Source organism: Rhinopithecus bieti, unplaced genomic scaffold (assembly GCF_001698545.2).
Source record: "Rhinopithecus bieti isolate Rb0 unplaced genomic scaffold, ASM169854v2 scaffold_50015, whole genome shotgun sequence".
NCBI classification, from domain to species: Eukaryota; Metazoa; Chordata; class Mammalia; order Primates; family Cercopithecidae; genus Rhinopithecus; species Rhinopithecus bieti.
In genome coordinates, this window is record NW_016819821.1 from 1,302,648 (window position 1) to 1,363,631 (window position 60,984).

Consider the following 60,984-nt stretch of genomic DNA (forward strand, 5'->3'; position numbering starts at 1 on the left):
CTCAAGATGGGTTAAAACTTAAATATAAAACCTGAAACTATAAGAACCTTGGAAGATAATCTAGGAAATACCATTCTGGACATAGGTCTTGGCAAAGATTTCACAACAAAAATGCCAAAAGCAACTGCAACAAAACAAATGTTGACAAATGGAATCTAATTAAACTAAAGACTTTCTGCACAGCAAAAGAAACTATCAACAGAGTAAACAGACATCCTACAGGATGGGAGAAAATATTTGCAAACTATGCATCTGACAAAGATCTAATATCCAGAATCTATAAGGAACTTTAACAAATTTACAACAACCCCATTAAAAAGTGGGCAAAGAACATGAACAGACATTTTTCAAAAGAAGATATACATGTGGCCAATAAGCATATAAAAAATGCTTGACATCACTAATCATTAAAGGAATGCAAATCAAAACCACAATGAGATACGATCTCTCACAAGCCAGAATGGCTATTGTTAAAACATCAAAAAATAACAGATGCTGGCACAATTGTGAAGAAAAGGGAACACTTATACACTTCTGGTAAGAGTGTAAATTAGTTCAGCTCTTGTGAAAAGCAGTGTGGCAATTCTTCAAAGAACTTAAAACAGATCTACCATTCAACCCAGCAATCCCATTATTGGGTATATACCCAAAGAAATAGAAATCATTCTACCATGAAGATACATGCACCTCCGTGTTCATTGCAGTACTATCCACAATATCAAAGACATGAAATTAACCTAGATGCCCATCAACAGTAGGCTGGATAAAGAAAATGTGGTACATATACACCATGGAATACTATGCAGCCACAAAAAAGAACAACATCATGTTCTCTGCAGCAACATAGATAGAGCTGGAGGCCATTATCCTTAGTGAACTAACACAGCAACAGAAAATCAAATACTCTATTTTCTCACTTATAAGTGGAAGCTAAAAAACAGAACGTATGGATACAAGGAGGGGAACAACAGATGCTGGGGCCTAGTTGAGGGTAGAAGGTGGTAGGAGGGAGAGGATCAGAAAAAATACCTGTCCAGTGCTATGCTTATTACCCAGATGATGAAATTCAACATCCCTTCATGTTAAGGGATCTGTACACCAGACCCTTGTGATAAACAGTTTACTTGTATAACAAACTTGCACATGTATCCATGAACCTAAAATAAAAGTTTTTTTTAAGAAAGACTTATTGTAAGGCTGGCTGCAGTGGCTCACACCTGTAATCCTAGCACTTTGGGAGGCCAAGGTGGGTGGATCACCTGAGGTCAGGAGTTCGAGACCAGCCTCACCAACATGATGAAACCCCATCTCTACTAAAAATACAAAAAATTAGCCCGGTGTAGTGGCAGGCACCTGTAATCCCAGCTATTCAGGAGGCTGAGGCAGTAGAATCACTTGAACCCAGGAGGCAGAGGTTGCAGTGAGCTCAGATCATGACAGTTCACTCCAGCCTAGACAACACAGTGAGATTTCAAAAGAAAAGAAAAGAAAGGAAAGAAAGGAAGAAGGGAGGGAGGGAGGGAGGAAGGAAGGAAGGAAGGAAAGAAAGAAGAAGAAAAGAAAAGAAAGAAACAATGTATAGCTATGGTAATTAAGACTGCATGATATTGGCAAACAGTCAATTTCCAAGTGCCATGAGAAGGCAAAAGAAAAGACAATCTATGAAACAAAATAGAATACAGAAATAGACCCACCCACGCATATATGCCCAACTGATTTTTGACAAGATGCAAAAGTATTTCAATGGAGGAAACATGGCCTTTTTGACAAATGATGCTGGAGTAAGTGGATATTTATAGGTGAAAAAGAAAAAAACAACCTTGACCTAAGTCTTACACATTACACAAAATTAATTCAAAATGGATCATGGGCTTAAATGTAAAACTATAAATCATGTAGGAAAAACATAGGAAAACCCTAGGGCTGGGGGGAATTGATAGACAACACCAAAAGCATGATCCATAAGAGCATAAATTGATAAATCAGATTTCATCAAGATTCAAAATGCTTGCTTCATGAAAAACCCTGCTAAAAAGATGAAAAGACAGGCTGTAGACTAGAAACGTATATATACAAACCACATATCCAACAAAGAACTGGTATGCAGACTATATAAAGAATTATCAAAACTCAATATTGAGAAACCAATTCAATCAAAACATGGGCAAAAACATGAGCCAGCATTTTACTGAGAAGGAGATACAGATGACAAATAATCACATGAAAAGATGTGCACCCTTAGCCATGAGGGAACTGCAAATTAAAACCACAATGGCAAAAAAAAAAAAAAAAAAAAAAAAATAGTGACAATGCCAAGTACCGTCAAGAATGCAGAGAAACTGAATCACTTGTACATTGCTGATGGGAGCATTAAATGGTACAACCACTCTGGAACAGTTTGGCCATTTCTATAAAGGAAGGAAAGAAGGAAGGGAGGGAGGGAGGGAGGGCGGGAAAAGGAGAGAAGGAGAGAAAGGAGAGAAAGGAAAGAAAGTAGGGGGGCGTTATCCAGTCTCCCATTGATGGGCATCTAGGTTAATTTCATGTCTTTACTATTGTAAATAGTGCTGCAATACTGATCATAGCCAAAAACTGGAAATAAATGCCTTTCATCAGGTAAATGGCTAAACAAACTGTGGAACATCTGTAACATGAAACACTACTTAGCAATAAAAAGGAACAAACTATTGATACACACCACAACCTTGAAGAATCCCCAGGGAATGATGCTGAGTTAAAAAGCCAACCCCAGCCGGGCGCAGTGGCTCATACCTACAACCTCAACACTTTGGGAGGCTGAGGTGGGAGGATCACTTGAACCCAGGAGTTCAAGACCAGCCTGAGCAACATAGGGAGACACCATCTCTACAAAAAAAAAAAAAATTTAATTAACCAAGTGTGGTGGCAGGCACTGGTAGCCCCAGCTACTCAGGAGGCTGAGGTAAGAGGATCAATTGAGCCCAGGAGGGTGAGGCTGCAGTGAGTCATGATCCTGTCACTGCACTTCAGCCTGGATGACAGAGTAAGACTCTGCCTCAAAAAAAAAAAAAAAAAAAAAACCAGCAAACCCTGAAAGGATACATACCGTATGATTACAGAAACGAGGAATTGATTAGTGGTTGTCAGAGGTTCAGGGGAAGGTGGGGTGAGAGGGAAGTTGGTGTGGCCATAAAGGGGCAACATGAGGGATCCTTGTGATGCTGGGAATGTCATGTATCTTGACTTCATCACTGTCAATATCCTGGTTGTAATGTTGGATTGTGTCTACCACTGGGGGAAGCTGGACAAAGGTACACAGAACCTCTGCATTATTTCTTAAATTAGATGTGAACAATTCAATTAGAATATGGGCAAAGAAATGTAAGACAATTCTTACAACTACATGCAAATCTACAATTATCCTAAAATAAAAAAGTTTAATTAAAAAAATACAAGGAAGTGATCCCCATGAAAGTTAGGACAGCAATTACTTCTGGAGGGAAAGTGGGAGCTGTGATTGGGAATGAGTGGCTGGTAACATTTCCTTCCTGACCTGGAGGTAGTTACCAGGGAGTTTCTGTAATTTACCAAAGTATGCATTTGTTTTGTGTGGTTTTCTGTACCTGTGTCTGGTTTTACAATACATTAAAAAAAAAAAAAAAAAAAGCAGCTACTTCGTCTGTCTAGATCCTGAAGTTAGCAAATATGAGAAAGTATTCCTAGTCAGTCCACAATTGACATGTATTATGAGCAAGAACTAAGCATTTATCATCAGCAACTAAGATTCTGCTGTTTGTTACAGCAGTGTAATCGGCACATCCCGACTGATACTTATACAGTAGGACAGTTTAGAGATAAGTTGTCTGAATTCCAGGGCCCATTGGTTCACTTAGAACCAGTGAATCTAGCAAGGAATGGCAGTGTGCCCTTGGCGGTGGCGGGTAGAGAGGACTGTTTGATAATGTTAAGTAAGCAACAACTAAGACAAATTCCCTGCATAGGTTTCAGACTAAATTGTGCCCCACTCCTCCAAATTTATCTGTTGAAATCCCAACTCCCAATACACCTCAGAACATGATATTTGGAGATAGGGCCTTTAAAGAAGTAATTAAGGCTATTTATGAGATTATACAGATGGGTCTTAATCCAATAGAGGGAGGAGGGAGAGACACCAGGATGTGTCTTCACACAGAAGAAAGACCATGTCAGGACACAGTGAGAAGGCAGCCGTCTGCAAGCCAAGGAGAGAGGACTCAGGAGAGACCGTGCCTTCTGACACTTTGATTTTAGGTTTCCAGAACTCCAAGGTATTTCACTGTGGTGACCAGAGCAGACTAGTACACCCCAGGACACAAATTGTCCACTAAAACATCAGATGACAATCTTGCACCAATAGGAACAGATCATTTCATTCAGCCGCGCCACCCATCCATTGCAGATTGCTGCGTACCTATGCCCAGCACATTACAGAGTGGAGGCGGAGATAAACAGGAAGCCTGGAACCAGCATTGAGCATAAGCACGGTTTCAGTAGGGGCAGGACTGGGGATTTCGGTGTGGTGGCAGCTCCATCAGCAGAGAACACACCTCTGCCATCACTGTCTCATCTCCCTGAACCTCTACCCTCACCTGCAAGGGATACGGCTGCTTCCAACAGGGATGATGAGCAGGTGCACAAATCAGCCACTTTGGTCCACGTGGGCAGTGTCAGAGGGTGGCTGGCTGCGTGTGTCTCTTGTCTAGCAGCAGCCTGCATGGTGCTACCATTTTCTAAACAGATAAGATTCCAGGAGAGTGCTCTTCTAGAGTGGGGGTCACCCAGCTTGCTCTGGCAAGTTTCAAGGGTTCTTAAATCTACAAGGGACTCTTCAGGTCTACCAAGGTCTGGGGAGGATGGTCCAGGACGCAGTCTCCCGCTGTGAACATGGGAAGAACAGTTTTCCCAGCCTGTAAGTGTCCTCCTGGATTCAGAAGGGACTCTCTCATGTCCCCATCCTATCCCCCAAAGCAATCATCGAGCTCTTGTCATTTGTCTATATGGAGAATGCAAGCACACCTTTACAAAGAGGTCATTTCACTTTTCATAGGGTTGAATGCATCCCAAATATAAAACACTGGCAACAGACTGTGAGAGAAAAATAAATCTTGGGGCTCCCAAATTACCAATGTAAAGGGAAAAGTCAAGCTGGGAACTGCTTAGGGCAAACCTGCCTCTCATTCTATTCAAAGTCATCCCTCTGCTCGCTGAGATAAGCGTATCTGATTGCCTCCTTTGAAAACGCTAATCAGAAACGTAAAAGAATACAACCACTTGTCTCTTATCTACCTATGACCTGGAAACCCCCTCCCCACTTCCAGTTGTCCTGCTTTTGCTTTGAGTTGTCTCGCCTTTCTGGACAAAACCAGCATTCATCTTACATATATCGATTGATGTCTCATGTCTCCCTAAAATGTACAAAACCAAGCTGTGCCCGGACTACCTTGAGCATGTGTCATCAGGACCTCCTGAGGCTTTGTCATGGGTGCACATCCTTAACTTTGGTGAAATAAACTTCCTCAATTGACTGAGACCTGTTTCAGATTTTTGGGGTTCACAAAGCATATGCTAAATGAGCCCGATTTAGGAAAAATTGGCAAAACACAAAAGGCTGTAAAGAAAAGCAAAGCTGCTGTTTGATCCCTCCTCACTGCTGCAGAAAGACCCAGAAAGACTGCAGAAAAATTATAGGCGGTGGCTCACGCCTATAATCACAGCACTTTGGGAGGCCAAGGCGGGTAGATCACCTGAGGTCAGGAGTTCGACACCAGCCTGGCCAACATGGTGAAACCCCATCTCTACAAAAAAAATACAAAAAGTAGCCAGGCATGGTGATGGGTGCCTGTAATCCCAGCTACTGGGGAGGCTGAGGCAGGAGATTCACTTGGGCCTGGAGGCGGAGGTTGCAGTGAGCAGAGATCGTGCCATCGCACTCCAGCCTGGGCTACAGAGAGAGACACTGTCTCAAAAAAACAAAAGTAATCAAGCCTTCACTTAGGCTAATCTGTTCCCTTGTATCTTCCATGCCACAGGTCATAGCTCTGTCCCGAGGCCACACGTTAGGTCCTGTATTGGGGGAAAACACGGTAAGCATTTGGGGACAATGACAGCCTCATATTGCCCCCTGCCCATCCCCTCTCTTCCTGTGCACACAACCTCACACTCTCCAGGTTAAAAAGATCTTCCTCCTCTTAAGGAAAAGGGCAGCGCACTGGGGCTGCTCCTGCATGGGCCGACAGCATCCACTGGGGACCCAGGGAGGGATGGTGTTCAGAAGAGACAGACATACCAGAGAATAGGCCTCATGTCAAGAAGAGGGGATGGAGCCCCCGAGGCGCTGTACCCAGCCCGGGCCCCATCTAGTTGGCAGGAATGGTGAAACTAAGAGTCCCCTCCCAACCACTGCCTCAGCGGGTGCAGTGTGGAGCACATACCTGTTCCCAGCTTGCACACGCATGGAAAAGCACACGCATGCTCCACCAGGAGCAGTGAGTAGGTGTATGATGTTGGAAAGGGCAGGGTAGAGGGAAGCTAGAATAAGCAAACAGAGCTGACCCTGGCCATCCAAGGTACAGCTTTTCAGCAGCGCTGATGGCACCTTCTGCCACTCCCTTCCTTCTTCACATCCCTCCTGCCTGAGGATCCTGCTCCCTGCAGGTGCCTTCACAGGAATGCTGCATCGCAAGATTTAGATTTGACCTTCAGGAGCAGCAGGGGCTCTGCAGAACAGATGTACACAGAGCTGGTGCTAGACAAGCCCACCTAGAATGCCAGGCTCGGAAGGACCATGTTAAGAAATGATTGGCCCTTTCCCAGCACAATGAATGGGAAATGGGGGGGATGGCCCCCGATTAAGTCACCCAGCATCATCTCGACCTATGTTCTGCTTGGACAACAGCCTCTCCCACAAGTCCACGGCTTCAGGATGCCGCAGTGGGCAGCACCTAGTCACAGAAATCAGGCTCTTTGGTTTCATATCAGTGTGCATCATTAAAGATCTAAATACAAAGCAAACAAACAAACAAACCAGAAGGGGAAAGATTGCCCATGCTTGCCCTCTGCCTACAAATCCTCCCCATGCCTCTATTCCACGTGGCTGTGCCCAGAAGACAAAGGGCATGTTGGTAAAATTGTAATTTCCACAAGACAGTGGAATCCAGCTGAGCAGGCCTCAGGGTAGCTGGTTTGCACCTGGATCCCTACCTGTGCCAGAAGGGCCTTGCTCTTGGACACTCTCTGAGTTTCTCCTACCCTCCTCTCCAAGCAGGAGCCCTGCAGTGTCTCCTAATTTAGAGGAGATGGACCTGGAGTGGCATCAGGCAAACCACAGAGCCTTAGGAGGCCTTGGACCACAGACAGCTGCAGCCATTGGAGGATGCTCCACTGGGATTTGAGCATGGGGCATCTTCCACCTTCAAGAACCAGACCAGTGGTTTGCTCCACCATTTGTGACCTCAGGGGAGGCCAATCCCTTTGAGCCTGTTTCCTCCTCCATAAATATAGGAGCAATAATGGAGCCCACCTCCAAGGGGGTTGCCTAAGGCAAACACATCCAGTGCAAGGCACATGGTGTGTATCCAATAAGACTGATCTGTCATTGCCTCTTGACGCAGCCATGCCACTCCCTCAGCAAACACGTACCAAACTGTCAGTGTCTATGTGAAAACGGAAGTAACCTAAATTCTGCCTACATTATGTACCCCCACAAACATCACCATTAAAGGTAATGTAGAAGTAATAATCATCTTAAAATTTAAAAGCCCAGTGTGATTAACATCATAACTAACACTTTACAGTTCTGAAGCCAGGCACTAAGTGTTTTGACGTAACAAACAATTTTCCTAATAACCCTGTGAGGAAGGAACTATGATCATGCCCACTTTACAGATGAGAAAACTGAGGCATGAGGAGGTTCAACAACTTCTTGAGGTCACACAGCCCGTTGATGTCACAGCCAGTTGCTAATATTTATATCATAAAAACCTGAGGGATTATACACTAAAGGGTCCATCAGGCCAGGCGTGGTGGCTCACGCCTGTAATTCCAGCACTTTGGGAGGCCAAGGTGGGTGGATCACCTGAGGTCAGGAGTTCGAGACCAGCCTGGCCAACATGGTGACACCTCATCTCTACTAAAAATACAAAATTAGCTGGGCATGATGGCAGGCACCTGTAATCCCAGCTACTTCGGAGGCTGAGGCAGGAGAATTGCTTGAACCTGGGAGGAGGAGGTTGCAGTGAGCCAAGATCGCACTGCTGCACTCCAGCCTGGGCAACAAGAGGGAAATTCCATCAAAAAAAAAAAAAAAAAAAAAAAAAAAAAAAAAACACCAGGGGGGGGTTTTTTTTTGATTTTTTTTATTTTATGGGGTTAATAACCATGTACATTTTCTAACTAGAAAATAAAAAGTTTTGTGTCTAAGCAATCACACGCAGGAATTTCCCCATGCCTCAGTGCTGAGGCAGGACAGACATGTTGTGAGTGCCTTAGGGCACACCCCAGGCCTAAGAGGTCACAGAGGGAGAGACGGCTTATAGTGGAGGCCTCCCTGTCCTGGGCTTCAGGGTGGGCATTGGTGTGTGCCAGGACCCTGCCTCCCCTCCACTCTCAGCCTCAGCCTTCTGCTGGTAGCATCTAATGGCACTTGGGTAAGACAGACATATATAGACCACTCCAGTGCCCAAATTTCCACAACAGCTGGTTTGGAAGTGCTCACCCAGCATGGCCCTGGGAAGGGGCAGGGGACCAAAGCTGCAGATGCCCAAAAATGATGTTATTTTGCGAAATCCTACCCGTTGATGCCAAAATCAGTCTACTTGTTTACCTTTCTGTCATGCAATCTTTCACATCTGATGGCAAGAAAGGGAGGCTGCTTATTTTAAAAAAAAAATTTTTTTTTTAAATTTTATGCATCACAAGGATCAGAGCCACAATCCCAAGATGTAGGCAGGCACCAAGAGCCACTTGAACACTCTTTAGAGTCCTCAGGGCCCCACTTGACATTTGCGGACCTTCACATCCAAGGCATGAGCTGCTGTTAAGAGCAGAGGAAGCCGCTGCCTGGCTGCCGGGCAGAGGGCCAGGACTGGCTGAGAGCTTTCAGAGTGACCAGCTGGAACCCCTCAAGATGACCAAGAAGAGAAGGGCATCGTTGAGGGACCTGGCCCTCTGAATAGGGTTGCCAGATTTAGCAAATAACAAAACAGAATTCTCAGTTCCATTTGAATTTCAAATAAACCTTTTTTATTTTTTATTTTTAGTATACATATGTCCCATACAATACTGGGGACATATTTGTACTTTAAAAACTATTTGTTATCTGAAATTCAAATTGAACTGGGCATCCCATACCCTACCTCTGAGGCAGTGATGTTTAAAACAAAATTTCCCTCATTTTTCCCCCGGCCCTGAAGGTGGACAAGGGAGACTCACATAGAGAAGCAGGCCATGGATGAGAATTGGACAGAGTGCTCTGCCCATCCTGCAAGCTGCAAACCAGCTAGTTTCACACAACTGCGTTGGAGTCAGCAAGGGCTCCTCCGAGGTCGATTTCTCTGAGGGAAGACTCCCAGTGTACCCCATAATGAATCCCGAGGACCTACTGACAGGTAGGTCCCCAGTGACAGGTGCTGGGTGCTGTCACTGGCACCAGATACAGCATTGAACAAGACAGATGTGGTCCCTCTGCTTTCATGGGACCGACATTCAGGAGAAGCCGGGAGACCAGATAGTCTCAGGTAATGATAAGTGGGAAGAATAAACCAATAGGCCCAAATGAGACGTGATGAGCTACTTTGGACGCTGTGTTCAGGGAAGGACGCTGAGAAGAGGACATTCAAGCTGAAAGCCACGTGACTAAGCAGGGACAATCATTGCAGGCAGAGGAATTAGTTTGTGCAAAGGCCCCGTGGCAGAAGACAGTTTATGTGGCCCAGGAGCAGAAAGACTACTGAGACTGCAATGAAGAGGGTAATGGGGGTGGGGGGAAGGGTGCAGGGTGAGGCTAGGGGGGCATCTAAACCAGAAAGGGGAGTTGAATTTTATTCTAAGTGCATGGGAAGGCTTTGGAGCATTTTTAGAATGACTTGATTGGATTCAGAGATGTGCACACCGCCCAAAGAAACACACAGCATCCTAAGCTGCCAGGACCAGAACCGGGGGCAGACAAGTAAGGTGGTCAGGGTGGGAAATGCAAGGAGACCCTCAATCTCAGATCTGTCTATGCACTGACTTTTACTGGCCCTCAGTCCCCTCTCCCAAACCCTGCACAGAAGCCACCTGATGACTGAATCACATGACCAGTCTCACCCTCTCAGCAAACCCGCCCTCCCTGTCTGACCTGCTCTGGACTAGAAGGAAGGATCGGGAGGGCATGGGAGAGCTTTACTCTGCACTCGGCCCTTCGGGGATCAGCTGAAGGTCTTGTTTGCTATGGGTTGGCCCCCTGGCCCCTCCCCACCAGCCTATTGTAACGAAGGAGAGACTCCAGGCCAGGCTCTCATCTCGGACACAGGCTTCCTAGAGCTGGGGGTCAGCAGTTCTGTCTTCTCAGCCGAGCCATGGCCAGCAAAGCTGTCAGGACAGTTTGAGTTTCTGGCCCTCCAGCCCAGCGGACTCTCCCCCTCAGCCGGGCGCCCCACCTCACATCACTGCATCTCGCCCCTTACCTCACGCCAGAGGGGGCCCCAAGCCTGCCTCTGTGAAGCAGGGAGCTCAGGGGCTGCTTCCCACCCCCTCAGCTGAGCAGCTTTGTGGCCCCCAAGGTTCCTTATACCTTCAGCCATAACCGGGAGCACTGGGCTCACCTACTTGACCTACCCCTGCCTGGGCAAAAGCCGGATGTCCTGGGGCCTGGACTTGAGGGAGGTCCCCATCTGCTGGCGAGAGGTGGTATCACAGCCTCAGGTGAGCTGCCAGGTCGCTCCTCTGTCCCGCTCCCACCTGCGGTACCTAAGAAGCCTATGTCCCAGCCACAGCTGATGTGTTTGGGGAGCTGTGTGTGTGGCCTCCTCGGGTTCCCTTGGTGGACACACGCACAGTCCTGGTCACTCAGCAGGTTGCCAAATCCCAGACCTCACCGAGGTACTAGATCCTCCATTGCAATCCCCACTGGGTTCCCTCTAACCTGACCCAAGGAAGTCGAGGCTGTCCGCATTCTGCGTGCTGCTACCGCAGAGGTCTGTGGGGGCTCCCTGTTTCCTGACCCCTGTCTCGGTACTGCTGTCCTGTTTCTCCACTGAACACAGGTGGTCAGGTTCAGCAGGCTCTGTGAGGCACCTGGAAGGTGGGCGTTGCCAGAGCCAGTCCTCCCCTCTCCTAGGAGTAGCCCAGTGCAATGTTCGAAAAGAGTCACCAGAGACGCTGTTGAATGCAAACTCCAGAGCCTCTGGCAACCTCGATTTGTTGTTCTGCTGGAGGCTGGAATGCTATTTTCAATCATTGCTACGGCCATAATCCTCAAACAGCGGGCATTCAACTTGGCGGGACATGCCAAGCTTGTTGACAACAATCCGAACCCCATTCTGATTCAACACGGGCTGGGGTGGAAACCAAGAATCTCTCTTTTAACAATAGGATCAGGTGATCCCAGAAACAGGTAAGTTTACTTACCCTAAAGAGACCCAGTAGTAGGTAATTTTATCCTCACTGAAACGTAGGAAAGTGGGAGTGACTACCATCCCCCTGTACAAACAAGGAACCAAGCTGAGACCAATGACCAGCCCGGGGTCATAACCAGTATGGAGCAGAGCTGAGATGAACCTGGGGATGATGCTCCAACACCTTGTAAACCTGTGCATCTTGTATGGGTACAAACCTGGGCAAAGCAAAAGCCCAAGGAGCTGATTGCTGTACCCTGGGAGTCAGGGACCGACCTCTGTTATAATGTTTCCACTTTCAAGGTGGCTTGAGATCATGAGGAATTGCTGAAACAGTGGTAAAGGGCGCAGTGAGGGACAAGGATGGGTGAGTAGGACATCTTGGCCCTGGGGCCCTGAACGTCCTGCGTCCAATACCTGGTCCACATCTATCAGCTATGTGACCCTAGTCAAATCATCGGACATCTCTGAGCCTCACACTTTTCATCTGTGAAACAGCTATCGAGATACTCACACTGCTGGGTTGTGAGATGAGAGGGGATGTGGAGGAAATACCTGGCACATCACAGTGCTCAGTAAAGGGTGCCTGTATGAGAATAGCAGCCCTGGTCTTGGAGGCAAAGGCTGGCTTGGGTCCGGGTTGATGCTGAGTAGGTGTGACCTGGAAGAGTCACCCAGTTCACTGGGCGACATCAGTGCAGAACACACATTAGACCCGCCCTGCACATCTTAAAGCCCGTTGGAAGAATGGGATGGAATTATGTGTGAGAGTATCTGATGAAGCTGAAAAGTAGTCCACTGATGGATGTCATCATTTTCATTTTAATTCCAGGCTACTTGCAATACCAAGAAAACCTCTCTTCCCTTCATGAATCTTTCTAAAGCCTAATGTGGAGGTTAGGTGGGGAGACCTCATTGGGATCTGGGTCCCCTGGGCCCCCTCCTCCTTCGGAAAGCTTTCCCGGATGCCCCAGGCTGGATTTGAGATCCCATTGCTATGCTCTCAATGCATCCAGGATTGGCCTCCACACTTTTCATTCCCTTAAATTCTTTACTTTCTCCTCCATCTACTCACCCCACCTCCCTCAGCCATCACCACCCTCTGTGAGTCCCCCTTAGCAAGGCCCATGTGAAATTCATCTCTGTCTGCCCAGACTAAGGGACCAGCCAGTGCTGATGAGTTGCATGCCTGGATTTCACCTCACTGGGAGTCTACTCTGTTTACTTTCTAGATAACTGTCCTTCAAAGAGTAGATCGTTCATTGTATGTGTCAACTTGAATTGACCCCGGGGTACCCAGATTAAATGTTACTTCTGAGTGTATCTGTGAGGGTGTTTCCAGATGAGAATTTGCATTTAAGTCTGCGGACTCAGTAGATGGCCCTCCCCAGTGTGGGTGGCATTGTCCAATCCATTAAGGACCCGGAGAGAGCAAAAAGTGGAAGGAGTAACTCACCCCTTTCCCCTGCCCCACTGTTGAGCTGGGACATCTCATCTCATCTTCTCCTGCCCTCAGACGGGGATTTATATCAACTCCCCTGGTTCTCAGACCTTTGGACTTGGACTCGGACTCAGTTACACCACTGGCTTTCCTGGGTCTCCAGCTTGCAGACAGCAGATCTGGGGACTTCTCAGCCTTCACAGTCATGTGAGCCAATTCATCATAATAAATAATATATATATATATCTCACCTGGTTCTGTTTCTCTGGAGAACTCTAACACATCACCTCTTCTCTTTTTTAGAGGAAGCGTTTAAGTGAAAAGCTAGAACTTTGGGTTCTTCCTCCTACTTTTCTGCAATATTTGGATGTGGACAAAGACCATTTTTGGGGTCTCCTTCCACCCAAACCCAAGAATACACTTGTCTTTCACTCCCCATCAGAATCCCCTGTACCCATCCCCATCCTCTTGGGACTCAGATATCTAACTCTGCTAGGATTTGTCATCAGAGGGATGGTTATTCCTTCAAAGAATTCATTTACATTCACACCCAGTAGGGTGGCTAAATTTTAAAAAAAGACAGTGCCAAGTGCTGACAAGAATGTGGGGAAACTGGAATCCTTATGGGTGGGGATGTGAAATAGTGCAGCTACTTTGGAAAACAGTTTGGCAGTTCCTCAAAATGTGAAATATAGAGTTGCCATATGACCTAGTTCACTCCTAGCTATATATCCAAGAAGATCTATGTCCACACAAAAACTGTCACACGAATGTTCATAGCAGCAACATTCTTAATAGCCAAAAAGCAGAACCAGCCCCAAAGTAAATCACCTGAAGAATGAGTGAGTGAAATATGGTCTATTCCTACAATGGAACATTTGGCCATAAAAAGGAATGAAGTACTAACATGTGCTGCAACCTAGACAAACCTTGAAAACATTATGCCAAGTAAAAGAAGCCAGTCACAAAAGACCACATATTATCTAGTTCAGTTCGACTTCTATGAAATGTCCAGAATAGATAAATCTACAGGAACACAAAGTCGATCTGTGGTTGCCTAAGGGTAGGGGCCGTGGGAGAAATGGGGAGTAACTGCTAATGGGCCTGTGGTTTCTTTTTAGGGGTGATGGAAATGTTCTGAAATTGATTGTGGAGATGGCTGCGTGACACTGAATATACTAAAAGCCACTGATGTGTACGCTTCAGTGGGTAAGTGGTATGATCTGTGGATTAGCTCTCAATAAAGCTGTTTAAAGACAAGAATATATTTGTAATCAAAAGAGGTCTTTCTGGTCTTAGTGATGTGGTTCAACTCACTGGCTGGCAGGTGGCAGAGTAGCCTTGCTTACCAGGTGGGATGTTTCCAGACTGAGCTTCCTCGAGCTCTTGGTTCCTCCTGTTGCTGGGAGGGAGCATTCAGGGACCCGCACCCCACTCCCACCGAAACCACCACCACAGAAGACAGAGCACAGAAACCAAAATGATCACTCCCACGCTTGTTCCTCACAATCGCTCTTCACACTTTTATTGTTATTTCTCTTCACATGGCAGATACAGAGCTGTCGTCTTGAAGACCACCACTGACCAGGAAATGCCACTTTTACAAAGCCATCCCCCCTTTTCAGGATTGGAACAGTTTTCCTGACCATTTGGGAGCATTGAAGGGTGACCAGCACATTTGCACATGCAAAAAAGGAGTGACCCCAAGGCCTCAGCCACACTTCCCAGCGCTCACCATGGGCTGCAGGTGACTTGCCAGGTTTGGGGTTTGTGAGCTCTCCTCGCTGCTGAAGGGGGAGGCCCTCAAGAACTGAGAGGCCGGGGTATGGCTCATGAGTGTTGACATTTACGGGACAAAAGCGTATCATTAGGATAAGGAACAGCCACAGCACTTCATGCTTGTGAGGGTTAACTGTAGGAGCCAGTGAAAGGATTCCAGTCTATGAAAATTTAAAGCGAACAACGGTTTTTAGCTGGGTGGGAAACAGGAAAACTGTGATGTCGGCCAATGATCACCATTTTTCTGCCCATGTGAGAGTCCGCATGAGACCCTTCTCCTAGATCCTTATCAGACCCCATACTGCAGCCGATTGACTGACTCATTAAATAACACAAGTTATAAAACTTTAAAAATGGGGCATTTACAGTCAGGGACATAAATACGTGCTTTTGAAAGTGTCTACATACATATTTACAGAGTTGCAAGATCAACCATAGTAGCCCTGAAAAAAAAAAATCCCTTTATTGTGTGACAAATCGTGCTCATCAGAGCTCCCTCCTTCCACTCTGGGTTTGATAGCTCACTACTGAAATTGGAGCTGAGAAAACAGCACCCAAATGGTCTCGGACATCCTCGTCTGGGGTCTGCCCCAAAGGCACAAAACCCAAGAACTTCACTGAACTGGGTTCGAACGCCAAGCTCAGCTCACCCGTTTCTCCGAGACATGGACTGACTGTCCTCCAGACAGCAGGAGTCAGCCCCGTCCGCCCCTGGCAGGATGGCCTCCGAAATCTCTTCTTCTTCCCTGTGTGCTTTTTAATCTTCCCATTTTTTTTTTTTTTTTCATTTCCCAATTTGTTTGCTTCCTATTGCAGCTAATTTGAGAAGCTCAGACATTAAAGGTGTTCATGGTCCCACCAAGTGTGGCAATGAAGGGCACAGGAGATCCCTCCCCTCCATACACCATCCCCATTCCCTGCCCTTCCCAAGGGAGGAAATAGATCTGTAAGTGGGGACAAAGTCTTTCTCCCAGGTGCACCTGATTTGAGGTTCTCTGCAAAGACTCAAGAGCAATGGACTGATGAGAATTTCAAGTCTGGAAATGACTCAAGAGCCAGAAACTCGAGACACCTTAGGCAAGGAAGGGGACTTTCCATGTGCTGGGGCCAAGGGGAATGTTCAGGCTTGGCTCCAACGTGCCAATATGCTATTGATTCCCAGAGATGTTGCGGGGAGAGGGAAGGTGGGGAGACAGGGGTGGTACTGAAGGGGAACTCGGCCTCCTCCTGAAGGCCTTCCTAAGGCTGACCCTTGGGTCAGACAAAAGTCCCCATAATGGCAAAAGACAACTCAAGAAGCTAAAAGCAGGGTCAAGGAGCTCTTGAAAAATTGCATAGTAGGAGAGGCCCCACCCCAACAAGAAGGCTGAGCTGCAGAACACGGTCCCAAGAGCTGCATCCAAGTATCATCCCAAAGGACAGCGTGGAGTCGGCCGCCTTCCTGCCGCCCCGGGGTTCGGGACCCCTGTTTGAAGACCACTCGCGCACCCGCACGAGAACATGTGAACACACACGCACGCATACATGCACGCACACACATGCACTCCCTTTCTCTTGCAGGCTCACACAACTGGGATAGGTCGGTACTCCCTGCAGGGCAGACTGCCAGTCCCTTTGGCTTCACTGATTCCAGGTCACTTCAGGTGCTGAGGAGAAAAAGAAAATAAAAATAATAACGGTGAGCACATATTCAGTGCCGATCACAGTGGTCCATGCGTTATTGCACTTAAATTTTGTAATTAAACTGTTTATTGAAACATACCATACATACAGCAAAAAGCGCAGCTTGATGAATTTTCACAGTCAATACACCTGCAGAGCTGGCACCCAGATAAAAAACCAGAACATGACAGTCGCTCATCAGCCCCCGACCCGTGACCCCTTTAAGGATACATGAACCCTCCTGCCCTCCGGAAGAACCACTGTCCTCACCTCTAACACCATAGACTGATTTCACCCATTTTTTAAGTTAAATAAATAGGGTCAATCAGTACATCTCCTCCTGCGTCTGGCTTTTTCCACTGAGTGTTTGTGAGAGTCACCCATTCTGCACGTGTGGTTGATGTTTTCAACCTTGTTGTTGTGTAGTGTGCTACTATAGAAATACACCACCTCTATCCATCTACTCCTCTGCTGATCCACTACTGGGAACTTCCAGTTTGGTGCCATGTGAGTCATGCTGCTAGAACATTCTTGTATGTGTCTAGAAGACACGTATGGCACATATATGTATGCATATCTGCTGAGCGGAAGTGCTGGGTCGTAGGACGTTCATAGATAACATATCAGCATTCTCGCAGTTGTTTCCTGGTGCACGTGGGTACATATCTGCTGAATGTGTCCCCAGCAGTGGGAACTGCTGGGTCCTGAGGTACCCACGTGTTCAGCATCAGTCGACACTGCCAAACAGTCTTCCAAAGTGATGGTACTCCCGCTTAATTTCCTTTGGATGTTCATAACAACCCTCATGACAGGCAACACAGATCCCCATTTTATATGAAAGAAGTGGAGGCTCAGAAAGGAGAAGTAACTTTTACAAGTCTGCCGATGATGAGCAGCAGAGGTGAGGCTTGAACCCAGGCCAGGCTCATTCACTCCAGCATGTGTGTGCTCTTCCAGTCAGGAGGGGATGGCTGTTCCCGCATGTTTCCTCCGCAGAAACCACATTTACAGTGCTTAGTCCAGAGCTGAAAATATGGGTGAACCCTTAGTAATGTTCACTAAAGACCAGGTGCGGTGGCTCACGCCTGTAATCCTAGCACTTTGGGAGGCTGAGGTGGGCAGATCATTGAAGGTCAGGAGTTCGAGACCAGCCTGGCCAACATGGTGAAACCCCCGACTCTACTAAAAATACAAAACTTAGCCAGGTGTGGTGGTGGGTGCCTGTAATCCCAGCTACTCAGGAGGCTGAGGCAGGAGAACCCCTTGAACCCGGGAGGCAGAGGTTACAGTGAGCCAAGACTGCACCACTGCACTCCAGCCTGGGCGACAGAGTGAGACCCTGTCTCTAAATAAATAAATAAATAAATAAATAAATAAATAAATAATGTTCACTGCATTGGGTTGAATTGGCTGGGCCAAGTTCAGGGATACAGTTCTCTTGCCCAGTGGACCTGGTCACTACTGCTAAAAGTAACTACTGCTATTATTATTACTACCACTAATAATGTAACATTTCAATAATAATAAAACCAGTTGTTTATGGAAGGCTTACTGCATACCAGGCACTTTGCTAAGGGCTTTTCATTCACTAAGCTATGCAATCCTCTCAACAAACCCATGACAGAGGTATTATTATTATTAACCCATTTCACAGATGCATGAATTGAAACCCACAGGAGTGAAGTAGCCACTGAAGGCATAGCTCCAGACACTGTGCACCTAACCACGACGCTATGTTCATTTCAGTTTCCTGAAATGTCTCGATGGGGCTGGAAAGGGCTGTTTGCAGGGAGTGAGACACTGTGCACCTAACCACTACGCTATGTTCATTTCAATTCCTTGAAATGTCTCCATGGGACTGGAAAGGGTTGTTTGTGGGGAGTGGGATGTCTTCAAGAGAAGTCGTGTCCCTTCCCAGAGGACGCCCGCTTATGCAGCAGACTGGCCTGTCTGCCTGTGCCCATGAGCCAGAGCAGGGGGAGAAAAGGAAGCAGAGGTGGGGCCAGCTATGGAGTGGCTGCATTCCCTTGGCCTGGCGTAGCCAGCAAGTGTGGGTCTCCCCTGGGTCACATGGGATCCATTAAAGAAGCCATCTTGCCAGTCCTCCACCGAGAGTGCAGCCCTCTGGGGAGGTCACAGCAGCAGGAGCTGGGGGCTGGACCTGAGGTGGAGGGCAGCTCTCATACAAGGGAGATGGGCCAGGATGGGCAACCTCTACACACTCCACTCCCAGGACCCCGGGAGAGAGCCCACGTCAGAAATCCTGCCCACAGAGGGCCCTGAGGCTGCCAGTCTTAGCCAAAGGAGCAGCAACAGCCGAGAGAAGGATCACAATGGTGGCCAGACAGGTGAGAGGCTGTCCCTTCCCTGGGCCTCTTGCTGAACCCCTGGGGTGGGAAAGACGCGGGGTGAACACAGGATGTGCAAAGGAAGCTTCCCTATAGACTAGGCAGTGCGGCACTTTTCTGCACTTAAAAGTGAACAGAAACCTCTGGGCTTTGTGTGAGCCGCAGGAAAGGGGGTGCCACAGAGACTGGTGAAAGGCAGTGCTTGCCAGAAATCATGCTTCTCCGTGTTCATTCTTCCTGCATTCAGACCGTCCAGGAGACGGGTGACGAAGCCTTGAAATCGGAATGGGCAAGAGCAGGCAAAGCAGCCAAGGCCGTGGGTCCTTCAAGAAGGTCATCCTTTTCTCTGAACAAAACCCACACGCACACACAGTTTTGCATGAAGGAGGCACGGTCCACTTAAAAGTCCAGGATCCGTCCCGGGAATCAGGAGACCAGAGTGTTGATGCCAGCTCTGCCACACGCCCATTCATGTCAGTTTCCGTCTCTGTAAAATGAGGGCTTTGACCTGCACACCTTCCTGAACTAAAATACTTGGTTGTGGCATTCTGATAAATCTGGAACTGTGTCAAACAGTGCTATGGACTGAACTGTGTCCCCCTAAAACCCTTATGCTGAAGCCCTAACCCCGCCATGTGATGGTATTTGGAGGTGGGGCCTTTGGGAGGTGATTAGGGTTAGATGAGATCATGAAGCACGGCTCATGATGAGATGCATGGACTTCTAAGAAGAGACACCAGAGAGCTTGGTCTCCCCCAGGCTCCCGCCACGTGAGGACACCGCAGTAAGGTGGCCGTCTGCAAGCCAGGAAGCAGGCCCTCACCAGAACCTGGCTATAGTGGCACCCTGATCTGGTACTTCCAGCCTCAAGAACCATCAGGAAATAAATTTCTGTTCAATATTTAAGCCACGCAGTCAGTGGTATTTTGTGATGGCAGCCTGAGCTAACTAATGCAAACAGTATAAAGAAGACTTTTTTAAAAATTATTTTAAAAATAATAAAAGTAGCACATGCTTGGTGTAAGTACCAATTTATAAAATGGAAAAAAAGCTACCTAAGATTTTAAGGAGCAAGTTTTAGTCACTTAGACATGAAACTGCTCAGTTTGGAGCCTTCGTTGTTGGTAAGCAAACAGAGACCGTAAGATGCAGAGGCAAATGACGTTAGGCCTCTCTTCATTTGATCAGCTAGCTTGGGAAACTGTATGCGTTTTTAAAGAAGGAAAAAGAAGGCCGCCACCTAGGACAGTGCCTGGCCCTGGGACACAGCCTAAATTCATAAGGCTTGGCAAATGCTACATACATTTCATCTTCGTCATGGCCAAGCCTGCAGTGGCCGACAGAAATGGCCCGGTCTGTTTCGGAAGGAAGCCAGCCCAGTTGCACCTGGCTCTCCTCCGGCTGCAGAGAACACCTGCTCTGGGGTGGACGCAATTCCCCGGTGCCCATCAACCCAGAAGGTTCATGCAGCAGCCTTGGCCACAAAGAGGATGCTGGACACAAATGGTTCCCAGAGGTGGAATTGCTCATCCTGGCATGGCCTCTCATTTTCTAGAAGACTCTAGCCATGTCCTATGTCTCTTCTCTTGGGGCCTCAATTTTTCCATCTATAAAATGGGAGGTTCATCTCCCAGGGCCTCCGAGTTCTGTACTATCTTAGAGACCATTTCAACATTGTTCCATGAGACTCCAGTCCAGGGTCTAGTCTCCAGGTTCCCCTGTCAGGGAGCAGCTGGCCCCAGAGAGACAGGTTCAGTTCCAGCAGCAGACAACAGACTCTCTGGGGAAGAGTGGATTTTATTTTTGCTCCCCTCCCCAAACCCCAGAGGAATAAAGCCAAGCCGGAAACTCCAACTGCTTAAGAAAGAGAGAAGTAAACAGCCGGGCGCGGTGGCTCATGCCTGTAATCCCAACACTTTGGGAGGGAGAGGCGGGCAGATCACGAGGTCAGGAGATCAAGACCATCCTGGCCAACATGGTGAAACCCCGTCTCTACTAAAATACAAAAAAAAAAAAAAAAAAAAATTAGCTGGGCGTAGTTGCGGGTGCTTGTAGTTCCAGCTACTCAGGAGGCTGAGGCAGGGGAATCTTTTGAACCTGAGAGGTAGAGGTTGCAGTGAGCCAAGATCGTGCCACTACGTTCCAGCCTGGCAACAGAGTGAGACTCCGTCTCAAAAAAAAAAAAAAAAGGGAAAGAGAGAAGTGAGGTCTTGGGGAGGGAGGGCAGGCAGAAGGAAGAAAGGGTCTTTTCTTCCTGGCATAACACAAAAGACCTCAGAGTTTCAGAATTCAGCCCATTCTTGCCTTGAACTACACTCATCCCAAACAACCCTGGCTTGTTTTAACCCCTGCCTTGTGTTAAGCAGGCATCCCCAAACCTAAGTGTGTCCCAGAACCCAGGGGGTCAACTGCTAGTGCAGGTTCCCTGGTCACACCCACCAGGATGGGCCTGTGCCAACAATACCCACCCACAAATACAAGCAGCACTGTGAGGGGTGGTGGCCAGTCCCCTCTCCCATTCACCCTGTATTCAGCGTCTGTCCTGTGCCAACCACTTCCATGCTGGGTATCTCACCGGGCTGATGTGACTTCCCACAGAGATGTGAACTCGTGATTTTTTGGTTTTTTTTTTTTTTTTTTTTGAGATGAAGTCTCGCTCTGTCACCCAGGCTGGAGTCCAGTGGTGTAATCTCGGCTCACTGCAAGCTCCACCTCCCAGGTTCAAGCCATTCTCCTGCCTCAACCTCCCACGTAGCTGGGACTACAGGCGCCCGCTACCACGCCCAGCTAACTTTTTTGTATTTTTAGTAGAGACGGGGGTTTCACTGTGTTAGCCAGGATGGTCTCAATCTCCTGACCTCGTGATCCGTCCTCCTCGGCCTCCCAAAGTGCCGAGATTACAGGCGTGAGCCACCGCGCCTGGCCGAATTCGGGATTTTTTAACGGGGTTTGGCCCTATTCATACTACAGTCCAGTAAATGGGATTTGAGCCTTTTTGGCCATTTTGTATATTTGGAACTGGACTCAGATCTGTATTTATAACAGCATCTTAGATCTTCTGATGTGTGAGGTCTTCTGATCACACTTTGAGATGCTGGCCTTGGGGACACAATGAATGCAGTCGTGTGGTGTCACCAACAGGGAGCGCCAAGCGTGCTCATCGGTCACCAGCAGAACCCAGGTACTCCACAAATGAAAAGTCTGGTTTCCACGTTTTTATCCAACAGAAATCTTAAGAGTGATTCCACGCTTTTACTATCAGAAAACCTAGGAAGAGACTGTTTTGGTCCAAAATAAATCTGAGTTTTCTATTATCTGAAATCTGAAATGTTCCAATGAGCATTTCCTTCGAGTGTCATGTCCTTACTCCAGTTTCAGATTTTGGGGCATTCCAGATTTTGGATTTTTGGATTAGGGTTACTCAGCCTGTATTATTTTTACTTTCAAATACATTGTGAGAATAGGAACTCTGCTATCTTTTCTGGGCTTACGGCCTCTGAGGCAATTGAGAACTGAGTATAATTAGTATTTTTATCATTATTACTCCAATAATGACTCACCTAGTGCTTACTATGTGGCTGACACTCTTCTAGGTGCTTTGCACATTTGACACTTGTAATTCTCACAACCACCCTATAAAGTAGGTACTATTGTAGTGCCCACTGTACAAATGTGGAAACTGAGGCTCAGAAAGACTAAGTAATTTGCTTGAAGTTCGCAGCCAGGAAGTGGCAGAGCTGGGATGTGAAACAGGTGGTCCAGAGTCTGCACTCAGCCACGTGCCCTCCTGGAGGGAGACCCTGCGCCGTGCCTGATACACACAAGCAATCACGCCCACCCCTTTCTCTCCTTCCCTCCCCACCCAAGACCCAAGCCCACACCCTCTCGACCCCCAGACCCACCCACACAGTGCCAGAAGCTGTTCCGTCCTGCCTCGTACCTGTCAGGGAGCAGGCAGAGTGTCTACTCTTTGAAGAATGGTCCCTGGAACTGGGCTGCAGCCGGGGCTTTGACCTTCCTACACTGCCTGGTGATGTACGGGGCCGCTGGTGGAGAGCATCGGGATGCCAAGCGGAGGCTGTAGCTGTGTAGGAAGAGGAACAACACACGTTGTCACCAGGAGCCCAGCCCAGTGCCCTAGACATTGCTGGGGGGCTTCCTTAGTGCTGGTCACCACTTCCCAGGCCTGGGCAGGACTGTACTTCCTGGACACCTTGAGGTCAGGTGCCTGGCGTCAGCTAACAGGACATGAGCTTAAACCACCAATGTGTACTTCTCCATGTCCAGTCCACCAATTCTCTTCCCTCGGAGGCGACTGCAGAAGCACGGGCAAGAGGAGTGTCCATTGGGCTGGTTCTGAGCCACCATGATGGGCAGCGCTGTCTGGTGACCCCCAGTGGATATGCAGATGAGCCAGAATGATTCCGATTGCATCAAAATAACGGCTTTGCCCTTCTCTGATTCTATTTCCCTAGGCGCCTCCCTGTTCTCCCCTCCTGCCAGGCCCCAACACCCATAAGGCAGAAAGCATCTGGGGAGGTTACTGTTACCAAAGTACAAACACACCTGCATATGGGCTGGGTTGTGGGGGATGGAGGCAGGTCCCCTCCCTGCCCTTAACCCCACACTCCGCATCTATCCTGTGCTGAGCACTTCCATGCTGAGTATCTCAGAGGGGGTGGCGTGGCTTCCCAAAGAGGTGAATCTAGGATTTTGGGGGGGCATGGTTTTGCCCTATTTATACAAAAAAGCTCCCCCGCCCCATCCCAGTAAATGCGATTTGATTTTTTTCAGAAGGGCCTTTAAAAAATTTATTTAAAAGATAGATGATTCACACCATTATTCCTTTCCTTTCCTCACTCAGCTAACTCGTCCTTCTCTTCCATATCCCAGCTGGGATGTTACCTCCTCCAGGAAGCTTTCCTTCTTTAACTCCTGGGTGGGGTGTTCCTCCAACAGGCCCCTTACGTGTGTGTCCCCATCCCAGCACTTGCTACACTGAATTAAAAGCCCAGAATAAGGTGTCTGCCTTTCTCATGAGCTCTGAGATCCCAAGGTCAAGATCTTTGTCTCGTTCATTGTTGCATCCCCAGCTTGGCACAATAAAAATAAACATCCGGCCAGGTGCGGTAGCTCATGCCTGTAATCCCAGCACTTTGGGAGGCTGAGGTGGGTGGATCACCTGAGGTCAGGAGTTCAAGACCAGCCTGGCCAACATGGTGAAACCCTGTCTCTACTAAAAATACAAAAAATTAGCCAGGCGTGGTGGTGGATGCCTGTAATCACAGTTACTTGGGAAGCTGAGACAGGAGAATCGCTTGAACCCAGTAGGCAGAGGCTGCAGTGAGCCAAAATTGTTCCATTGTACTCCAGCCTGGGCGACAGAGCAAGACTCCATCTCAAATAAATAAATAAACAAACAAACATCCACTGAGTAAGAGTGATCCATACAGGCTCACTGCGTGTCCAGAACTGTGCTAGGTATTTTACACAGACAAACAATCTAATTCTTCACACAGCCTACCCAGGTGGATACTGTTATTATCCTTCATTTACAGATGGGGAAACTGAGGCACAGAGAGCCTGTCACCTGTCTGCCTCTCTAGATGGAAGAATGGAAAGTGAGGGGGCCTCCGGACAAGGTGGCCCAGGTCAGAGGAGGTGGGAGGCCAGGCAGGTAGGAAAGCAGGAGGGACAAATACGCCCAGAACGCCACCTGCTCTGGTAGTTTGCAGAGCCAGCTCTGCCTGAGGGAACAGGAGACGGGAATGGAGTCCAGCTCAAAGCTGGCACATGGAAGAGCTCACATCAGTGGCTCTCAATCAGGGCACACACTTGGTAATGTCTGGAGACACTGTTGGCTTTCACACCTGAGAGAAGGGTGCTGCTACTGGCATCTGGAGGGTAAGGTCAGGGGTGCTGCTAAACCTCCTACCCAGGACAGGCCCCCGCAACAAAGATTTAACCAGCCCCAAATGCTGATAGTGCCAACGTTGGCAAGGGAGCCCTCAATCATATTAAAATACCCAAATGTATCAACAGACGAGCAAATGTAGAAGGTGCCAGAGAAAAGCCTTAGACAAGACGAAGAGACCTGCTGTTGTCACGAGTGAGCCTCCCCCGAGGGCCTGGCTCTCCGTCAAGGTCAGGGCTGCCCCTGTTTGAATTCCTCCCCCGTGCTGTGCAGCCAAGGCCCACGGTCAGCTCAGTCTACTCGCCTGTGCAAGAGTTAAGGAAGAAACGGAGGACCCATGCTTCATGCAACTGTGCTCCTGACGGGCCACCAAGGCCCATGAGGGGGCCTGAGGTGGGGGGCTGTCTCTGTAGCTAGTGGCCACCCCCCAACCCCATTCTAGCTGGCTGGTGCCCCAGGAGACCCAACCTGGGAGGATACAGCCAGCTGGGAGGCTGCTGGAGACATGGACTCCTATGTCCTGTTGGGGAATAAGAAACAGAGCTGGCAAAGAGCAGGTCCCCTCCCTACGACATCCTGCTTCCCAGGGAAATGTCCACAGTGGTGTAGCAAGACCAGCAGAAGCTTTGGAGACAGACATGCTCTGCATCATCAGTACCCAGCTTCTCCCTCTCTCTGTTATTAAATATCCAAAAGCCAGATCAATCACACAAAAATAACACCTCGACCTCCCAGGCCTCTCTAGCCAGCCAGTGTGTCTCCGCTCCCTTCGGCTCCTGCGGATGCAGCAACCATAGCGTCTCCACCAGGGGGCGCGCCTCCTCCCCGGCTCAGGGCGTCCACCTGGGTGGAGGGAGTGGATCGAGGCAAAACCCCTGAAGGCAGAGGCCCCTCTGCCACCCCTCATCCACTGCCTGGCCTAATGGAGGACCACGCCAGCCAACATGAACATGGCCTCTCTGACTCCTAAGGACTTTCTCAGCTTTCTCTCTGAACCCTCCCAGCAGCCCAGGAAATAGGAAGAACAAGTGCTTTTATTATACCCCTTTCACGGATGAGAAAACTGAGGCTCAGATGGATAAGAAGAGTTTCCCTAGGGAGCAGAGCGCAGGCCTTTCAGCTCCTTGGGCCACAATTTTGAAGAAACATCAGGTCACCAATTGGGTGTTTCCTGTTAGGACGGGGACAGGATGTCCTGGGGGATTGTCCTTCCTGATCAAGAAGCGCTTCACTGTCAAAGAACTCATGAGAGCACAGCGCCCCAAGCCCCGAGATGTTAAATACCGAGGACCAAAGCTCCGGAGTTGGGTGCTTCTCCAGGGCACAGTAGCAGTTAGCGCAGAGCCTCATGATTCTTGGTTCCCACCCACTAGCTGTGCGACCTCAGGGAGTCGTGGACCTGTCTGAGCTCCAGGTTGATCTTCTGCAAAGCAGGAAGACCAATTTGGGGTTACAGTAATGATTAACTTTGGAGAAAGGTCTCCGTGCAGGGCATCCTGGCCCTCCAGTGGGTACCAGCACAGTGTCATGACTGTGGCAGTTGCGGGTGGTGGACACATATGGAATAGTCACCATCCCAGGAGGATGCAGTATGGCCGCCTGGGGGTGGCCTCCGATCCTCATTCTCATTGACTGTATGGCTCAGGGTAAGCCACTCCCTGTCTCTCAGCCTCGGAGGCTCAGCTTCCCCCTCTGTAAAATGGAGACAGTCCCTGCCAGCTTGCCAACAGAGAGCAGGGCTGGAAGCATTTTGGTGACCAGGATTGGGAGCATTTTGCTTTCTGGGAAGAATCCAGCACATGTGAGATGCTCCTACTGGGTATGACCCCAGGAAGCATTGGAGCAGGAGGTGAGCCAAGGTCCTGACCGGTCCTTAAAGACTGAATGTCAAGTAAGACCTCTGTGTCAATGCTTTAGTCAGACTTTTGGCTCAAACTCCTGTGCAGAGCTCCACACCTGCACATCCACTGCCTGCCCGGCCCCTCCCCTTGGATGTCTAATGAGCGTCTCACTTTAACACGGCAAAGTGGCACATCGTAGGGTCCCACCTTGCTCCTGCCCCTGCTAGGCTCCAGCCGCACCGGACGCTTGTCACTCTTCTCAGGAAATGGCAATGCCAAACATGTTGTTATTACAACTAAAGCCCGGTAGCCCTTTTCTTCCTCTTCTATTCATTTTGCTGCTTCGGATTGGCCCTAGACCTAGAAACCACACTCATTGGAAGCAGGTGCACTGTCAGGGCAGTGTGTTGTGATCATAGAGCCTGTGAGACCCCCGCTGTGCCCACCCCCAAGCTGATCCATCTCCGGGTTCCTTAACTCTGCCTCCAAGTCCACACACCTCTCTCCACTCCCACTGCCACCACCCAGCTCAACCTGTGGCATCAACGCCTTCCATGAGGACTGCGGCAATTGCCACTGCACTGTCCCCACTTTGATGCTGCCTCCCCCCCAATCCATTCACCACTAAGCAACAAGAGAAGCCTTTATAAGGACCACTGGATGTGACCACCACACTGGACCATGTCACTGCCCAGTGCAAAAGTGGCCCAAGCCTTCCCACATTATTAGAGCATTGTGCGCCTGCCTGCCACCCTCCCGGTCCCCTCACGCACTCTGCGTTTGCCCTGTGCACTTGTCTCTCAGCCAGGCAAGCTCTTCTTACCTGGTTGCTCCCTGCTTGACTTTGCCCTGCCCTGCCCTCCTCTGCCCGCAGCTCCCTCCCTCCCACCTTTTGGGTCTCCGCTTAAGTGTCTTCTGAAAGAGGCCTTGCCTTCTTTGACCTCCCCGTGTTAGCGGACACCCCAGCCCTGTTCTCATAGCCTCTGGAGTTTCCTTTCTGTCTTCCTTCTGTCCTTCTGTGACTTTCTGGGCCTTTCGCTCACAGCTCTTCCCACAGCAATCACCTTGCCTGTCGAGTTGCTGACTCCTTCACCACTAAAAGAGGATGTCTTTGAGGGCAGGGACTGAGTCTTGCTGACAGTGGAATCCCCTGTGTCGCCAGGCACAGGACCTGGCACAGGAAACGTTGGGTGGGTGGGTAGAGGCAGCCATGAGGGATGCCCCTGGTTTGCAGGTGGAGGAAACATGGTCTCAGGACCACACACCCTCCCCTGGCCTGGCCCCTGCCCAGGGACCGCAGAGCCCAGAGTCTCCTGCACAAGGACAGCCCGAGCGCTCCCAGCACTGCCTCCAGTTACAAGGGGATGCCCTGTCAGCCAGCAGGGGGCGAGCACAGTGTCACAGGATGCTTCCTGTAGGTTATGGTGATGGCATCATCGCTGTGCAAGTGTTCACGAGTCAGTGCCTGGCTTATCCAGAGGCCTGTTAACCTTCACAATCCCGAGAACAGCCTAGAACGTTGTGGAAAGTCTGCGTCATCCACAACCAGTGCCCACTGATCTGTAAACTCTCTTTTTTTCTTTTGAGATGGAGTCTCGCTCTGTCACTCAGGCTGGAATGCAGTGGCGCTTTCTTGGCTCACTGCAATCTCCGCCTCCCAGATTCAAGCGATTCTCCCGCCTCAGCCTCCTGAGTACCTGGGACTACAGGCGCCCGCCACCACGCCTGGATAATTTTTGTATTTTTAGTAGAGACAAGGTTTCACCATGTTGGCCAGGTTGGTCTCAACTCCTGACCGCAGGTGATCCACCCACCTCAGCCTCCCAAAGTGCTGGGATTATAAGCGTGAGCTACCATGCCCGGGCCCTGATTTGTAAACTCTGACAGAAGCTCACTGCATGCAGGCACTAAGATTCATGCCTGGGCCTGCAGCCTGTCCCTAAGGAGCAAAGCCACACAGAACTCAAGCTTTCAGCCCGGCACAGTGGCTCACAACTATAATCCCAGCACTTTGGGAGGCCGAGGCAGGCGGATCACGAGGTCAGGAGATTGAGACCATCCTGGCTAACATGGTGAAACCCCGTCTCTACTAAAAATACAAAAAAGTAGCCGGGCGTGGTGGCAGGTGCCTGTAGTCCCAGCTACTCCGGAGGCTGAGGAAGGAGAACGGCACGAACCCGGGAGGCGGAGCTTGCAGTGAGCCAAGAAAGCACCACTGCACTCCAGCCTGGGCAACAGAGGGAGACTCCGTCTCAAAAAAAAAAAAAAAAAAAAAAAAAGAACCCAAGCTTTCACATTCAGTGCATGCTGCTCTTACTGTACACACAATCCAAACGAATATGGCCGATGGCTTCCAAGTCCATGGCCAATCAGAAGCAGCAAAATGAATAGAAGAGGAAGAAAAGAGCCGTTAGATTGAAGCAAATACAGAGTCTGTAGCAGACAGCAGTCACTTCCCTGGAAGCGGGAAAGGAGGGCAAGTTCAAGGGCAGGGAAAAACGATGTGCCAGGCCATGTATGTGCCATGATGTTCCGGGTCCATGCACGCTTAATTTTGTCCTTGGGGAACCTGAGAGGTCAACCGACTTGAGAGAGGTTAACTAATGTTACAGATGGAACATTTGTGCCCCCTGCACCCCATTCATGTGCTGAAGCCCTAACCCCCAGTGTGATCGTATTTAGAGGTGGGACCTTCGGGAAGTGACAGGGTTTACTGAGGCATGAGGATGGGACATTCATGATGCAATTAGTGCATGTGCCTTGTAAGAAGATGCGTGTGCCCGAGAAAGGTCATGTGAGGACACAGACAGAAGGTGGCAGTCTGTGAACCAGGAAGAGAGCCCCGACCAGAAACAAAGCATGCGGCACCCTAATCTTGAACTTCCAGTCTCCAGAACGGTGAAAAAAATAAATTTCTGTCATTTAAGCCACCTAGTCCACGGTATTTTGTTATGGCAGCCCAAATTTTGTTAAAACAACTTGCCCAGAGTCATGCTTGGTGACATTAGGGTCTGAACATGGGGTCTGGACCACAGCCTGTCATCTCTGCACATGACTCCCTCCCTAGGGGTGCATCCATGGCTTTGGCGTCCATGGCCAACCTCACACAGATGACCCACCGGCGCCCACGCCCAGCCCACATCTGGCCTTTGAACTCCATTCACGCGCTGACATGACATCTCTTGGACATCTAGAAGGCCCCTTAAATCAGGTCCTGAATTTAAATTATGACCCTGCCTCACACCTGCCACCCCACCCCGCTCCTGTTCTTGGTGAATAGCACTGCATTTGTGCCCTGAAAGCCAGAGACCTGGGAGTCAACATGGTCCCTCTGTCACCCTCTCCTGCTACACATCACCTGCCACTGGCTCCATCTAGTCCACCTTCCTTCCTCTTCTACCACTATCGGGGACCACCTCTCGCCTGGAGTCCTGCAAGGCACCTTCCTCACTGGACTTCTCACTTCCACACGGCTCCCCTCCCATCTGTTCCACAGAAGTGTGACCATCTTCCCAAAAGGCAAAATGGACCACGACACGCCCCTGCTGCAACCTGTCAAAACCCCATGATTCCCAGGACACAATCCAAATTCCTTAATACATCAAGTCCAGCCTGCACTGCCCTGCCAGCCCATCTCTCCCCTTCCGTTCTTGTTACTCCAGCTTACCTGGGTAGAACCCATTTCCCGGTGGCCTCTAGCCCCGGCTCCTCACAAGATTCACCCAGAGAGGCCTGGGCTGCACGCCAGGCCATGACATCAGGATCTCTGGGGCAGGATTGGACTATGGTATCTTTAAGCTCTTTAGTGGTTCCAACACGCAGCTGGGTTGAGAACCACTGCTCTGGAGATGCTTCTGGGCCGCCCTCTTGAGGCAACATGGCCCTGGTCAGGTTCCCACGGCACTTGCCCCCTCACGGGCAGTTTCTCAGGCATCTGTGACTGTCTGATAAATGCAGGTATCCCCAGGGGACCGTAAGGTCTCTGATGGCAGAGCTTGGCTGAGTTTTGCTCATCATTGTATTCTTAGTACCTAATTGTGAGTGAGTGAATAACAGACCCTCAACATGTAAGGAAGGAAGAAATGAGCGATTCAAGACTCCGTGATATTCCCACTGCACAGCTGTTCTCAGACACCATTCAGTGCAGGGGAGGGAAAATGGACTCACTATGCTCCCAAAGATGTTCCTCCATAAAATCCTGGCAAAATGAATGAGATATGTAGTCCTAAATCCCAGACATCAAGAAACGGTTGAAGAAGTTCAGCATCAAGTGTCTCGCTCTGCTGCCAGGCTGGAGTGCAGTGGCCGGATCTCCACTCACTGCAAGCTCCGCCTCCCGGGTTCACGCCATTCTCCTGCCTCAGCCTCCTGAGTAGCTGGGACTACAGGTACCTGCCACCACGCCCAGCTAATTTTTTGTATTTTTAGTAGAAATGGGGTTTCACCATGTTAGCCAGGATGGTCTTGATCTCCTGACTTTGTGATCCGCCTGCCTCGGCCTCCCAAAGTGTTGGGATTACAGGCACGAGCTACCACGTCTGGCCCAGCATCAACTGTTTTTAGAAAGCAGGGCGGTGTAGCATTACCTTGGTAAGATTTTCAAACACAGTGGTTGAACATTTTAAACCTAGTGGCAGGGTTGGGAGGAACCTGCTGTGTGCCCCACACAGACTTTACCCAGAAGTGTCTTGCCCCTGGCAAAGTGCTCCACTGCCTACCGTAGGAGGGAAATTTCTGGACATTTTACTTAGAACAAAAACTAATGGACTTTGAAAGCACAAGGGGATGTCATACGCCATCCAATCTGTACAGTCGGGGAAGGATTGGGCAGAGGACAGAGCTCAAACACCTGGGCCACTCCTGGCTCATAGGAAGGCTCAGAAATGGTGCTTCAGAGCATCGTCTCCTGTGGATCCTAATTTCTTGCTTGTCAGAATCCCATGCTAGTTTGAAGACAAAGCAAGGGCGTTGTCTATACAATAGAACGTATAATAGAACATGTCTAGAAATAGAACATCTGTTCTATTCCTGGCCTCAAGGACACATTCATTCTTTCAATCAGTCATTCAGATTTCTGGTGGCCCATTCTTGCATCAGGGACTCGGCACAGGCTGTTCCTGGGATGCTCTTCCCTCAGGTGGTCCTGTGGCTCACCCCCGGGCCCCCTTTCAAGTTTCTGTTCAAATGTCTCCTTCCCAGTGAGCCTCACTTAACCGCTCTGAAATCGCAAATCCCCCTGACACTCCCCATCTCGACTCCCTTTTACTTTCTCAGTCGTGCTTATCCCCATCAACAGACCTGCATTTACTGGTTATTGTTTACTGTCTGTCTAGTAGGCTCCACGAGGGGGTGCACTGGAGGCTGGTTTGTCACAGAGGCACCCCGAGTACCCTGGCCGCTGGTTGGCACACAGTAGGCATTCATCCACTATTTGTCGGGTAAGCGATGTGTCTATTCTGTGCCAAGTGCTTTGCCAATGCGAGTTTTGGTGAACAAAACAAGTCAAGTTCTCTACATATAGTGTAGTTTTACGTGTCACTTAGCGTAGCCTAGAGAGGAAACATACTCATTTCAGAAGGAGTTTGATCCCTGTACGAGGTCAAGACTCAGGCCTCCTGGCTCCCAAATGAGCACATTTTTATTCAGCCCCCAGTGGTTTTGGATAAGGGAGAAATCCAGACACACTGAAGTATACAAGAGAAACTGAAGAAATAGAGGTGAAGGTGAGAGTGGAGGAGAAGACAGGGAAAGGTGACATGGAAAATGGTAGCGTGTGGGCTACGACCTGGGGTGGGGGGGATCAATCCGTCCAGATAGCTGGGCCTTGTGCGTTCCAGAAAGTGGGGACAGGAAGTGCAAAGGCCCTGAGGTGAGACCCACCAGGAATGCCAGAGGTGATGTGGGCAGAGGGGAGGGTCTCATAGGCCTTCAAGTGAGGTGGCAGCCAGGCTGTCCTTCTGGGCAGAGGAATGTCAGGACCCAAAGTGGCTGCTGTGCTGGGCACAGACTGTGGTTGACAGGGAAGGAATTGGGGACACCAGCAAGGAGGTGGCTGCCACCACCCAGGGAGATGATGGTGGCCTGGACCTCCGGGCAGCTGAGAAGGCCGAGCTGGGAGAAGCTGTGGATTCCGGGTGCATTTGGGGATGTGGGGATGGAGGAAGAGGTTTGAGTCTAGCAGGACTCCAAGCAGGACCATTTCCATTCAGCCCACATAGGGAGGACAGCAGTGGAGGGAGGCTTCATGGAGAGAGTTTCATTTTGGAAAGATTAAATTTAAATCTAGACACTCAAGGGAGATGTCAGGTGGGTGGCTGATTGGAGACTCTAATGAGAGTGGAAACCCGGGATTGGTCAGCATCCAGGTGGTATTTAACACGTGTTACTGGATGAGATCACCAAGGGAGAGCAGAGACGGAGCGAGGGGACAGGGCCTAGGGACAGAGGCAGGATGAGGGGGAGCAGCCAGTAATGTGCGGAGACCAGGAAAGGGTGGTGTCCAGGTGGAGAGTATTTCAAGGAAGAGGAGGATTAACAGCGTCCACCGCTGCAGATGGGCCAAGGGAGATGGGGCTGGAAACCAACCACGGCATTGAGCATCCTGGGGGCTGCTGGTAACCTTGGTTTGATGGCTCCTGAAGAAGAGCCAAATCCCTGAAAGTGAGCTCGAGAGAGAGGGGGAGGAGAGACACTGGAGGCAGGAACCCAGAGGATGCTTCAAGAAGGATGGAGGGAAAGGAATTTGGGAAGGAAGGAGCTGCCGGCTTTCTGAGGACATGGGCGCTCCAGGGCTCCAGGGTCCCCACCTGGCCACGGTGCTCTTCCAAGCTCCCTGTCAGCCTTCCATGGACATCCTGGGTTGGGACTCCTGCCTCCCCTGGTCCCTCCTTGCACCTTTTTCTTGCAGTCTTCAGGAGGGATCTCCTGGGACAACCATGCAGAAAGCTGGTTAGGCCACATTGCTGGCTGCAGAAGTCTTACATGACTCTCTCTAAATTCTCAGAGTGCAATTCATTTGAAGTCAGTGTCTGATGTTCTCTGCACTTTTGCTGAAGGTAGGGGAGAGGCAGAGGGTGGGGAGATGGTGCAAAGGTAAGACAAGCCTGTGATCATGCTGATACTCCCTGGAGGCCGGGTGAGGGCCCACAGGTGGGAGCTGTGGGAGCCACCGGCCCTCAACCACTTCCAGGAACAGTCGACATCCACTATAGGACCCACCTTCCCCAAGTGGGAAGGCCCACGTGCTCCAGGGAGCCCCCGCCCATTCAAATGAAGCCCCCAGCCTGGGGGAGGGGCTGAGAAGACAGAGAAGAAAGAAGCAGGGCAGGAACCCAAAGGAGGATGGGGTGGGGATTCCAGAGCCCAGAGCTGGAATCCTAGCTCCATTACTGACTTGCTGTGTGGCCATTGGAAAATGCCTCTACCTTGCTGAGCTGTAGGAGTCTTGCCTGTAAAATGAGGATGTCAAGCAAGAGGAAAAAAAAAAAAACAACCTAATCGCATCATCCACTGAGCACTTTCTATGCACCAGGAGCTACTTTGGGTAGCTTCTGGGAGCTCCTCAAATTCCCAGCAGTCCTGTAAGGCTGGGCCCGTGATCGTCCCGGTTTACAGAGGAGGGTGCCGAGGCTCAGAGAAATAAAGAAGCTGGACACTCAAGTTCCCTCAGCCAATAGAGAAGCAGCCAAGATTTGAATCCAGGACCATTTGATACCGAAGCCCATGCCCCACTTCCTGACACAGTCCCTGTAGTAGTGAGGATTGAAGAATTCTTTCCAATATCCCAAATCCGGGTGGGGGTGAGCCTTTGCCCACAGAGCAGCTGCACTGACCACCCACCACTCTGGCAGTCGGTTTCGGGCTGGACCCACCTTTGCTCAGAGGGCACCGGAACAGAGAACCTCAACCTCGGGTGTTCACTGCAGTCCCCGGGGTTACGAAACCGATCCTGATGCCTGCTTTCTATCCCAACAAGTTCTGATTTCGCTGCTTTCAGGTACAGCCCAGGCATTGGGAATGTTAAAAGGTGCCTTTGCAGGCCACTGGTCTAGATCCTTGTACTCAAAATGTGGTCCCCAGACCAGCGGCATCATTTTCCCCTGGGAGCTTGTTGGTAATGCAGACTCTCAGCTCCCACCCACTCCGAGTCAGAATCTGCAGTTTAAGAAGATCCCTGGGAGAGGCATCTGCATGCGGACGCCGCAGGAGCACAGGGCTGGGGAGTCTCGAGTGTGGGCAGCCTACTAGGCTGCAGTGGGCAGCAGGCGCCCGTTCTGAACTCTGGTGAGGAGCTGCTGCTTGGTGAAGTTCTGTAGACAAAGTCTCCAAATGAGAGGGCCGAAGGGGAGAGAATGAAAGCAGGCCTCAGCAGGCAGTGGTAAAGGTGTGACGCCACGGGCACAAGGAGTCGCTGGGGTGCCTTCAGGTGAGACAGAGCCCTTGAGTACCACTGGTGGGGACGATGGGGACACCAGAGCTGACTGTGAGGAATTAGTACACGCCTGTCCATGCGCTGTCTTCATGTCATCCTCCCTTTAGCCCCAGGAGATGGGCTGTTATACCCTTTTTATGGCGGAGGGGACAGCAACACAGAGAGGTTAAGTACTTAAGAAGTGTGAATAGAAGGACAAAGGGAGGGAAGATTCGTACCCAGATCTGATTCCAGGGCTGAAGTCAGCCTCAGCAGACACATTTTTCTTCCTTCCCATCAGCCCACTGCTGAGACCCCAATGTGGCCTCCACGCTCCCAAAAGATCAATCACGCCCCTGCTTTGTGGAGCTTCTAAGCCAGGTTCTGCGGTCTTCAGAGGCCATGAAATCCCCAAACCTGTTTGGGTTGAACTCTAAATACCCAGCATGTGACAAGCTCGTAACACCTGACCCAGTTGACAGGGAGGGCAGGTGACCTCGGCCCGGGGAACCTGACAGTGGGGAAAGCCTGGCTGTGGCTGCCTCTTTTGCTGCCAAGACCCAAGAAGTGCAGGGGACCCCAGAGGCCGCAGGGAGCAGCCCTTCCCTTACAGACGAGGAAACCGAGGAGAGCGAGCAAGGCACTCGCTCACAGTCACATGCCAGGTTGTTCCTTGGGAGCAGTGAGGGGACAGGACTAGGCTCACTGCTTATTTGGGGACATTGATGATGGGAAGAAGGGTAGTTGAAGCCCCTGAGGACTCGCTGAGGGCACTCAGATCTCTGTAACTGGCTCTACCTGCCTGGCTCCCCCACTGGACTGGCAGCGCCAGGAGAGCATGCTTGAAGTCTATTCACTTCTCACGCATTGAACCTGCCACGGAGCCTAGTACAGGTAGGTGCTCAGAGAACATTTCCTGAGCAAACAGATGGCAAAGCCAGGCTCCTGGTGCGGTTCAACCCTGAAATGTACCCGTCCATGCTGCTCAAAAACCAAACCCTCCCAGCATGGCTTCCCATAAGGTTTCTCTCATTGCCAAGCTCCTGCCCAAACCCTGGGCAGGACAAGTTCTCCATTTTTATGACAGGTCTGTGCACCTAACCCTACAGCCCTCAGGCCTCCCCAGCCCACCTTCCCCACTCCATTCAGCGCAGGGGTTTGAGTCTGGAGAATGTCACCTCAGCTGGAAACACCGTCATTGCCTGTGACATGACCAGCCCGGGTGAGAGAAGCCCAGCAGGGTGGAGGAGCAGCTCCTCCAGCTTCACAGCTTCCTCCCTCCTCTGCCTTCACACCTCCCATCACACGCTCCCCTGCAGACACCCGGTTCTAGGCTGCCCCAAATCCTGTCCCTTCTTTCCTCTCCAGTGGAGCTGAAACAGATTGCTTTCTTCAAAAGGCAGCTTCTAAGAGCAGGAGGGAAGCCAAAAAGAAAACACGAACACAAAGTGTGTGAAGACTGATGAACATAGAAAAAGCAGATTCCCAACTTGGGAAGCAAGAGATGATGGTCCCTTATGAGATCCAGCAGAAGAGCCCTTTTTAGACGGTAAGATTCTGTGAGGACACTAAGACTTCGTTACTGTCACCACTCCGTCTTTTAAAGGTGATCTAGGTCAAAGAAGTCAAAAGGATTACATAAACCCCCGGGACGAAGAAAGGAAGAGCTCACCCTGCGTGTGGTCTGGAGTTGCTGGGGCTGAGTCTCAGAAGCCTCATGTAGCATCTGTGCTGGACCGAGAATTTCTAGAACATGATGATGACGCCTGCACTGGACCCGGAGCCGGCCCAGGGATGCTAACAATGAGGCAGCTGCTCCCTGCGGTGCTCTCTGCTCCTACCTTGATACTCAAGAAGCCTGTGGGAGCTTGGGGTTCTTTGCTACCCAAGAGGTCAAAACCAACTTGTCTCGGGGGGCCTGGGTGTGCCTGCCTGGCAGGGCGTCCCAGATGCAGGGCTGGCACTGTCACGGGAAAGCCACACTCGGTGCCTGAACGGGTGTGGGTCAACATGGGGATGACGCTGCCCGAAGGGCAAGAGCACCATGGGCTGTGGGGCTGGAGGTCTCATCCTCAGAATGTGCCCAGGGTGCAGGGTTGAATAGTAAAGTCGGCTCTCCTGCCTTCTCCCTTTCTGCTCGTGATCCCCCAAGTCCTCAAACAGGCTGTAAGGTGGCCAGGACAGGACAACTCACTCTGCCTTACACCTGAGGAGCCTACGGGGGCCTGCAGGTGTCAGATGACTCTGATCCCGGCCGTCTGGCCCCACCCTGGACTGCTCAGACCTTCCCAGGATCCTGCACTCCATTCCGGTTGAGAACTGCTCAAACAGACACCCAGCCCAGCCAGGCACTATGTGGGGAGACCACAGAATGATGGCCAGATGGCGTATGTGGAATGAAAAGTCTCCCAATGTTTCTTACACGTTATCAGCATTTCCCAAAACCAGGTTCAGTGGAACTGGTTCCCACAGACGCTGTATGTGTCCTCATGATCATTTGCATAATTGCAGCTCACATTTTCTGCTTACTGTGTGCCAAGAACTGTGTCAAGTGTTTGATACGGAATAATGAATTTAATCTTCCCAAGAACCTTATGAGACAGGCACTACTGCATTTTACGGATGAGGAACTAAGGCACAGAGAAGTTAGGCAACTTGCCCAAGAACACACAGCTGGCAGGCGGCAGAACTGGGGTGGAAGCCCGAGCCTTTTACCTCTGGAGCACAGGCTTGTGAAACCAAACGGGCGTGTCTCTGCAGAATTTCCGGGCCTTTCATGTGCTGACAGGCACTGTAAATTCCTAAGAAGAGGAGACATGTTGTCATCTACCCCAAACTTATTTCCCTTAGTTATCTGATAGCCACTGACCGCTCACTCTGCCAGTTACTGTGGGTTACAGTGCTGAGCCGAGCAAACACACGCTCTGAACGCACAAGGGGAATTCTGCAAGGGATGGCTTTGTCAAAGCCTATCCCTACTCAGTTCCAGGAGAGTGGCTTCCCACACACAAGGGCCCTGGCCTGAACTGTCCTCTTGCTCCCTCCATGGGATGTCACTTCAGTCCTCGCTCACGTCAATGCCTGTGCCTGCATGGCCTCCTCTCCAGCCCCAGGGGGCGCTACGGGAACACTAGGCACATGGAGCCTTTTGACCCATCTGGTTTGACCTGGTGCTCCTGGAGGGGCAGAGACCATGAGGTAAGTGTGACAGTCCTAACTCTGCCACCAGCAGCCTGAACGGGTCACCTGCCCCCTCAGTACAGTTTCCTTTATGAAATGAGCCTAACGCCAACTTTGTACGGCTGGGGAAGCATTCCCAACTCTGCCTGCATGGTGCCTGGAACAGAGCAGGAGCTCAATGGAGCTCAATCCAGAGAGGCTCTTACAAGAGGAGACCCCTCCCACCCTCCTTCAGAGAGAGCCGGCCCAGCAGATCAAAGCAGGGAATCAGTAAATCAGCATGAGTACATTCCTCAAGCATTTCTTAATCAGAAATAGAGGGATGTGTGTGTGTTCACCAACCTTTCTGATGGAGAAAAACACACAAACATGCTGCCTGACCACATTTTAAATTCATGACCCCAAAACTCCAGTGGGCTCCCAGCGCATATGCCCCCTGGCAGCCCTTGTCTGTTCCCTGGTACCGTTCCCTTGATTACCCACATGGCTGCTGTTCACTGTCTCCCCTCTTCCTCCACATCTCCCCATCCTCACTCATCTCCAACGATTACGCTCCCTATGGCACACACTGATGGTGGAACAAGACTCCCACAGTTTGTGCCCTGCCTCCCTTCCCAGCTGCCTTCTTCCTTGTAAGGTGGGATGCCCTCTCCTGAGCCCCACTCCTCCCATGGGTGCCAGGCCCCATCCTCTTTCAGGCAATCAAGGCACTCCCCATTTCCACTCCAGAAGTCTCTATTCCCGCATCTATGTTTTCTTTCTCTCCCTAGCATTTATCATCTGACATGCTATTTACTTGCTTTCCTGTCTCTACCAACTATAACATAAATTACATGGAGTAGGACATTGTGTGAGTTTTGTTCACTGCTATATCCCCTGGCACCTAGAGCAGTGCCAGGCATGTAACAGCAGGTGTAGGCCCCACATTTATGAATGAATGAATGAATGGCCAAGATCTGCACTTTCTGGACTAAATCACACCCACATTACATCATCTGTAACTTCCAGTTTTTGTTAAAAGTGAGGAGAGAACCTAAAACACTTATAAAGGGAATCTGAGTACAAAATCTTCCTATGCCTTTATGATCTCTGCCCTGGTCCCTGCAAATTTTTAATTTTCTTACCCATACCTAGTTGGACTGCAATTTTTAAGCGAATTACTGTGAGCCTTTCTAAGCATTCAACTTGTTTTTCATAAAGAGCTCTATGCTATTCATCGGCTTGTATAATATTTAATTCGATTGTGCAAGTGTGATAATAAATACAAGTGGCATAAACAGGTTTGGGAACCAATGCAACTGACCTTTGGCATGCATTTCACTTGGCTGCTGGGAATGGAAGCACATGGACTCTCTCCATGAGCAGTAGTCAGGATTTCCAGAGGCAATGAAGAGCATGCATTAATATGGTGGGTTGGTCAAACTAAAGTCAGTTGGGCTTCAACGGTATGTTTTATCCACAGTTGGCGTTCCAACAAAAGTTCAGAAGGATTTCTGGTTCCATTCCATTCTCCAAGGCCCTGTGCTTTGCAAAATGTTCTCACTTTTTTTTTTTTTTTTTTAGATGGAGTTTCGCTCTTGTTGCCCAGGCTGGAGTGCAATGGTGCGATCTCAGCTCACTGCAACCTCTGCCTCCCGGGTTCAAAGACAGGATTATCCTGTCTCAGTCTCCTGAGTAGCTGGGATTACCGATGCCCGCCACTACGCCCAGCTAATTTTTGGTGTTTTTAGTAGAGACGGAGTTTCACCATGTTGGCCAGGCTGGTCTCGAACTCCTGACCTCGGGTGATCCGCCTGCCTTGGCCTCCCAAAGTGCTAGGATTACATGCATGAGCCACCGCGCCAGCCTCACAATTCTTAATTCTCTGTTCTTCCTTAGGCAAGGGTGAACATGCTGGACTTAGTGACTAAGTGGAGGAGACCTCTGTGTTTGCTTGGAGTGGTTGTGACTCATTCGGGTGAAGGAGAAATGTCCAAGGCAAGCGATACTGTGTTGCAGATCCAGTTTTTGGAACAGCTTTGTTAACACGGCCCATTCAAATGCATATGGCACCATGAAACCCGTCAGTGTTTAAACCCTAAGATGATGATTCATTATTTTGAGCAAAAGTCAGAAAATCTGCAAGGAAAGTCATCCATTGCTATGTATTTGGGGAGGCTCTACTAGGGAAGGATCTCTCCATTCCCATAACTTAGGAGGTCAAGTGTCAGGAGACGGAAATTCAAGCTTGGTACCACAGAAAGGGTGATCCTATCTTCCGGTCCAAAAATAGGGAGAAAAGAACCTAGAAATCTGAAGGAACAGTTGAATAGTTCACCCTCATGAAGTTCAGGATGTTCAGTTATCGTCAAACATAGCCTGTGAGGAGGACTCGTGTCGTTGGTGTGTGTACCAGTGTAGACTGGGAGGGGAGACTATAATTCCACCGGTACCTTTGAATTAATAAACTCTGCTGTCCTGGGTTTCTAGCACAGTTTTATGCTGGTCTCTATGGGTTACTGACTGGCTTTCATCATGCATTGTTAACCTTAAGGACTATGCCCAGAGGCAGGAACACTAATTTTAATTAGCTATCACCAGCCATTTCTTTCGGCTTGATTTTAATGGATCATTTACCCATGGACAGGACATTCTCTGTTCAATCATCAGCAGTTAGTTGCCCCAACATTCACATTTTAAACCAAGAGGTCACAAGTTAGGGTCACATAAGTAGGTCCTAACTACTTATGTACTTATAAGAAGTGGAGCGGTAGCTTTGGCTCTATTATCCTTGAGGATTTTTCTTTTTCTTCCACAAATACTGAGTTCCTACCACATGCTCAGGGCTATGGTGGGTGGAGGTGAACACACATATGCAGGGCGCAGTGTTGGCAAACCCCCAATTCTTTCTTACCTACGACACTCAGAAACGTCCCCAGCTCCTGAGCTGCCCCTGACGCATCTATCACTGGGTTGTTATAAGAATTAAGGAAAAACATAATTGAAAGTGTTCTGAGAGTTGAAACGCGCTGTAAGTATATCAAAGAGATGGCAAACAAGCAAAGGAAAAGAATTTAAAATTAAAATCAGAAGAAATTCAGTGATGAGGGATACCATGCCATTAAAAATTAAAAAATTTAAAAAAAACAAAAACTTTAAAAGCCCTCTGAAGTCCGGGTAAGACTCATTTGACAAGCTGATAAAAATGAAGATTTCAAAGTCCCACTCCCAGAGATTATGGTTCAGTAGGTCTGAAACTTTTAATCACCCAGGTGATTTTTTAATGTAGGTGGTCCACTGAGCAAACATCCTGGGGAGACAATCCAAACTAGTGCTCCATCTCACACCCAGGAACACAGGCAGGAAACAGCACTTAAAGCTGTAATTAACAATGCAAACCAAACCACAAAATGCTCTTACCTCGCCATGTGCCACACACAACTCGGAACAACACCTTAATAAAACACCTGCTGTTAGCTGGCACTCACAGGCTGTGTCTGTAATTTAAAAAAATACTTTCAAAGGATATAAACCTATCATTAATTACAGGGTTGAAATAACCTGGCACAGTATATATTTCAACTACAATATCTGACACCAGGTCATTGAGGCCTATCAAATGGTTGGCTCCTCCATGAAGTTTGTAAAGTTAACACAGATTTGTTTTCACTAAACTCACTTGTAAAATTCAATCACAGGAGCCTAACATAAGCATGAAGACAGTAAGAGTATAAAACTCACACCTGTTAACATATACACTGGCTATTAGAGAAATTCCAAAATGATTCCAGAGAAACATCCTGAATCCGTAAGAGAAATCCATTTCATGGGCAGGTCCATCAATCTCTGCTAAAGGTAGTGAAATACAGGTACTTCCATGAGTTTGTAAGGACCAGCTCTCTACAACTATCAAGATTCAACCACTTGGCACCAAATAGATTTATTGTAAACATAAATTAAAGGACACAGGATGGTAAAGAGAAGGAAACTCTTGTTTTAGAACTAAGGAACTTCACCTGGCAACAAATATTTGCTGAGAAAGGAATTGATCGCACTTTTACCCAAACTTTTGTTTCATTCTCTCCACAGATCATTTCTTTAACTCATGTGTTTTGAGAGCTTAAAAGGAAAAAAAGCAGTCCATTATATGTGTGTTATACTTAATACTCTCCTATCTAGGTCACTTGTCCCAGCAACATCACTTACCAGCACAGATCAAAAGCCAAAGTCTATTGTGTTTTGGTTTTTGGCTTTCTTGGAGACAGGGTCTCGCTCTGTTGCCCAGGCAGGAACATAGTGGTGCAACCATAGCTCACTGCAGCCTTGGCTTCCTGGGCTTAAACAATCCTCCCATCTCAGCCTCCTGAGTAGCTAGGACTACAGGTGTGTGCCACTGTACCTGGCTTTTTTATTTTTTGTAGAGATGGGGGTCTCACTGTGTTGCCCAGGCTGGTCTTGAACTCCTGAGTTCAAATGATCCTCCTGCCTCAGCCTCCCAAAGTGCTGGGATCACAGGTGTGAGCCACCGCATCTGGTCAAGACCTATTGTTAATGAGTGAGCAAACCGTGTCCAAAAATCCATGTTCTGGAATTAATGCACTTGTAAGGGAGGTCCTTGGGAGATCTCTCAGGGCCTACCATCTCTTTGCTTACATATGATAATTAACAGGAGCACAATCTAGCTTCCCAGCCCACAATTAACAGCAGCATAACTAAAGGATGCCAGGAAGCACAGACAATATCCATGAGTGACAGATGGAATAGGAGATCTTGAGGAGTACGCTCTTCTCAAAAGTCACATCTCAAGCTTCTGGATCCTCTAGTGTGGGGTCAGGATCTCCTATATGCCAGAATCATCTTTTCTACAACAAAGTATTAATTGATGGTTACTTCAAACCCTCAAAGAAGGGTGAAATTGAGTCCAGTGTAGTCTTAAAAAGCAGAAAAGTAGCAGACACGAGACCACAGGCAGCAAATACGTGGCACTCCAGAACCACTTCGCCTTTGTGCATGCAAGACAGACACGGATCACTTAGCCACCCCTCTTTCCCTGAGTGTGAACCCAGCTTCAGAATCCAGTTCTATGCAGCACCCTGGGCAACTGCTCCCCCTACACAAATGGAAACCTGCTTGTCAACCATGGCTTGGAAAGACTTCTGTGAAAATAGAAGGGGGAGAAGTTGACCCCAGAGAGTAGGCTCATCCATCCTCTGGGCTGGTCAGTATCTAGATCTGCTTCTTCTCTAACAGAGCTGGAGGGATAAGGCTCCATCCCTGGTCAACAAACCAACGAGGCCTGGCCAAAACCTCAGGCATGCTGGTTTCCCAAGAACATACACAATGGGTTCATCCCGGGAAGAACTAAGACATCCATTCACCTGCAACACACTTTTAAGCTCCTTCAAATCTGCTGGTGCTTCTTGTCCTGCAGACAAGGTGCTAAGTCACATTGTCTGCTGCTTGATGGCGATGCCACTGGAAGGCGGCACAGGGGCGTGCCCAGGGGCTCCCTTCTGCCTCCTCACTCCCAGACCCACAGACAAGAGATAGAACAGACTCGTGATTAAAAGACGAGCCAGACTGCCTGGACTTGACTCCTGGCTCACCTCCTGCCATCTGTGACTTCAGGCAAATTGCTTGACTTCTCCGTGCTTCAGTTTCCCCATTTGTAAAATGGGAGAACATAAAAGTATTCACAGGGCTCTTTTGAAGATTAAATGAGGTAATATATGGAAAGCCCTTAACATCGTGGCCAGCAAGCATTGGTGATCATCCTTACATTATTATTGTTTCAGCAAATCGAGGTTATTTGGCTTTCATGGTTTTACAGAGCTAATAAAATGCTTTCTTCTGAACTTACCTTTTAAAAATTGACATTTGGTTTTGAAATTCAAAACCAAGAGAAATAGAAAGTTACACGGAGGAGATGACAGAATAAGAATGAATCATCTTTTTTTCTCACTTTGAATTGAAAAATGATTTCCTGTCTTACAGCGCACTTCTCTTTAGTTCTGATGGGTGGGAGAACCTGCTATAAAAAGGAAGCAGCTCTGGTCCACATAGGAACAACTCTGGCCTGGCAAAGACACGGCTAAGGTCCTCGGTGTCACTGGTGGCCAAACCAGGAGTTACAGGCCACTTGAGCGCTTTCTCTCTGGGCAGAGGCAGGAGATGAGGGAATGTTCTGGCTACTACAACTCACGCTGTCATGAAATCTTATACATGGCATTGCCAGGCTCAACTTTTCATCGGATTCAAACTGAGATTAGACAGGACATCATTCAGTCATAATAGTGATGCTGACAGCAGCAGACGCTGACAGCACTCACTGGGGTGAACAGCATCTGTGGTCCTTCCAGGCTGCTCTAAAGTTGTCTTCGTGGCAATTCTTTGTGGTCAGATTGATTATCTCCCTTCCACCAAAAGGAAAACGGGGGCTCAGAGAGGTTGAGTGACTTGCATAGATTAAGCTTACAGAACTATATGTGATAAAGCCAGAATTCAAATATTGTATTCAACAAATATTTATTGAACAGCTACTACATGCCAGGCTCCATTCTATTAACAGATGCTGGGAATGCAGCAGTGAAGAAAACGAATTTCCTGCCTGGGTAGAACTCTCATCTAAGAAGGGGAGACATAGAGGAAACAAACATAATGAGTCCATAAACAGAATGTACAGAAGGCTTAAGGGTCTTGAACAGTAAAGCACAGCAAGGAAAGGGATGAGGGACCAGGCAGTGTGACAGACCAATGGTCTGAAAGGCTTCTTGGAGGAGGTGCCAGCTGAGCAGCCTTCCAGGTCCAGAGCCAATGCCTGTACCTACATTTTGCTGTCATGAAAACAGTAGAACCTCAACCCCGGCTAGCGCTGGCCTGCACCTCACCATCTCTTTTGTGGAATGCAAGTGGCCTTCAGGAAATTCTGAACTTTGAATTTCCATTTCTATGTCATCACAGCAGACCAGGCTGAACTGAAGCTCTGTCTCAACTTGCATTGCTCCCATGAGGGGCCCTGGTCTGAGACTGAGAAAGGCTCCGGCGATCCTAGGAGGCTGAATGTCCAGAGCTCCCCACGTACCAAGTTTGTCCGATCTGCAGCCCACAAGCCATGTATAGCCCAACACAAATTCATACACTTTCTTAAAACATTATGAGGGTTTGTTTGTGGTATTTTTTTTTTTTTCTTTTTTTTAGCTCATCAGCTATCACGTTACTGTCTTTTGTGTGTGACCTAATTCTTCCAACGTGGGCCAGGAAAGGCAAAAGATTGGACATCCCTGCTCTCTACTCTCCGTGAACCCCGTGGCTCAATCGCTCCGCACTTACCTAGACAGAGAAGAACACATCATTCTAGGAGCCTTTAGGAGTGTTTTAAAAATTCTGACAAAGCTCTAGCCTCACCAAAGGATAGAACCACCCACTCATGAAATTAATAGAAACTTATGCTTCTCAGTTTCCACAAAGGACTTTTTTTCTCTTTCAGGGCTTTTGAAATGTGAGAGTCGTTTCGGCAACAGCCTCTTCCTCAAGTTCTTTAGTGATCACCATCACCCAAGGTCCCCACATGCTGCCCCTTTCCACCCGGGGCCGGCTACTAAGACCTGGCAGTTTCCTTAGCGGTGCCTCCCTAGGTCTGTTTTTGTGATGACTTGAGCACCTGGCGCCGATTAAGCATCCGCTGTCATCACCAGCGCCACCACAGCCATCAGCCACTGGATCCTCACTGGGAGCACATGCTGCCTTCTGTAATGTGCACGGTACATGGTAGGTGGGGGGCACAGAGCTCCCCCGCAGGCCAGGACGCTGGGATGCCGCTGGCAGCGTGCCCTGCCTTTCAGTAACTACCAACACCCAGGTAAGGAACACCCAGATGGGTAGGCATTCAACTCCCATGTTTTTCCCATGATCCTATACACTCTCTCTGCGGTAAAACTGCTCTCTGGCCACCAGCATCTCATATGGGGCACACAACAGCTATGGACATGCAAGTCTCTCCAAAACCCAATGGCACAGTGATTAGGTGGTTTCAAATTGTAGTTGAACTTGGCTCTGGAACCAGATGGCCGGGTTTGGGGTCCCCACTTGTAGCTATGGGAAAGATTTCAAGTGATGTTGCCTCTCTCAGACTCGGTTGATCTATCTGTAAATGAGAATACCATCTCCGTCAGGTGTGTGAGAGCTCAAAATGTAAAGCACTCAGAAAACTGCCCCCAACCATTGGAAAGGCCAGTGATACTCCAGGTGCACCCTCAACTCCCTCCATAGTGGTTAGCTACACCCCGAGGGTGCTTAAGAGTCCTAGGACAAAGTCCTCCAGGTCTACAGCCTGAGACCTTGATGATTCAGATTGGCTGTTGAAAGATGTTTTCTGAATGGCTGGCTAACTGAATCACAACAGGAGAATGTGCCTGAATTCACAAGTCCAATAATAGCCTGGAAATAGAAGCCATCTGAAAATGTTCTAAACTTTAGCTGGGTTGGCAAGGACTGGATGCGATTATAAAAAGCAAGTGAGAAGAGAATGTTACTGCAAGGAAAATTGCATCCATGAGTTTTAAATACCTTCATTCCAATAAAAAATATTAAAATATATTTTGGGCCAATAATTAAATGCTATGACAAATGCAACCACTGTACATTGAAATTGTTTTTAAGTTAAAAAATTAAAATAGCCACAACTGTCTCCTAAGGCCTAAATGCCCTTTTGTTAACTTACCTGTGTAACAAATTCCAGATTTTTTTAAAGTGAGTCCTATTTTAAATGTACATTTACATTTAATGCTAAGACTCAGTAGATATGTAAGTAGGATTCCAGATTATATCATAGGCTCCTGTTCAAACATGAATAAGGAAATATTTTTAGCTTAAGTATGTTCTGAATCAGAACACAAACCTGGGCTTTAAAATCCACCTGTAGCTTTCTGTGGTTGCTGAAATGACACTCCAGTTCTCTCCCCTCACTAAGTAACTCAGGTGGTACCTAGGCAAGGATGTTCAGAAACATGGCTTGTTCTGTTGACTTCCTGTCATAGTTTATTAGCTGGACATGGGAAGGCACATTTAGGCACCAGTCTTCCGTAAAATGTTTATGGTTTCCAGAATGTCCACCTGAATTTCTATTGTAAAAAAGAGTTGAAAAGAAATCCAGCTGGCATAAAGGAGGCAGAAATGCAAGCATGTGCAAATCCTATTACCCGCAAGAGGTCGACAAGTTTACTCTAGTATTTCTGGGTACCTTTTAATGATTCACAATTGAATGTGATTTTTGCAACTGCAAGTAATCTAATGCAGTCATGATGGTTTTGTCAATTCTTAATCTAGAAAACTAAATGAAATCTACATACCCCCTCCAGGTTGTAATCCTGTACTTTAAAAATAACCTATTGGCAGAACTCAAATACCTATTTGTTTTGCATGTAACACACTACTTGCTGAAGTTGGGAGGCAGCCTAGACCAACTTACTTTTTGGGTTAATGCCCAGCAGCTCAAGGTTCTCCGCTGGTATCTGAGGAGATGCTTGAGGATCCCAGGGCCTTGAGAATCATCTCCAAAATCAAAGGGTATTACTATAATGAGCTTGGCTTCCATTAAACAGTCACATTGCCGTTGATGAAGCAGATGGCTCTATAAAGCCAGCTTGATTGACCTGAACTAATTGCCCTGTGATGGGGGTAGAAGTTTATTCCACAGTGAGAAGGAAGCTAAAAGCAAATAGGTCCAGGAGCAACTCCTGACAAGTCTCGGTGCACCAGGAAGATTTCCTTACCCACAAATGACTGTTCTACTTGCTCACTAATGCTTCAAGAAGCTTTTATGGAGAAGGGACTGCATCCTGTTTTCTACATTTAGATGAAATAAAATTCCTTAAAAAACAAACAAAAAAAAAACCTACCTATAAAAATGATGGACTGCACAGTGCAGCTTGGGGTTCAAATCCCAACTTGCCACCTTAGAGTTGTGTGCCCTTGGAACAAAATCACTTTCCCCAAATCTGTTTCTCCATGAGTAAATGACACCAACCTCAGGCTGTCACTGCCAAGACTTGTTTTGTAGATGCTCAGCAGAGAACCCAGCGCACAGCAAGCGTTGGAAAGCCACGCTAAGTCCACCCTAAAGCTTCTCAGATCATTCCACCACCACTCAGAGGAAGTGGCACAAGGGCAGAAGGCGGGGAGGGAGGAAGTGACGTGACCCTGTGTAGGTGGCAGCAAGGATCGGGCCTGGGGCCGCAGCACAGAGATCCATGGCACCACCAAGGAGCAGTTTCGCACTTTTTTCCCTACATGCCACCCACTCAAACCTCAAACCGTATTCAATTTCTATTTTGACATTAGACGTTTGGTCTAAAATCTTAAATGTCCACATGTCACCATTCTCACCAATCTGGACCTTTATTTTTCTTATCCCATAATACTGTGTATTCAAGGTTCTGCTTGTGAGGCAAACCCTTCAGGAAAGATCAAGCCACCAGAAGGGCAGGGCCCAATGGGGCTCGGGCCTTGGAATCAACATAAGCCAGAGAGAAACTACACATTAGGCCCATGGTTCCTTCACCCTCAAGGCCTACCACCTCCTCTTTCCACCGAGTGGACACGGCTCAGGATTGGCTTCAGAATAACCCTGATGTCCTAACGCCAGCTGCACGCCCCCGCCAGCCTGAGGAAGAATGGGAAAACAGTGCCCACTTTGCAGGATGATTATAAGGATGACATGCGGCACTGCGAGGCCTAAAGCACACACAATTCTCTAGCAATTGAGAGCTACCCTCATCTTGTTATTTTTCCCATATTAAATTCAGAAATTCTCCTGTGCCCTGAATTTACCTGGGGTCTTTAAAGTAATTACACAGGTAGGTCCCAGCCCTAAATGGACTCATTGGAAAGTCCACTTGTAGGGCCTTGCAACTAGTAGTTTTGACAAGCTCCCCAGGTGAAGTGTGGAACCCACAGTGTTGAAGGGCAGGGCTTGTGGCTCCCCATTTTGTTAAGTCTAGCAGAACGGCCCATCCACACCTTCAACGCCCTCGAACATACGCTCAACAGCAGTGCTTTACCAGCACCTTCACTGAGGCTGCCCGAAGCGGCAGCTGCAGGGGTGGTGCCATCAGGCAGGAAAGAGGCCATGACAGCTGGGCCTGTAAAGGCTGATGGGGAATGACAAACCATTTTCTGTAGCTATCAGCCTGGTCTTTGAAGCACTTTAAATGTGGCCTTTATATCCAAGTCAACCCTTTTCTCATCCGCCTGTACTCTAATCCACTTTCAAGGTAAATTACCCTTTATGATTTTTTTTATGGATTCAAGTCAATATATTCAAAGCGAAGTTCAATATCAAATCAAAATCCACATGAATAAAAAATCAAATGCATTAAGTGAGCGATAATTTTAGTAGAGTCATTTTAACGTAAGTATTAAAAGCCGGCAGTCATCTAGATTATCGGCACTCAGATATTAAGCTAGAAGCATCTTCTTGACCACTTAGCCTTTGGGGAATTGTGACAGCGACGAGGTCTGGAATATGAAGTATAAAGTGGGGAAAAAAGCCACTATGAAAATATAAGCCCCACAGAGGTCAGGATTTTTGTCCCTTTTGTTCAGTGATGTATCCTAAGCACCTAGAACACAGCCAGGCATACACTAAGTACTCAATAAATTAAGTTGATTTTGTAAAATATCTTGCTAGAAAGTACTTGTAACACCCGAGATGAGACAGCCAGCCTAGCAAGGCATTTACCAGAAACACTGTGAAATGTTTCAATGGTAACAGGGACGGAAGGCTTTAATTAGCTCTTGATTTTTTAAAAAATGTTTTAACTCTATCATAAAAGAGTCAAAGCAACCCCAAGAAGGCAGCTTCTCCCTTGGTAAGATGGATGTGACGTGGTTCCTTGGTGACTCCTCCAGTAAACATCTGAGTCCCTGTCGTGTTCCAGGCAGAGCCAGGGACACTGTGGAGACCAAACCATCACCCCACTCTTTCAGTCCAGTGCTTGTGTCTGACAGCATCCAGATCCAGGAAAAAAGATCTCCTCCTAGAAGTCACACTCAGAAACCAGCCAGTCCACTCCCCACTTTTTGCAGACTGGGAACTATGATCCAGAATGTAAAGGAACTTGCCCAAGGCTAAAACACCAAAGATACAGCCATGGAGGGCGCTTGCTGGAGGCCCGTTTACTGAAGGTACGGGAAGGGACGAACGGCCGGCAGATGGGTTCGGATGGAAACCCAGTTCTCCCCCAAGACCATGCTCTTTCTCACAACATTCAGCTCCTCACAGGGCACTGCTGCGTGTTCAATCCTCATTTGTTTAAAACTCCTAATATCAAAGACCACTTCCAGATTCCCACCAACCTCTCTCCTCCTCCGTGTTTTTCTAAGGGAGATATATCGTATGCCAGAAACGTGAGCATCTGGCCAATGGAAGCTGGCTATCCCTTCACCACCTTTCCCTGAGGAGTGACAGACAGATGTGGTTAGCAAACTGCTATGATGATAAACTACAGGAAACTGCTTATAGTCAGCCATTTTTAATCTTAAAAAACCCCAGCTATTTCATATAAACTGAGTATGTCACAACTTTTTGGTTGCATTCCTTGGAAATCCATAGAAATAAACATCAATCCACAAATTAGAGTAAACTGTCAGGAAGCACAGAGACCCCACAGATGAAATTATTTTATATTTTACTCTTACCCGAGTGAGTTCACAAGGTACTTCTTGGCATCGTTGCCTGACTACATGTCCACCCTCTACAAAGAATTCCAACTGGAATGAGCACGTTCAGTCACTGTCAAATAGAAACAAGTGAACAGACGCCAGGTGGGCTGAGCAGACGCCGCACTTTTAAATTAGAGTGTGGCCTTTGAATAGTCCTCCACACACCTTGTTTTACCCCCTAACTGCTCCCAATTATGTACAAAATGCAGTCCTTTCACAGATGTTTAGAAAGTTTTTTATTGGTTACAATAATATAAAATGCAGTTTAAATTCTCCTCTAGTTATTAAGTGTTTGCAGCAATAGCACAAAAAACTTTTTTTAATACATCTGACAAGCCCCAATGATTTCAATGCTGGAGGGGAAAAACAGCAAACACCACTCTTGTCTATCTATAATTAACCTCTCTCTCTCTCAATGCTACATTGGTTAAAATCAATGGACAACCCCTTTTTGTATGTCAAATTGTAAATTTTAATGTTTTCATTAGAATAGTCTTTTATAGCACTCTCCAAAAAGAAGCAATAAAATAACTAACAGCAAAGTTCAATACAGGAGCACTCTCCGGGTTAACAACGCCAACAAAGAAGTGAAATGTAAATCACATATAATACAATTGAAGCGTCCAAAACAATTTAAATAATTTTAAATATTTTATTTTTAAACTGCTACAAATGCTTTATACAATATTTCAACATAAAGTCCCCATAACAGAAATGTAACAAAATGGGAATGATAGTGGAAGGATTAAAGTGGCACAAATTCACCAAACAAATATTAAACTACAAATTTTTAAGAGGTAGATTACTTTTGAAGTCGAGAACAAAAAAACAGTATGAATAAAACCTAGCCGCTTTCCACCAACTCAGTCATTAATTTAGGGGGAGGCATAAAATGCAAGGATAAATGGTATTAATATACTTAGGAAGAGGCCAATTTGTTGTTTTTAATCTCTTATTAGAGATGCAAGTGTAAAACCTGGTATGCAAATTCATTTATACTTACGTGTAGACATACATCTGTACAGGCCTGGGATGCGCCTGTGCATTGATATATTGCTAAATAGTCTCTGATAATATAATAGTTATAAATTAGTGCCAGATAAGAATCTGAGAGGATAATGTCCATTTGGATATACAAACGCAACACCAGAATAGGCATAAAAAAAGAGTCCATATCCAATCTGGTTTCCTCTCCATTACGCTGGCAATCTACTTGTGATTTAAAAAAACAAAAACAACAAAAAAACAAGAAATACCAGGGTAAGAGATCAGCTAAATGCCTCTCTCTGTCTATAATTAATTTAAAAGAAAGGCATCAAGAGCTGATATGTGACCAAAACGTTTTAAATGAGTGCATCCAAATTTGTCATCCCTGAAACCTACAACAAACTACTGCTAAAACAGAGAACTTGCTTTGCAAGGTTAAGTTCAAATCATTCCTTTCTCCGCTACGTGCCAAAAACAAGGGCCATGCTCAGATCTGAGGTACCAGTCCCATGACGAGGAGCCAGTTCATCTGGCCCGTCTTACAGTGCCCTTCTCTTTGGATCTCAATCACCCGGGCGCCCAGCATGCGCGTTGGGCCCCACCGAAGCAGCAGATGCCTGACTCTAAGCCTGCCGGCAATCAGTTGAATGTTAGGATTTTTGAGTCAGCTTCAACTGGTCTTGCAAGCTTGGTAGATTTCGTATCCTTTGCCGTAGTGCTTATCCTAAGTTGAGCATGCAATACCTTTTAGTCAATTAAAGTTTGTTTTGTTTTGGGGGCTTTTCTACAGGAAGTTCCTAGAAAATAAGAAAACTGAAGATAAATGACAACATAACATAACCTTACATGAATTGACCATGTTAAAGAAAAAGGTGAATAGACCGTAAGACAAATGTTATTAAGACGACAACACACACATGACTGAAGGTATTTAGGAACGAGCGTCCTACCCAGAAGATACACCCTGCAAGGAACTACACGCATTTATTTCCAAGGGGTGTAGCAGAGATGGAGGAGAAATTAGCACTTTATTTTTTTTAATCAATTCCTGGTAAATGGAAACACTTGGTCTAGAGTTTCATTTTGCTTCTCTACCTTTAAGTTTTCTTGACTGACTGCGATGGGAACTCAGTTTGAAGAGAAAAAAGTGGCCCTAAAAGAAGTATTAAAGAACCCAAAAACACCATGGGGTATACAAAGGTGAAAGATGGGCAGGAGGTGAGTAGAGAATGTACCTCTTTCCTTCCCTGTTTTATTGGAGCCCATGGAAATGATCCCTTAGCAACAGATTTAAACTCGGCACTACCGAAAGCCATGGTGAGGGGTGGGAGGTGGGTCACTGTAGTAAGAGCTGCAACAGGAGAACCTGAATGACCGTGGCATCCCTGCTTTCCTGTGTTTTGTCCTAAGAAAAATATTTGGAGCACATGGCTTTCTGACACCTTGTCTGGCACCATGGCTTATGTTCCAGGAAATGACCCTCAGTATTAAGTAGAAAACTCATGGAAAAATCACATGGCTGATTGCAAGCATATACTTGAAAAACTGTGGAATCCTAAAGTGGCATTGAAATGTAAAATATCTGAGTATCGAAAACTAGCTCTTAATCACAGCTTGTGGTAAAGATATACACAGGACAAGGATGTGCTGCCTGTTCTATAAGTCGTCCCTGTGTACTCAACAGGGTAAGTAAAGCAAGCTGCAAACAGAGTGAAAGTATTCCTAGACATGTAATAGATGTGATGATTCCTTGTGTCAGGAATCATCCCTACACAAAATTTACAAGTAGAACTATACTTAAACAGGAAGACGACTGTAGTTCAAACAACTCCTTATTAGTGTAATGCAACAAATATGCACTGAGGCTGAGGCCGCCTCTTTAAGAGCCCTGGGCGACATGTTAATGACAATCATCATATTACCCAGGTCTAAGTTTACGAATCCCAGTTTTGTGCTAAACTCACTACAAAGTACTAAGACCAAAACAAACACTTCAAAGAAATGCCCACTTTTGTGTCCAGATAGTCAAAATATTTATCTTGATGAACATTTGTTTTCTAATTCCCAAGAACACTTCTCAGGTTTACGGTGACTTGGTAAATGGACCCTTGGATCACATTCCTGAACTACAGATGTGTCCACAGCACAGTTCCAGCACCTCACACAGAGCTGCCACCAATGCCTGTCATTACCGTCTACGGTTAGGACCATACCAATGTTTTCTTATCTGATTCTTCTGTGCTTCCTTTTAGGCCAAATTTCACTCCAGCAAGATAACCCACTGTTAACTATCAAACAAAGCAAAATAATGAAAATGAACTGGAGCAAAGAAGAGACACGATTTTTAAGGCACTTTAGTCCTTTGTAGCCTTAAAGGTTACTCAAAAGACACTGGGTGGAGGCTATCTGAATAGACTTGATAAATTTATAGTCACTCTGACAGCTATTCTTTGCAGAACTTAATTTTTCCAAATCAACTTTAACCCTGAACTGTGTAAGTAGGGCCCAGTACAAAACAAGCCCTTCTTTTAGATAACACTGAAGACAAAAAGGATAGAAACAGTACATTCCAAAGCATCAACCACCTGAGAGGGGTTTATAGTACAATCTGTGAAAACGAAGGCACATTCTACTTGTTGAAGACATAAGCAACTTGAAAAGGATTCAATTCGATCATGTCCTGTTGGTGTGGCACCTCAAGAACACAGACTGAGCGCAAACAGGTGCACAATTCAATTACTAAACGCAAGCAGTTTTGACAACTGATAACACAGGTGCTTATTTTCAGCAGAGCTAACCTCCAAGATGCTACCTACGTATGTGCCGTGGCCAGAGACCAAGTGTTGGTCAGACCTATGGCAACTAAATATTTAACACATTTATGAAGTAGTTTTTTAAAAATCTGATCCATTAATCCTACAGTAAATCATACAAATCAGCCTGAGTTAATGATTCTTCTCTATCTTTAGCTGTGATTTAAGGCACACCAGCATTAAAAATTCTACCTGATCAATTATGCAGAGCTAATGGCACCTGTGTCCTCGTGACCTCTACAAAACGGCAGTCGCGTCCACACTTAGGATCCCTAATTCTGCTTGCTTAAAACACCAAAGAATTTTCAGACACCAAAAGCTATAGCATGAAGGCCTAGAGTCAGGTGGCATATCATGAAAAGTCAAGATTTACAAGTATTTTGCAGAAATGCTATCTGATGACTAATTTTCAGGAGACTGAACTATTCAGAGAGAAACAGCAGGAATTCCAATACACATCCACTTCGGAGAAAGGACTTAGAAAGTCTGAGAATCCAATGTAACAAATTCAACCACTGCCCTCTCTTCATCTGTCACTGAGAACAGTTCTTAATATAGGAAGCACAGGCAATAAAGCAGTAAAGTCACTTCAAATCTAAGACAAATCCTTCTATCATTAATCATTAATGGGGAGACAAAGGTACTGACCAACGAGGCTGCCATGCCCTGGGTATCACACCGGCCTGAAAGAGCCGCCAAGGGTCCTGCTTGGAGTTCCAAGCATGTCTCTCCTACTCTGCTTCCCAACCAGAACCTGACTTGTTTACTGTCCTATGGCTGAGCTCAGGAGGTGGCGGACAGGGCTAAGGCCTTTTTAAAGGACTATGTTTTGTTTTGTTTTGACCAATGCAATCAGTTGTTAAAATTTAAGCATTGGCAATGAAAGAAAGTCTCAGGTACTAGATCTATACTGAAGTCACAGAAATATTAAACAAGATTGTAACAAGGTTTACTAATGAACTTAAGCGACCCGTCTTAACCTAAGAAATGTCCTACGATCGGGAAATAAGACACGTGACACTGAGCTATTACCCAAGACAAAAAGCAGTTTGAGAGGATTTCATATTTTCTTAGAGTGCTTTTGAGAGCTTTTCTATAGTTTCAAATTCAATTTACATCTGGCCATATTAAAGAAGTGGCACCACTTTGTGAGTCCTAAGTCTGAAATTAAAACTATTTATTCATCTCTAAAAGCAGCCAAAGCAGTGAACCTTACGCTTCATGCCTTTAACTTATGCAACAGCTATTTCCTTTCAGTCCGTTTAGGTCGAAATTTCCGGGGGGGGGGGGGGCGGGAAGCAAGCAAGAAACCAAAAACCGCCCGTAGGCAAGGATACTGTCGCCTTCCCAGTCTTTCCCTCCCACCAGCTCCTGGGCTTACCTGAAATCCTTCAGCTCCTGCTTGGCGCTGCCGTCCTCTCTCTTGTTCTCACTCAAGTCAGCAGCAGCTACCAGTTGAAGGCTTCGGGTGACTGGCCCCCCACTCCGCTCTCTAGATTTTATATTGAACCGGTCTGTTCTTCTCTTACTCGCCAAGGTGGATTTGCTTTGTAAAACGGCTTTGCTTTTCTGTACCCTCACGTGCAGGCTCCGCGATGTTTTGCTGGAAAGCTGAGCAGAATGAGTTTTGGCCACAGCTTTAGGTTTCTTCCCCTCAACATGAGTTATTTTGGCCATTCTTATCGGGCTGGAGTTCCTTAAAGAGGAGGAGCTTGGTTTTTTGGATTTCACCGAAGCTGCAAACTTGACGTTCTGCTTGGACCTGAAGGATGAGGAGGGGAGCGGGACTTGGGTGGGGCCTGAGCTGCGGGCTCTGGTCTTGCCCAACGGAGTCTGCATGCTTTGCATTTTAATCTCCGCATCCGCTGTCCGTCTGCGGTGGTTGCTGTTGCTGTTTTTGTCACTACTTGAAGGTGATGAGTGTCCACCTTTCTTAGATGAATGAGAAACTTTTTTTTTGGGAGGGGAAAGGGGTTTCTTGGGACAGCTGAAAGCGGCGTGTTTATTCAGGCTTCCAATGTAAGTGAACTCTCGATTACAGTAAGGGCAGATGTGAGAGGATGACTCACAAGCATTTTTCAAGTCAGCCTTCTGCTTTGCAGATTTGTTTTTCTGAAGAATTGCTTTCTGTACAAGCTGATTTTTTTTCTTCAATGCATTTAATTTGAGCTTATTCGACGACATTTTGCTGAGCTCAACACTAAAGTTTAGCCTTTTGGGCTGTCCCATTCGTCGGAAGGCATTTTTCCCAGAGTTATCTAAAACCACCACGCCATTTTTGGGTTGCACAGTTTGTTTTAATGGTACTGGGTTCTTCTTAGGCGTGTACCTCTTCTTGTCACTTGCAGAAGCACACGCCAGGATATGCTTGTGCAACTCTGGCATGTTGTCGACACCTTTTCCACACTTGGTGCAGCGAATGGCAGTAGTAAAAGTCTGTGGAATATTGTGTGTAGTGAAATTTGTGGCTGTCACACCAATCCCCATGGGGTTACGGTGATGGTACTGAAATGGAGGTGGTTTAAAGCTTGGGTAATGCTGATTGAGGCCTAATCGAACATCTGGATCTTTTGTCTTTATTCCAGAAGCCATTATTTTTATAGTCGTGTAAAGCTCTTCAGAGGAATCGTTTAACTCCTCTTCTTCTTTAGAAGTTTCTAAAGGATCTTCTGGCAAGCTCTGCATATGCTCTACATGGGCCTTGCTGGGATCTGTAAAGTTTTGGGGCCTCAGAGTCCCGCTTTCAAACTGGTGATGTGTGCACACCTTATCTGGGTGGAGATCTCGCTGGTGCTGCTGCAAATTGCACAAAAAAGCAAATTCTTTTTTACAAACAGAACACACAAAGATATTTCCAACTCCATGAAGCAAAAAGCGATGTTCTGACAAGTCCGTTTTATCCTTAAAAAGCTGCACACAAAATTCACATTTGAAGGGCCATTCTTCAGCATGAATAGATAAATGTTTGGTTAGATCTTTAATGGAAAGAAAAGGTGATTCACAGACGTTGCAAACAAAGTTTTTGTTGAATGTTTCCTGAACAACACCCTGTTCAGCAGCAGACTGGGGCTCTTCCCTGGGTTTCAGACCTTCATTCTCTAATTCCTCCTGTTTGAAAGATATCATGGGGAGAGAAGCCTCCAGATTATCACCAGAGGAAACAACAGACGAGATAGCGGAGAGAGGAGGTGGAGAAGGAGAAGAGGAGGAAGATGAAGAAGAAAATGAGGAGGAGGAGGAAGATGAAGAGGAGGAAGAAGAAAGTGTTGGAGGCCCGGGCGAGGCGGCAGACATCAGGGACTCCACAGGAGGAATGGGAGAGGGAGAGGGGGACACTGTTGGGGACAGAATTGGAAGTGGGGACTGTGCGGTGGCATTTGAGAGTGGAGAAGGGCATGGATGTGGAGATGCACTGGAAGAGGGGGCTGGAAGAGGTACGGTAGGAAGGAGGGGAGGGGGCGGAGTGGCAACAGTTAATACCGGGGGACAGGGTGGAGGGGAAGAGGGATCTGTGGGCATCAAGAGAGGAGGCAGCTGACCGGATGAAAGGGAGGGGGTCTGCAGGGCAGGTGATGAAGGACAAACATCAGGTGGGGACTCAACAGGAGGGACAGGGACAGAGTCCGGACCGAGGTCAGGATCTGGCTGAGCTTCTAGGGATTTACAAGGACTTGGGCTCCTGGTCACATCTGCAGGGTTTTCTACAGGTAAATCGACGCCATTATATTCATTGAGAAGAACCTTCTGCAGCATGCAGGTGGTTGGCTTCCTTTTCTTTACAGCACTACACGTAGGCTGCACTGAATGATTCTCTTTGAATTCCTTGCCTTCAGAGTCACTACAAGGCTTTTTATGCACACTGAGATCTAAGACAGATTCCCACGGGACTGGAGTCTTGCCTGTACCCTCAGTCTTCTGTTTGACACCGCTGGATAAATCCAGTGGCTGCTGGTTGCACACATTGCTAAAAGCAGAACTGGCTGTCCACTCTTTAGACATTTTATATTCATCAAAGCATGGAGGGCTCACAGTTTCTCTCTCATCTCTCCCAGACAAACTCCATGCTGGTGAGTCGCTATGACTTTCTAATTTGGATTTTTTGGAAGTCAGCACTGCATCGGTCCATGCTGCTTTCCCATCACTTGGCTTTCCAAAGTCTCGCAGGGCAGGACTGTGCTGTGGAGAACTGGGAGGAGAGCTGGTCCGCCTCTTAAACCTACTTGAGGTCACAGGCAACATTGATGCAGGAGCAGACACACAAACAGGACCTAATTTAGCTATTTCAGTTGCCGAAATCCCTGCAGGAGGAGTTAGTTTATCTTGGGTTTGAAGAAGTTGCTTGAGCTTTGATGACAAATAAACACTTTTCTCTTTATGGAAAGACACTGCCTCCGTTGTTGATATGCTAAGAGGAAGACTTAAGGAGCAGGAGGGGGCCATGGGGTCAGAATCTGTTTCGGCCTTAATTTTGGGCAGTGCAGGTGGGCTCGCCGTTCTCCGTTTCTTGGCCTCACTATTTGTGCTGCCCGAAGGCTCTTTAGGAAGATCTTCTGTTACAGGGACCTGTGTGGTCTTTATATTTTGAGTAATTTCCACCGTAACTGGAGTGAGCAGACAATTTATACCATACAAATCTGCCGAAGCAGACTCCATCTCAATCACATCACAGTTACTAGTGTTGTTATTAGTTTGAATTTTACCATCAATATAGTAATTTAAGTTTTCAGAGATATTGCTAGAAATGTCCATGATGTACACATCATCTGCTTCCCCTTCCTCCTCTGGCTCTGTGCTTGGTACATAGACGTTCTGGGTGGCCTGGGCCTGTTCTGCTGGAGGCTGGGGCTCTTCAAGGCCTCCTTTTCGCCGTACACCTTTGGGAATCAGATGGCGTTCGTGAACTCTACGCTGATGCCGTCTCATATTAGTATGAGTTCCAAAAACCTTTTTACAATATTTGCACGGATGAAGTTCTTTAACTTCCCCATTCTCTTCTACAACAGAATTTACTGTGTCTTGGGAAGCCTTCTCTGAATTCATGATCAGACAGTCTGGCCCAAGACTGGGAGGACTCAATTCATCTTTTGAAGCAACGTTTTCTCCAGATGCTTTGCCATCAGCCAGGTCCTCTGACGGCTGTAGTGTTTGGCTGGGTTTCCGCTTTAACCCTGCTTCGTGGCGCCGCTCATGCCGCCGCCGGTTAATCTGTGTGCCAAAGGCTTTCCCACAGTACTTACATTTGAAAGCATGATTGACGGTGGATATATGGATATGCATGTGACGCTCAAGCCCCTGTTTGGTTGTAAACTTCCTTTCACAATGCTGACATGGAAACATAAACGTTTCAAATACATCACCATTGGCCTCTTCTCTAGTTCTGGGGATTTGCAAGGCAGGTGTTACCTCTGACAAGTCTTCAAGAGTTTCTTCTGAAGTTGTTTTTGGTTCCTCTAATAAATCTTCTGGCTTCTCATCACACCGTATTTCTGGCTCTTTCACACAACTTTCATTTGGCATGCTGGCTTCTTCTTCCCCCTCTTCTTCCAACTCATCATCATCTTCTTCTTCTTCATCCTCCTCCTCTTCCTCCTCCTCCTCTTCCCCCAAATCATTCACCTCACAATCTGCTGCTTCTAATCGCTCGTCTGGTTCTGGCTGTGGCTCCCAGGCAGGGGCAGGGGTTGCTAGTTCTGGAGGAACCTCCTGACTGGCCACCTCCTGGAGGGTGGCCGGCTGCTCAAGTGATGAGGCTGAAGGCTTCTCTTCGTCTTCTTTAGGACCTAGAAAGCACATGGAAGCAGAAGCATGGAAGTGAAGCATGGGAAACCAGCTACTTGGTGAATAATTTGTATGATTCAAGTGATTTCTCTTACTACCTAAAACATGAGGGAGATGATGAGGAACAATAAATTACTTCTATTTTATATACTTAATTGATAAAGTTGTATTGGATATGAATCCATTTCATTCATCCATTCATTCAACAAGTATTTAGGGTACCAGCTACACACCAGGCAATATTCCCGGCAGTGAGGACACAGACACGAATGCAACAGACAAGGATGTCCGTGTGGAGCTGGGCTTTTGTGTTTAGTTGCACATACATACAACTCTGTTTACAGAAACTGCAGTGTCTAAAATTGTGTTGGAGTAAACTACATTTTAGGAGAGTAGTTGTAAATTCTAATTTCTCATGATTCCAAACTGGAAATAGTTCATTACCAGACATATCACCAGATTAGATCCTTGGAAGTCTGTCTGGAGTAAATGATCCTCTCTCCTTCTTAACTACAACGTA

At 47.7% G+C, this 60,984-nt stretch overlaps 1 protein-coding gene across 1 annotated transcript; it reads right to left on the reverse strand.

Annotated features, from left to right (window-relative positions):
- Nucleotides 1-14,549: 14,549 nt before the first annotated feature.
- Nucleotides 14,550-60,462, reverse strand: LOC108519969 (PR domain zinc finger protein 2). The gene is made up of 3 exons (XM_017859261.1): nt 56,068-60,462; nt 22,783-22,926; nt 14,550-16,478 (listed from the first exon to the last, which is right to left on the reverse strand). The coding sequence occupies exons 1-2, from the start codon at nt 60,201-60,203 to the stop codon at nt 22,806-22,808; spliced, it is 4,257 nt and encodes a 1,418-aa protein (XP_017714750.1). The 5' UTR covers nt 60,204-60,462; the 3' UTR covers nt 14,550-16,478; nt 22,783-22,805.
- Between the last annotated feature and the right edge of the window lie 522 nt (nt 60,463-60,984).

Coding starts and splice junctions, on each gene's coding strand:
- LOC108519969 (XM_017859261.1), bottom strand. CDS start 60,203: ATGCCAAATGAAAGTTGTGTGAAAGAGCCAGAAATACGGTGTGATGAG. Junction 22,927..56,067: donor CAGGAGCTGAAGGATTTCAG/GTAAGCCCAGGA, acceptor CTTCCTACACAG/CTACAGCCTCCGCTTGGCAT.